A 72,089-nucleotide genomic window follows, 5' to 3' on the forward strand; every position below is an offset into this window, starting at 1 on the left:
TGATAATAGAATGCATGCTATAGGGCTTACACCAAATCATGCGCGAAATCATCATGCTCAGTACTTGCTCGAGGCTATCCCAACCATGATAACAATCCCTCTCATGGCGAGTATGATCCATAAGTGGGCAAAGTAGTCTATGGTATAGGCTGCATATCGTAAGACCTCTACTCCATGTCCAATGCTTGAAAAAACCATTTGCTTGGCCATGTTCTTTTAAGGGAAAACTAGTTAGCTGGGATTTATGCCAAAATGTAGGGTATTTATAACTGAAATGGACCTTGAAAATCAAGATTCAAGGAAATTACAACCGGTTTTATTTTCAACCACACTACAAATCGGTATACGTGAACAATAAAAGTAGGAGAGGGAGAGAGACGATTGTAGAACCCTTAGAGGAACCTTTAGGCCTACTACGTATTCCACGCGTTAAAATACACAATGTTGGCTTTTTTGCTTGTGAAGCTGTGCGCAGAGCCGATTCCAATTTAGCGTGGCGCCTGAAGGGCAATTTTCTCTGTAGAGCTCTTTGTCGAGGTTTGCCTCTCTGCATGTTACATCGTTCTTCAGATAACCCTACGTTCATCATTAGGTAAGATCTCTTCATCTCTTGCTAGAGCTCAATCTGTGTTGCATCCGCATATTTGATCTAATGGGATCAACCCCATTTATGCTGCATTCAAGCGCCCTTCCTGGTCTTTCTGCTTTGCACAGGTCTTGTTCCATAACCGTTTCTAGTTAGCTTGTCGAAGAAGGCTGTGCTGCAGCCATGACGTCCACTCCGCCCCGTCAGGATGGGGCACCAATGGGACCCGATGCAAACTCAGGGAAGACACATTTTTACACACCAGGAACTGCAGGGGCTACATCACAGGTTCCACGGCCAGCACAATATCAAGGGAGGTCTCCCATGTCTCAATTCACACCAGATCAAACCGCTGGTTATGCATACAGGCCTCCTCCAAACCAAACACCTGGATTTGTATATAGGCCTCCTAGTACACCAGATCAAGCTCCTGGTTTTGTGTACAGACCCCCTTCGAGCCAGCCAACATCTACAGGACCCTCAGCACTGCCTGGGGCCCCTCAAAGTCAGTCAGCACTTACAGGCAGACATTTCCCTTCAACTACATTCGGTCAGCCAGCACCTACAGGACCCTCCCTGAATCAGCCAGCACCAACAGCTGGGCCTCTGCCTTCGACGACATTTGGGCAGATGTACCAACGTGCAGCCACACCTCCTTCCTTTTTACCTCCTAATACAGCTGCTGCTCCTCCAGTTTCCATGATGCCGCCACAACCTTCCATAACCAGCCAAAGTGTGCCTCCCTACAGCAAGAATCCCATGCCGCCGCAACCTTCGATAACCAGCCAAAGTATGCCTCCCTACAGCAGGCCTTTTGCGACACCACCTCTTTTGCAGCAGACTTCCGCATCTGCACAAGGTCCCATTACGGGATCAATGCGTGGGAATCAGTCAGGCATTCCTGGGCCATTTCCCTTATCTCAAAAGTCTACCTCTTCAAACCAAATGTTGCCTCCTGGGTCAGTTCAGCCCACTTCAGTAACGGTGCCACCTTTGCCTGGCATTTATCAAGCAAATCAGAATGCCTTAGGCCCGTATCCATCAGCTTCAATGGGTTCTTCAATGAGTCAAGCACCACCCCTTTTTCCACCTGGTCAAGCATCAAATCCGATGACTTCAGTTGGGCCCAATTCACAAGTAGCAACTAGTTCATTCTCTTCGCCACCAAATGCATCAAGGACAGCTCCTGTAAGAGGTCCACCCACGTTTGGTTTACCCCCAACGTCAATGCCAGGAACTTTTAGGCCCCCTTCTTTGCCCAATTCGGCTCCTGTGGTCCCAGGCTTTCCAGGACAGTTGGGGGCCCAAGGTATCTCCCAAGGACAGGGTTTGGCTCATGCAGCTCCCCCTTATCCGCCAGCAATAGGGCCTGCTCAAACTTCATCATTTGGACAGGTAGCCACCCAATCTTCTCAATATCCTCAGTATGCAGGAGGGCCGCCCTCTCTGGCTTTGGATGGACAATTGAATAGGGGTACTTTCCCTTATCCTGGAGCAGCTCCTCCTTTTCAAAGTGTGCAGGGATTGGTAGAAGAATTCCAATCCCTCTCCATGGTAACTGCCCCTGGATCCATGGAGTCAACTGTTGATGTAAATGCTCTGCCTCGACCTGGAGCAGAAACAGAGTATCCGGCCTCATTATCTCCTGCTAGTTCTCATGGGAGATATTTCCGTTTAACATGTAGTTCACTGCCAAACTCTCAATCGCTGGCTGCCAGGTGGCATCTTCCTTTGGGAGCAGTTGCGCACCCCCTTGCCCAACCCCCTGAAAATGTAGGTGCAATGTTTTTGTGAATTGCTGATGCACATCATTTTCTTGGCTTATAAGTGCGTTCATCTATTTCCAGGAAGAGGTTCCTGTTATAGACTTTGGCTCATCCGGTATAATTCGCTGTCGCCGCTGCCGAACTTATATAAATCCTTTTGCAGTTTTCACAGACAATGGGAGGCGGTGGAAATGCAATTTGTGCAGCTTAAACAATGAAGGCATGTTTTTTGTGGCTCTGAAGAAATCTCAAATTTATTACAGTTAGGTTTTCAACCAGGTTCTTTTGTAGAATTGAGCTGACATGCGTTATGCTGATGCAGTTCCGTCTGAATATTATTGCCCTGTTGATCAGACTGGAAGGCGAACAGATGCCAATGAGCGCCCTGAGTTATGTCAAGGCAGTGTAGAATTTATTGCTCCGGCTGAGTATATGGTTCGACCTCCCATGCCACCAGTTTACTTCTTCCTTATTGATGTATCTTCATCTGCAATCAAGACTGGAATGCTGCAGGTAGCAGGAGACCCTAGTGTGTAGACTGCTTGATTTCTATTGTTCGTTATGTGCAGAAGACCGAACAGTTGAAGTGTATGGTGTTTATGGAATGGTTTTTGCAGATTGCAGTAGATACAATAAGGTCCTGCCTTGACAAGCTTCCAGGATATCCAAGAACTCAAATTGGTTTCTTAACCTTCGATAGTACTTTGCATTTTTACAGCTTAAAGGTGAGTTTTTGGTACATTTGCAATTTATGGACATGTGAAAATTTGACTTTTTGATTGATGGAGATCTTGCGCTGGTTTGATTCCATGGCAGTCCACGTTGACACAACCTCAAATGATGGTAGTTGCAGACCTTGATGATCCGTTTTTGCCGATGCCTGATGATCTTTTGGTAAACCTCTCAGAGTCCAGAGCTGTAGTTGAAGCCTTACTAAACAGTCTTCCCTCCATGTTTAAAGACAATTTGAATGTAGAGTCAGCTGTTGGCCCATCATTACGAGCAGTTTTCATGATTATGGTAAAATTTATCTTCGTTTTAGTTAATTTTGAGCAAGTATATGTAGGAACATTGATCAGCAACTTATTTGATTGCTTGACTGTTCTTTGTCTGGTGCAGAGTCAACTTGGAGGCAAGTTGTTGTTTTTCCAAAGCACATTACCTTCTTTAGGTGTAGGCAGGTTGAAGATTCGGGGTGATGATCCACGGGTGTATGGGACTGATAAAGAGGCTTCTTTGCGGAATCCTGACGATCCTTTTTACAAACAAATGGCAGCTGATTTTTCAAAAGTGCAAATAAGTGTCAACCTTTATGCATTTGGAGATGGCTACATGGATCTGGCATCATTAGGTTTGATTTGTAGAGTTGGGTTTTCCTTGATGTGGATCTATACATCCTTCAAATATTCAACATGATATTTTGGCTTTGGTAGGTACGTTAGCAAAATACACGGCGGGGCAGATTTACCATTACCCTTTGTTTCAGCTCCATCTACATGGAGAGAAGTTTAACTATGAACTTGCTAGGGACCTAACAAGAGAGACAGCATGGGAGGCTGTGCTGAGAATTCGCTGTGGAAAAGGTGAGCACTTATTTTAATCAAGCAAGCGGCTGTGCTGCCATCACTTAGAATGTATATTCTTCATTCTCTTGTTTGGTGCTTCGCAGGTATGAGATTCAGCACTTACCACGGGCATTTCATGCTGCGCAGCTCTGACCTTATGGCGCTTCCGGCGGTCGATTGCGATAAGGCTTTTGCAATGCAACTGACGCTTGAAGAAACACTTTTGACTACACAGACGGCCTATTTTCAGTCTGCTTTGCTGTATCCTCGCCTGGTTGAGACTGTAGGGCTAATATTTTATTGTCAGAGAATGCAATTTTCCATTTGTTGGGTCTAGTTATTGCTAGTTAGTCTTAGAGTAGCTCCAGATAAGGTGGTGTTTGTTTTTAACATTCCTCTAAAGGTATACCTCCTCCAATGGTGAGAGACGCATCCGTGTGCATACAGCTGCTGCTCCGCTTGTTTCAGACTTGAATGAAATGTACCGTAGTGCAGACACTGGTGCGATTGTGATGTTGATGGGAAGGCTAGGTATGCCTTATGTTTTACCCTGGTGAGTAGTGCTATTTCTGTTTGTTTAGGTGTTGATTGGATGGTGTTCTTGCGTGCAGCACTAGAGAAATCGCTCGTCTCAAAGCTAGAGGAAGTGAGACAGCAAATAGTGCAGGCCAAGCTAGTTCGTGCCCTGCGCGAGTATCAAAATATGTTTGGTGTACAACATCCGTTAACTGGAAGGCTTATCTATCCCGAATCTCTTAAGCTTTTACCACTCTATTGTCTTTCCCTGTACAAATGCCTGGCATTACGTGGAGGATATGGTAATGCAACGTTAGATGAGCGCCTCTCTGCTAGTTTTGACATGATGGTGATGTCTGTTCCTCGTCTTTTGACTCTTCTGTATCCGACCATGTTTCGGTTGGATGAATGTCTTTCAAGGGTATGGTCCGACAACATCCCTCAACACGCTTTACTTGAAGTGAAATTTGATTCGTTTTGAAGCTAATGGGTTTGCTTATTTTGAAGGGTGGTGTGGATGTGAAAGCCGTACAACCCCTGCCGCTCACAGCTGAAAAGCTTGATTCTCGTGGTGCCTTCCTATTTAACGATGGTTTGCAACTTATTGTTTGGGTAGGAAGTGTGATGCCGGTTGAATTTTCAGTTCAATTGCTGGGGATTGAGGCTGTGCAAAGTGGGGACCTCAGCAAGGTATGCTTACATATAACTGCCTTTTTGTTAGGTTTACTGTTTTATTCCAATCATACAGAGAGAAAGGTCTGCTTTTGTTTAACAGTAGTTTTAGTTTTACAAGTTTCACGGCTGTCTTTGTGATATAAGTTTGAGCTACAAAAGTCACTAATGTTTCTCAGATAGTGCATTGGTTCAATGAATCTTTGATATCACTATAACCACTATGGACGAGTGATTAGATAAAGCACATGGTACACTACTACAATATGTGATAATGAATAATTAGTGCTGCACAATTTGAAGTAAACTTAACTACAAAAAGCGCGAAGGGAGAGAAAAGAAGAAGATGTTGTAGCGTGATTCTCTTGGACAAGAGAGATTGGTGGCGTGGCACCCTTTTGGGTAATTTTTTCCTTTATTGATGATCACAAAGGTACAACCGCCAGGAGGTGCTCCTCTGGAATTGCTGGCAAGTTGATCTACAGAGCCATCCTGGCCAAATGGTCGCCATGTCATCAATGCGATTTGCAGTGTGTTTTGCAAGAACCTCAGCCTCCTCATCATTGCGTAGGTTTTTAGGGTTTGTAACTTTTTGGTCTGGCCTCTTTGTGTTCAGTGGCCACTATAAGGTCAATGGCCACCTTATGGTCGTGCACGCCATCACATTTGTGACACCTCTCCCTCTTGGAAAGAGAGTAATCGCCCTCGATTTTGCCTACGAAACAGGCGAAGGACAAAAACTAGCTCAGTAGACATTGACTCCATGCACCCTTGCACTAGACTCCGCACATCTAGCACATGCACAAAGACTCTAGTCAATCACGTCATCATCCTCGTGGAGATCTCAGATATGAATCATGATCCTTGTAGCTTATTTAGCATTCACATCAAGACTGCTGATCTTTTTACGGAGGATTCCTTTGCTATGCATAGAGAGAGACCAGCAGGGTCTACGACGTGTGCAATCAGGGATTTTGCAGGGTGTTTGCATATGGAGTTGGATCAAATGCTAGCTATTGCTTCGGATTTCTATGAGCACTTCTTCACAATAGAGGTAGTCACTCCAGAGGTTTTGTAGGCTAGAGATCAAGTCTCGCACTTTCATGAAGTGGCGAGGGACTTCACGAGGAGGCAAGTGACGATAGACACGTGCCTTCACTTGGTGGCTCCTTTTTTCTTGGATGAGTTGGGAGATGCAGTGCACAATTTGGCTCATTCTTTGTACTGCTGATGATGGTCTTAGTAGAGATTTTTTCACGACTTATTGGGATTTAGTATAACTGTGGCTATTAAGAGGTTGCCAAGGTATATATTTGATACGGTGTCGTGATGCTCCGCATCCACAAGGTGAAGTTGAGACAGGTTACAGGATTTTAGGCATTATCATCTGTAACGGGCTTGGACACTCCAAGCGAGAAATCAATAGCAACACACGAAGAGAAATTTCAAAATCACTGAACTTTAATAGAAAGAGAGCGAGAGTCGACACGCCCCGACGGAGTTTTGTGTCCAGAGGTATTGGCCCCAAAGACTGGCTCCCCTTTCAGTATTTCTTTTTATATTAATCTTTGAGCAAAGTACAATTCCCATGAGTGCTCGCTCTCAGACTCTGTGTCCAGATGCTCTGAGAAGTGAGGCCCTTAGGGCTCTTTTATTCTTACAAGGGATGCCCCAAAGGCAGTTTATCCCAAAAGCATCTTGCCCAAAAACTGCCCAAACTGTAGTTAGCTGAATTTGTGAAAATTCGTACAATTGCCACGTCAGCATGTTAGTGCGAATTGCGGACGTTTGTACAGTTGCCACATCATCAGCCGATTAGCGCACGTTTCGGACAATCCGGAGAGTTTGCCACGTGATCAGCTAGTTAGCGCACTTTTTGGATAGTCCGGACAGTCTACCACGTCATCAATCCGTCATACAGCTTCCACGTCATCTACTGTTGCTGTTGCTGTGTGTCCGGGTAGTACTGCCACATCATCATTTTGTGACATCATCCCTCTCAGAAGGATTATTGGTACTTGTTGTCGCCTTGGCATTTCAAAATTAACAATGCTTTGCTTTGATATGTACGTCAAATGTGTTGCTTGGGAGTTTACTTCCAGAATGTCCTCTCTTGGAGTACAGTGCTTGCAGGGATATGCTTGGCATGGCAGTGGCAAGGAAGTAATCAAGGCCGTTATAGGAAGATGTGTGCTCGACATAGGAAGATGTGCTCGACAATGCTTTGGCCGATATTTATCCCAAATGTGGCGCACTTCAAGAAGCACAACAAGTTTTTAAGGACATTTTGTTCGACAAAAGAGAGCCATCAATCCGTTTTTTTCATTGACAAGAGCTATTGGAGAGCGTATTGTGACGGGCAATGCTTTGGTTGATATGTAGTCAAATGTGGTGAATTTCAGAGGGCACACTAAGTGCTTGAGGAGCTTCTTATTCGGAATGCTATCTCTTGGAGCGCATTGATTGCGGCATATGCCAACATAGCTGTAGTAGGGAAGCTTTGAACTACTTTAACTGGAGAGAAGGGAAGGCCTTTTTTGGGCTAGATTTGATTGTGGACATGTGTATAGAATATTTTGGCAAGGAGGAAAAAAAATGTGTAGCAGAATAGAGCGCTTTGATTTGGAGCTAGTTGGGAACAAATTGATGCATGCGAAGAAACGGCTTGCCACATCATCAAGAAGGAAGAGGTTCCGTGCTGTGCTTCTGCTTGCAAGTGAACAAAGCAATTTTTACAAAAAAAACATTGAGGGGAATTATGAGCAGGTTTTAGGGAACGAGCTGCAGCAAGGGAGAGATTTACGTGCCGTGCATTAGATCCGCAAGCAACCAAGTCATAAAAAGCTTTTGAAGGGAGGTTTTTTTGAAGTAGATATATGAGAGGAAGTGCGGCTTCTCTCCTTTCCGGCCTTGGAGGAGAGTTTTTATAAGAGGGGCAGATTTTGGGGAGAAGAACAGTGAGTTATTTTTTTCCTTTATTGTGTACCCCGTAGAGCAAAAGCGATTAGTGAGGGAGAAGAGGATATAGCAAAGAAGTGTTTTGCAAGTTTGATGGTTGATCTTTTCTTTAATCAAGGCCATCATAGGAAGATGTTGTGCTCGGCAATGCTTTGGCCGATATTTATGCCGAATGTGGTGCACTTCGAGAAGCACATAAAGCTTTAAGGACATTTTGGTCGTCAAAACAGAGCCCTGGGTTGGTTTTTTCATCGACAAGAGCTAGTGGAGAGCATATTGTGATGGGCAATGCTTTGAGCACAGTATCGGGTGAGGACCAAAGCATTGCCCAAAGCATTTCCTCACCTTTCTCAGAATATGCTCCTTTCTTTTTAATTAGCTTGCCTTGTTTTTTCTTAATTTTAACAATGGGTGACCCTTCAATGGCCTTCAAGGTGCAAGCATAGGTGAATGCATTGGATAAAGGCCTTCCCTTCCCTCCAATTAAAGTAGCTCAAAGCTTCCTTGCCACAGCTATGTTGGGCATATGCTGCAATCAATGTGCACCAAGAAACAACATTTCAAATAAGAAGCTTCTCAAGCACTTATTATGCCCTTTGAAGTTCATCAGGTTTGACTACATATCATGAACCAATCAACCTTGGCAATGAAAAATTGAATGTGTATACAATGGAGGCAAGGGGTTGCTTATATAGCAATCCCAGTAAATTGCCCTACCCAAGACTTTGACAAATAAGTAAAATAAATACCTAAAAGCCAAGCTAAATAATGGGATCACATTGGCAGTTCACTTGAGATGCCTAAACTTTAACACCAACGTGGTGGTCCACTCTTCTTTTCAGGAGAGAAGCCTCGACTAAGTGGTTAAAGTTCAAACGGCTCTTTATTTCTTCTTGGTTGACTCAGGAGTACGAATGAGATGTGAGGAGTCAAGACCGCTTGGATCCATCTTCGGATGACCAAGGTTGACACTTTGGATGCTTATTGTGAAAGATTTTGGGATGCTTTTCTACCGACCTCTTCTTTTAAGAAGGTCACTTTCAAGGAGCAAATCAAACGGTTTTGCTGTGAACTTCCTAAAGAGATCCGAGATTACTGCCTTGAGCAGAAGTCCGAGTCCATACAACAATTGATGTACATGCTAAGTGGGGATTCTCTATACATTCGGGTATACTGACTTACCCCACTGATGAAGTTTTGACGCCAAGGACGGGACAAAACGCAACAAATGAACAATAGAAGAAAGAGGAAGTTGCAGAAAAAGGACGCACGACCCCGATTAATCGAGGAACAGAGAGCAAATTATCTCAAAGAGGGAAAGTGCTTTGACTGCGGGGAACAAGAACACATCTTTGCAAGGTGCCCCCAAAAGGCGCAGCGAGAACAATCAGAAGGTAGGCCAGAGAGCCCTAGAGAAGCAGAAGAACGTGGCAGAAAAGGAAAGATAAAAGCAGGACTAATACCAGATTGTATGGGGACCGATCCGAGTCAGATGGACGAAAGCACAAAACTTTACCACGCATGGGACAAAGTAAGAGATCAAGAGTGCTCTCGCATAGGAGATGAAGCACAATAAAGGAAAGCCGGAGAACATGTCTTCTCACAGTACCTCTCAGAATCCTCAAAACCCATAGAATGGTAAGAACATAACTCTTCTAGCCAATCTTCCTCTAATCCTTTGGAAAAGAACTCTCAAAATGAAATTAAGGGTAAAGCTAAAGCACCTGCTAAACCTTAAGCTAACCCCGGATGAAAAAGCTGCACAAGGAATTATAGAAGGATACATAACGGTAGCAGGACAAGTCATTTATTCTAAGGAAGGTTGATGTTATCAATGTCATGTCAAGGGTCATGTAAAGAAAACATGTCCTAAGAATGAATCCAACAAAGCTAACGAACCCACAAAACCCACATCCTCTGTTAATGCCATAAATGAGAACACTCGTGTGTCCCAAGTTTCTCATGATCCTCTAGTTGATGAGTCTCTCATGAAGTGTTATGGTGATGCGAATGTGATCTTGTTTGATTCAGGCAGTATGCATGATGTGATTGGTGACTCTCCTGTAGATAGAGCCCGCTTGGAGGTTAGCGAGACATCTCCTCTCGAGGTGTCGGGCTTCGCTCTCGGTATGGACTCTCTCATTACACGAGAGTGCCTCGATGTGTTATTTACTATTCAACAAGCGTCCTTCCGTCGGAAATTTGTAGTGTCTCCTCTTTTAGGATGTGATATGATTTTCGGCATTAGATGGTTTCGTGAGCATAACCCTCTCATTGATTGGGCAGACAATACTCTCGACCCCACTTTTTGCGTGCGTTTGGTGAACGGTGCGACACTACGCCACTTTGTTTCATCCGCATTGCATGCACAGTTATTTAGGCAGAATAGTGTTTTCCCAGTTACTCTACATGTGTTGGAAGTGGTTTGAGGAATTTCCTCCTCGGAGATTCTTGAAGAAGGTAAATCCACGACCATACCCGAAGTTGGAGCATTGAAGTCGCCACAGATCACTTTGCGTCGCTTTCGGCGCGGCCCAAAGAAGCAAGCATTGCAAACCTTCATGAAGTTCAAGTATCGCACAGAGTGGGCGGTGAAGAGTTCTTCGCAAGATTCCAGGAGTTGTTTGGCGGACTACAAGGAAGCCATGCAACTCGGTTTCAGTACCTCACTTTGAAAAGGAGGGGATGTCATGTGGACATCTAACCCTATGTGCATGTGGACAAGCTATCTCAGGTCTAGGGTTCAGGTCAGCTTAGGAAGTGTTCTGGCACCTTTGTGAGCGTGTGCGCAGGCCGTGCCATGTCCAGGCACTTAGAGTAGTTGCATATCCTCTGGTTGCACACAACATGATCATAAACATGACATTTAGTACCCATCATGAGCATTATACAGTGCATAGAACCCTTTTTCCCAATTTACACATTTTTCACTTATTTATTAATAAGTGACTTTTGTTGGAAAAGTGTAACAAATTGTTGATGTGTCGAAACCCTAATTCTGTTGAAATCCTAATCCTAAAATCAAAAACCCTAATTCTGTTGAAACCCTAACCCTAAAATCAAAAACCCTAATTCTGTTGAAATCCTAACCCTAAAATCAGAAACTCTATTTTTGTCCAAAACCCTAATTCTACTGAAACCCTAACCCTAAAATCAGAAACCCTAATTTTGCATGAAACCCTAACTCTAAAATCAAAAACTCTAACCCTAATCCTAACCCTGATTTGCTGACGTGGCGGGTTGACACGTGGCCTGTCAGCCTGTTGTACGAACACGAGCGTGATTTACGAAAAGCAGGCAGCTTTTGGCATTGCTTTTTGGATCAGAAGCTTTTGAGTTTGAAAGCTTTTCATGTAAATTGCTTTTTAGGCCAAGGGCCTTTACATATGAGGTTAGGGCTCATTCTCTAGCATGCTTCCTGGAGAAGGTGCATAGTCTGGAGTACCGGCTTGTACTGTGTTGATGCAATATAAAGAAATACCAAAAGGGGCGCCAAGGTTTGGGGCCAATACTCTCTGGAGTGGAATTCCGCCACTCCGTGTCGCTTGTCGTCTCTCTCTCTCTTTCAGTTCAGTTGTTATTGAAGTGCTAACAGTCAGTTCAGTCTGTTCTTTTCTATTGGCACGTGGTGCCCGCTTTGTGACAGTGGTATCAGAGCATCAGGCGTGTGCTTTTTTGAAAGCATACCGGTCCTACAAAAGAGCAGGCAAAGCTATTGGAATTGAATTATATTTGAGGTATCAACCACTCCCACCCTTACTTCCTCGTGCATCGGGCGCGCTCCCGTCTTCACCGCTCATGTCTTACTTACAGGGTATAAGCCAATTAAGATCACTTGCAAGAGAAGGATCCAGATTTGTTTCAAGTCACTGTTTTTCTTAGAAGCAGTGCCATGCAGATGTTGATTTCTACAACTACCAAGCAGCATACTCCAAGTACTTGGTAAGCTTTCAAGAAAAAAATTAAAAAATAAAAATTGTCGGAAGTTATATGGTTTTTGACATCTTCCTTTAGAGTGCAACTTCTGCCAGAGGGGGGTATCTTGAAATGCTTGCCATGGAAACCCTACTAGATTATATTTTGAAATTTCTCAACATCTCTCAGTAGACGTCTCTTCACGAGCAGATGACCTTGGAGGTTTAGTGCGATTGCTATCTTGGGACTACCATTGCTGCCAAAGCAACACTGTTTGTCCAAGAGCTAACGGACCATGCTGTGCTCGGCTACGACCTTATGAAAAGAACCTAACTCTAATTTTTGGTGTAGGTTTCAAGATGGAAAATCAGTCAACTTTTCAAGCTCGACTAATGTCGAGATTGCTTTTTAAGTTTGAGTTCTGCTTGATCTTGTTTGGTGATCCTGTTTGGAATTTATTTGAAATGGATGGTATCTGTTTTGAACCTATTTTGGTGCCGATTTGAATTGTTACTCTGGTTTGATACTAATTTCAATGATTGGTGATTTTACGCCGGGTGGAGAAGTGAGAAATATTGTTTTGGTATTGTTTGAACCTCGGAACGACGCAGGCTAATGCCTGGGGAGCTTTTTGTTGTATGTTTGAAAACCTCCGAACGACGCAAGCCGATGCCTGGGGAGCGTTTGGTTGTATGCTTGTAAAATAATTGTTGTTGTGACTCCCGACCCGGACCTGGATGGTTATGCGGGAGGAGTATTAAGAAGTCTGAGTAGTGGTTACTCTCAGCACCTCCAAACGACGCAGGCTGCGATCTGGGGGGCGTTTGGTTGTAAAAGGCCTCTATATCTCCTAGCCCAGACCTTTTTAGGTTATGCGGGAGTCGTTTAATATCTCCCGGCCCGGACCTTGTTAGGTTATGCGGGAGGAGTGTTCATCGGCGGCTTTATGTTTCTATGTCTTGTAACATGCATATGTGAGCATTTGTCTTGCATTGTGATGTGCCAACCACTGAATATTCCTAATTGGATGAGATTACGTGGGTATGTAATTTTAGTGCATCAAGACACCCGTGGAAGATCAGTACGGTCTGGGTGTGATGGCTAATTTTACTACGCCGAAATATCAAGAGTTCCGATCTGGACGAAAGGAGAAGCTAACTCCTTGATCAAAACAGCTGAAAGGAGAAGCTAACTCCTTGATCAAAAGAGCAGAAAGGAGAAGCTAAGTCCTTAATAAAAAGAGCAGACTGATTGTCCCTCAGAATGTCCCTCGGAATGACCCTCGGAAATTTTTGAGCTAACTTGAGTTGTTTTGCAGATATGCTGTAATCGCGGACGATTACTCTCTTTCAAGAAGGGGAGATGTACAAACTGTTGACGTGTCGAAACCCTAATTCTGCTGAAACCCTAACCCCAAAATCAAAAACCCTAATTCTGTTGAAACCCTAACCCTAAAATAAAAAACCCTAATTTTGTTCGAAACCCTAATTCTGATGAAACCCTAACCCTAAAATCAAAAACCCTAATTTTGTCTATAACCCTAATTCTATTGAAATCCTAACCCTAAAATCAAAAACCCTAATTCTGTCAAAAACCCTAACCCTAAAATCAAAAACTCTAACCCTAACCCTAACCTTGATTTGCTGACGTGGCGGGTTGACACGTGGCCTGCTGTACGGACACCAGCGCGATTTACGAAAAGCTGACAGCTTTTGGCATTGCTTGTTGGACCAGAAGCTTGTGAGTTTGAAAGCTTTTCATGTAAACTGCTTTTTAGGCCAAGCGCCTTTAAATATGAGGTTAGGGCTCATTCTCTGGCATGCTTCCTGGAGAAGGTGCAGAGTCTGGAGTACGGGCTTGTACTGTGTTGTTGCAATATAAAGAAATACCGAAAGGGGCGCCAAGGTTTGGGGCCAATACTCTCTGGGGTGGAATTCCGCCACTCCGTGTCGCTTGTCGTCTCTCTCTCTTTCAATTCAGCTGTTATTGGAGTGCTAAAAGTCTGTTCAGTCTGTTCTTTTCTATTGGCACGTGGTGCCCGCTTTGTGACAAAAAGTGAGTAGGCAAATTTGCTGAGTCATTATAAAAGAAACCTAGTGCTAGCACTTTTTGGCAAAAATTAGCCTCGCAGATCTCACCTACCTGTAGTAGATCCTCGTCATACCGTCGAGTCTGCCAGCGTTTTCAGATTCAGCCCGCTGTCCGCAGATTTCAGCATCTGCGTTTTCAGCGCATCGTCGTCGCTTCGTCGCCATCGCCGTCCTCGTCGACACGGTGTCAGAGATCAACAGAAAGTTAGTGTTTTGCAGATTTCAATAGTTCAGCCCTAGCGTTTTCAGATGTCAGCCATTCGTTGTCGTCGTCACCATTGTCGGCAAGTCCATTGCATCTAGACCATTGTACCAGATTTGTGCAATCAATAGTATAGACCTCTCTCGCCATAGAGAGGGGGGACCCTTGGAGGAGGGTTTGAGAACCGTCTGGTGTTCTCTCTCTCTCTCTCTCTCTCACAGTCTTAGCACCTTCATTCACAGTAGCATTCACTTTGTTTGTAATCATTGCACTCTCTCACTAAAGGAACGGAAGGCTCTCCATTCCGTAAGTAAAAGGAACCCTTAAGCACAGTTTGGAGCAGTCATCTTGAGCAATATCAACATTCACTTCCGTTGCACCTTACATTGAAAGAATTGAATGATGAACAAAGAGCCAATATGTCTGGATTGGATAAAGAACGACAAGAATTTCTGTACACACAAGTTGATTGTTTCTCTGAAGGCCTACCGAGTGAGTTGCTTCTACCTCGTCCAGAGGACCACAGGATTCATTTGATTCTTGGAAGTACACCACCGAAGCGGCCGCCCTATCTAGTTAGCTGAGCCGAGATTGAAGAAATAATGAACCAAGTGAAAGAACACTTAGAAAAGGGTCTCATCCAACCTAGCACATCACCTTATTGTTCTCCGGTTTTGTTAGTATTAAGACACCAGATGGGTCCCAAAACCCCCTCCAAGGCCCCCGTTGCTGAAAATGACTGTTTTGGCTGCGTTTTCTTAGGCTAAACTTGGGGGGACTTCTGCAACAGAATGGGGGCTGATCTGCTACTATTCCTCTGATGAGAAGTTGCGTTTATCTATGGCTGAAATCTTCGTTTTCTTCAAGGCTGAAACTGTGGATCTGCTAGCGTTAGTAATGGGGCTGAAAAACACTAGGAAGGCTAAGGACTTGCTGGCGTTTCTGCATGAAAAACGCTGGCTGAAAATGGAGCTTTTCTGCAATTGAAAACGCTGGCTGAAATAGCACTGTAGGGCGATCATGCAAGGGGGAACAATGCGCCAGAAGGTGGGAGCTTCAAGGCGGTGCTGATGCTGTGGAAAAACGCCAATGGGATGGGAGGTATGGCGAGGGTCCACTGCGGGGGGTATTGTTGAGAAGTTGCCTGTTGAGCGGGAAGCTCCTGCTGCCTCTTCTGCCAGAAAGTGCTAACTTGGGTTTGCTTATATATTAAGTTAGCAAAATTGCGCTACCTACTTTTGTTGGAAAGTCTCTTAAAAATAATAAGTGAAAATACCAATAAATAGGAAAATAGGCTAAATGCACTGGAAAATTCCCCTAACTGATGCTAATGGATTCTGATGGGAATTCCGACGATCATGTTGTGTGCAACCGGAGGATATGCATCTATGCTAAGTGACTGGGCATGCACGGTCTACGAATAGACTCACAAAAGTGCCAGATCACTGCTAATCTAAATTGACTGGACTGATTGAACCCTGCTGTGGTGTAGCTTGTCCACGGACACATAGGGTTGGGATGTGTCACGTGACATCCTCTCCTTTTCAAAGTGAGGTACTGGTACCGAACTGTATGGCGTCGAGGGAGATCGCCAACAGCATCTGGAATCCTGGAAGAGACTCTTCGCCGGCCCACTCTGATGTGTGGGTTGTGCGGTACTTGAACTTCATAAATGTTTGCAACGCTTGCTTCTTTGGGCCGCGTCGAAAGCGACTCAAAGTCTTCTGTGGCTCCTTCGATGCTTCAACTTCGTCTAGAGACCTGCTTCTTTTGTCTTCAAAAATCTCCATGGCTGAAAATTCCTGAAACCATCTCCAACACAAAACCATGAACATACCCATTCCATGTAAAGTGAAGGAAAAAAATCTTGTCTTCTCTAAAGATTGTGTATGCAATGTAGACGAACATAGAGACGGAGTGACAATCCGTTCATCAAACACATGCAAACGATGAGGTCGAATCTTTTCTGTTTGATCGAAATCAATCAACTGTGGCAAATCACAATGGAAATGCCCATGCGTGGTACTCAATACAATCATGTGCTCGTTCAGAAACTGTGTCATGCCAAGGAAGAGACATGGAATGTGACTTCCTGACATACAAACTTTTCAACTTTTCATGCATAATCCGCATACATTCGTGCTCATCCATGAGAGAAACGTGCTCAACATACAATATGTCATGCCTAGCAAAAGGGATCACATAACGATGCTGACTAAAATACGTGAAACCTTCACGAATGAAACACTCGAACAATGCGTGCGTATCAATCATGCGAACACATAATACTTCCTGTGATGGTATTTGGACCAAGGCTCGAGAGCCAAGATCGGTTCGTCCGGAATGATCGAATCGTCCTGTGGGGGTTCTTTGGACCTCGACTTGAAAGCCAAGATCGGATCTTCGTGATTGATCGAATCTACAACGAGGTTAGCTTCGCTAGGAAAAGCATCCACTAACAGATCATCCTTGTGAACAATCACATCTTGTTCATGCAATTCATCATGCAAATCATGGTAAATCAAATCACCATCATGCTTCACACAATCATGCAAATCCTATGTGTCATGCTGTGGAGAAAGAGAGAGTGAGAGAATCTCCTTATCCCGAATCCTTTCAATCTTGTCCCGCATATTAGCAATGAGAGATGGAGAAGGAGAAGTATCCACTCCATGAAAAACAGTAGGAGAATCACTTTTGGCATTGAGAGTTAAAGTGCTAGCCTCCCAATCAACGAGAGGGTTTATTTCACTAAACCATGTCATGCCTAAAATCATATCACAGGAGAAACAACAAATCTTCTAGTGAAGGCAGTCTGTTGAATTGCAAACAACACATCAAGGCACTCCTTCGTGATGAGAGCGTCCATACCAGGACGAAAGCCAGAGACCTCGATAGGAGATCTCGGACTAACTTCGAGGCGGGCTCTCTCAACAAGAGAGGAACTGATCACATCATGCATACTACCTGTCACGAGGACGTGGCAATTGCTAACCTTAGTTGTTGGTTTCTTTCCAATGATTTTTGTTTTATTTTTAAGACCCTCTTTTTGAAGTTGCAAATGGTCGGACATTGTATGGCCAATGTGAACGGTAGATTCACCCGTAGACGGGAAGTTGGTCGGCACTGGAATTCGTACAGTAAGGGGATGTCTAGGCTCAGAGCAAGATCATACAGGTCCCCCCCGTCGCACTTAGCAAGTTGGTGGATACTAGGAAGTGAACTCAATAAAGGCATAAAGTCAAGGTGGGATCACCAACAGAAAGTATCCGACAGTTGGGCCACATTGCACTTTTGGATGCGGTCCCAATGAGGATAGATGGTCAGAAGACCAGCGGGAGCCTGACGGAAGCATCTCCTAAAAATTAGGGAACTGCTATTTTGGGCCGTGAAATGTGTTCGCGTCATTACCTTCGGTATGACCAAGGGAACATTTTAGTACACTGCTGCAAAGTCAACTGATGCACCAGTTGAGAGATTTTTAAGGAGGAAACCCAATGCGGGGAAATTGCATGCATGAGTGCCAAGTGGCACTTCTTGGTCAATTTACCAAGTTTGGGAGAAGAGAACTCGTAACTGACTTTTGAGAGCAGTTTTGGAGGCTGTTAACGCTGATTTTCAGCCATTTCTTTCCATTTTTGAGCTTCCCATGACTTTGCCTAGGTCCAAGGAGCTCATTTTCAGCATTGAAAGGCATCAGATGCGTGTTTACAGGGCTGTTTTGCTGCGTTTTCAGCGATACGCAGGTTTTGGCAGCCATGGAAATCTTCTCTTTTTTGCATCTATTTGTTCACAGATGCATTACAGGTTAAGGGCAGAAGAGGGGGCGCTCGATTTATGCTGGGAGGATGCTTCATTGAGAACCTGTCACAGGTTAAGAGCTATGGAGTGCTTCCTTTCCCTCTCATGTACAGTGTGGTGCTAGGAGTGATGCCCTGCACACTACACACTGCTCTCTCTCTCCCCTACGTGCAATTATGTGATGCCCCACAAGAGGGCTCCTCATTTGACTGATGTACAGTTGTGTGGGTTCATGCTTTTGTGCTGAGGCAAGAGCCTCCTTGAGCATGAACAGGGGTAGCTAGTTGCTGCTCCAAAGCAGGCACTGGTGAGGGTCATAACCTCACCATACAGGTGCAAAATCAGCGCTGTGTATGCGCTGTAATTTCACTGTTTTTCAGCCATACGGACGCCATGACCATTGGGAATCGTGCCCCACTGGTAGAGGACAGTTAGGGGACTGTTTGGGGCTGAAAACAGGGCAAAAACCAGTAAATACAGCGTGCTGAATTTATTGTTTTTGGACAGGAATCAGAGGGTATACGACAATGCAAGCGAGTTCCAGCAGGGGAATTGGTTTCACGCAAGTTTTGGGGTTGTTATGCTGCCGAAATTTGGCCAAATCAAATGGTATCTAGGTGGATACACGTGAAGGATTCCCAGGACCTTACCTTGTAATTTACTCTCATAAAGAATAAAGAAATACCGAAAGGGGCGCCAATTTTGGGGCCTACAGGTTGTCGGCGTCTGCTCGGAGCATTCTAGCTTCCGAGCCGTGTGTGTGTTTAAGTGTTAACTCCCGTTACAGGTCTTCTTTGCAAAGTGCTCTGTGTGTGTGTATAAAGAAAAGAATTTCGAGTGAAAGCCAACGTCTACCGCCCTACGGGCCGGTTTCATGGTTCCATTGCCGGGATATCAATCACTTTTTCCTCAAAGAGTGAGCCTGGATTGTTCAGGGTAAAGACACACAGTGCAGGAATACGGGATTACACTATGGCCGACAAAGGGAATGGAATTATGGAAGAGGGTTCCTCTTTACAGGACAGACAAGAAATTCCGCATGTTCGCCCTGCCAAAAAGTGGTCAAATTAAGGCTTATTTTCTGCTGCGTTTTAGGGTTTGCAAGTATGAACCAAGATGAGATAGGGAGAGGTCTCACGGTGGTAGATTGGCCACTTGATCTTCTGCGGGAGTGACGTGGGTCTGCCAGGTGACATGCTGCTTGCCGATTCTCTGAGGCGATTGCTTGGATTCTATGATGCATTGGTAAATCATCTTGAAATTTGAGCTTGCTTGGTCGTGGGTGGTACGTCAGGTTGTGGAATTATGTTCGTTTGCAGAGGCAAGAGCCTTTTGCAACACGTAAAAGTTAAGGGACAGGTTACAAGATGCTATGGTGAAGTTCAAGAACTATCCACCTATGGATGCAAAGTGGATGGAAGAGCATGAACTATCAGAGTCACCAAATGTATTGCAGCTTTACCTTGAGGCCTTTGGGTTACAGCATACGTATGCCCCAACCCAATGTTTGCAAAGGAGGGGTAATGATAGAGCTAGCACATCAAATGTACTCATGGATTCAGTGCAACAGCAGTGTACAGTTTGACAAAAGTATGAAGGTCTCATTAAGTCATTTGTACATATGTTTTGACAGTCTTTCTTGCGGATACATGCGATGATAAAAGGGTGCTTACCACACAAGATCATCTATGGCATGTATTTATGGTATGCAATCGAGGACGTTTGCGATTTCAAGAGGGGGGTATGTCACGAGGACGTGGCAATTGCTAACCTTAGTTGTTGGTTTCTTTCCAATGATTTTTGTTTTATTTTTGAGACCCTGTTTTTGAAGTTGCAAATGGTCGGACATTGTATGGCCAATGTGAACGGTAGATTCACCCGCAGACGGGAAGTTGGTCGGCATTGGAATTCGTACAGTAAGGGGATGTCTAGGCTCAGAGCAAGATCATACAGGTCCCCCCCGTCGCACTTAGCAAGTTGGTGGATACTAGGAAGTGAACTCAATAAAGGCATAAAGTCAAGGTGGGATCACCAACAGAAAGTATTCGACAGTTGGGCCACATTGCACTTTTGGATGCGGTCCCAATGAGGATAGATGGTCAGAAGACCAGCGGGAGCCCGACGGAAGCATCTCCTAAAAATTAGGGAACTGCTATTTTGGGCCGTGAAATGTGTTCGCGTCATTACCTTCGGTATGACCAATGGAACATTTTAGTACACTGCTGCAAAGTCAACTGATGCACCAGTTGAGAGATTTTTAAGGAGGAAACCCAATGCGGGGAAATTGCATGCATGAGTGCCAAGTGACACTTCTTAGTCAATTTACCGAGTTTGGGAGAAGAGAACTCGTAACTGACTTTTGAGAGCAGTTTTGGAGGCTGTTAACGCTGATTTTCAGCCATTTCTTTCCATTTTTGAGCTTCCCATGACTTTGCCTAGGTCCAAGGAGCCCATTTTCAGCATTGGAAGGCATCAGATGCGTGTTTACAGGGCTGTTTTGCTGCGTTTTCAGCGATACGCAGGTTTTGGCAGCCATGGAAATCTTCTCTTTTTTGCATCTATTTGTTCACAGATGCATTACAGGTTAAGGGCAGAAGAGGGGGCGCTCGATTTATGCTGGGAGGATGCTTCATTGAGAACCTGTCACAGGTTAAGAGCTATGGAGTGCTTCCTTTCCCTCTCATGTACAGTGTGGTGCTAGGAGTGATGCCCTGCACACTACACACTGCTCTCTCTCTCCCCTACGTGCAATTATGTGATGCCCCACAAGAGGGCTCCTCATTTGACTGATGTACAGTTGTGTGGGTTCATGCTTTTGTGCTGAGGCAAGAGCCTCCTTGAGCAGGAACAGGGGTAGCTAGTTGCTGCTCCAAAGCAAGCACTGGTGAGGGTCATAACCTCACCATACAGGTGCAAAATCAGCGCTGTGTATGCGCTGTAATTTCACTGTTTTTCAGCCATACGGACGCCAGGACCATTGGGAATCGTGCCCCACTGGCAGAGGACAGTTAGGGGATTGTTTGGGGCTGAAAACAGGGCAAAAACCAGTAAATACAGCGTGCTGAATTTACTGTTTTTGGACAGGAATCAGAGGGTATACGACAGTGCAAGCGAGTTCCAGCAGGGGTTTTGGGGTTCACGCAAGTTTTGGGGTTGTTATGTTGCCGAAATTTGGCCAAATCAAATGGTATCTAGGTGGATATACGTGAAGGATTCCCAGGACCTTACCTTGTAATTTACCCTCCTAAAGAATAAAGAAATACCGAAAGGGGCGCCAATTTTGGGGCCTACAGGTTGTCGGCGTCTGCTCGGAGCATTCTAGCTTCCAAGCCGTGTGTGTGTTTAAGTGTTAACTCCTGTTACAGGTCTTCTTTGCAAAGTGCTCTGTGTGTGTGTATAAAGAAAAGAATTTCGGGTGAAAGCCAACGCCTACCGCCCTACGGGCCGGTTTCACTACCTGGGTCAAACAATATGACAAAACGGTGCCCCGACGTACGACCATAACATTTATTGAGAGAATCATCAATGGGAGCGTCCTGAGAAACTTTGGACACAATTGTGTTATCATTCATTGCATTGACAGATGTAGTGGGTGCTGTGGGTTCTTTAGATTCATTCGACTCAAGCTTAGGACATGTTCTTTTTATGTGACAATGAAAACAACGACCTTCTTTAGAATAAGTGCTTTGTTCTTCCGACGTGATGTAACCTCCTACAATTCCTTGTGCTACCTTTTCATCTGGAGTAAGCTTAGGTTTAGCAATTGTGTTAGCCTTACCCTTAGATTCATTGGAAGAATTCTTTGATGAGAGACTGTTGGAAGATGGGTTAGAAGAGTTATCATTCTTACCATTCTTACCGTTCTGAGGAGTCTGTGAGGTACTTGTGGAAGTCTTGTTCTCCTTAGGCTTTCCCTTGTTGTGCTTTATCTCCTGTGTGAGAGCAATCGCCACCGCCTTGTTGAGATCGATTGGATCGAATACCTCGACATCGTACTTGATATACTCTTCCAATCCAAAGAGAAAAGCCTCTTTGCGCTCTTCATCCGACATGCGTAATTGGGTACCTAGCTGCAAAACACGATTAGAAAAAGACATAACCGGCATACCATTTTGCTTGAGAGCTCGCCTATCGTCCTTCAATCGTGCCAGGTACTGAGGTGGCATAAACCACGCCTTGAGCTTTGTCTTGGAAATCAGCCCAACTAAAAGAGAGGGGCGTGAAATCGTCAGCTGCCTCAAGGTGCGCGGCTAGCTGTGCCTCTTGCCATGCGTGGTACCAATTGATGGCATCACCGGCAAGGTATATAGCTGCCGTCAAAACTTTGCTATTTCTTGTCTTCTTAGTTGTCGCAAAATAAGCATTAAATTGATGCAACCAAGAATGAATAACTGTAGCATCCATCTTACCGTCATACTTACTGAAAGTCAACTTTTCTGTGACTGGATGGTTGGAATCCTCGTCGTGACTTGCGCCACTTTACGAACTTTCACGATCTTTGGGTGGTTCTGTCTTCGAGACTAGGATTTTGGCAATAAATTCTTGATTGCGAAGCTCCCTTTGAGCTTCACGCTCGGCGTCCTTTTCTGCTTTTCGTGCATCTCGTTCATCGCCCTCGCGTTCGAGAGCAAGTCGATTTTCTTCTTGTTTTGCGGCAAGAGCAATGCGCTCACGTTTCTGAGCAAGTCGATTTTCTTCTTGTTGTGTGGCGAATCTTGCGTTTCTTTCGTCGCGCTCGCGATCCTTGGCTTCTTGTGCATGGTCCTTTGCTGCTTGTTCTTCGGCTTTGCTTGCGAGTTGTGCCAATGCAACTCGATTCGTTTCTTGTTGTTGTGCCATCATGTCCAACATCGACTTGACCATCATCTCCATAGGAGTGAGTGCAACTCATGGCGTAGATGGCGAAGGGGGAGGGTCGAAAAAGTCTCCTGGTTGGGAAAAATCTTCGCCGCCTCTCTCATGCTCATCACCTGTTTGCGAAGTATCCATTCCGCTTCGGGTGACGACCATGCACTATAATCTTGGGTTCTGAAGTTCGCGAGGAACTTGGGTTCTTGAGGGTCTTGAGGTTCTTGAGGTCTTTGATTCGTGAGAATCTTGGGTTCTTGAGGGTCTTGGGTTCTTGGGGTTCTTGAGGTTTTCTTTCGCTTGCAAATCGCGTTGGAGAAGGATCTTCTCTTCACCCGAGTTCTACCCTTTTCTGCGAGCGCACCTCTTTGCGGCCTTGCGCTCACACCAAGGTTGCTTTTTCCCACCTCAAGTCAATTGGCCGGCCGCTAAGTGCAAGGTCCGCTCTCAATGAGTGAAAAGAGACACAAGGGGAGGCTGGACAAGGCCTTCTTTCTTGGGATTCCTGTCACTCTTCAACAAAACACGATTAGGAATCGCCACATCCAAGTAAACTTGGGTTACTGCGATCGCAACAAGCAAAAAAAATTTCTTGTGGTTCTTTCCTTGAGTAATGCAGAACACTTCCAAAGCTCTGATACCAATGTTAGGTGCATCGGAATGAATGTTGTATTTTCTCAAGATTAGTGATCTTTATTGCTCAAGGTTCCTTTTAGTTCTTAGGAAAAGAGAGAGCTTTCCGTCTTGTAGAGTGCTGTGGTCACGAACAAAGTGAGTGGATTGTGCGTGCAAGTGAATGAGACTGAGAGAAGGAGAGAGAAGAGATACGACACCCGAGAGGTTGTAAAACCCTCCTCCGAAGGCCCCACTCTCGTCGGCGAGAGTGGTCTATTCTTTGATTGCACAAAGGTGTACAATGCGTATGCAGTGGACAGATGCAAGTTTGACTATGCCGATGATGACGACGGTGATGACGATGACTCGATGGCTGAAATCTGTAGACGTCTAATCGCTGAATTCGGGAACTGTTTCGGTGGCTGAAAATGACTGTTTTGGCTGCGTTTTCTTGGGCTAAACTTGGGGGGACTTTTGCAACTGAATGTGGGCTGATCTGCTACTATTCCTCTGATGAGAAGCTGCGTTTATCTATGGCTGAAATCTGCGTTTTCTTCAAGGCTGAAACTGTGGATTTGCTAGCGTTAGTAATGGGGCTGAAAAACGTTGGGAAGGCTGAGGACTTGCTTGCGTTTTTGCATGAAAAACACTGGCTGAAAATGGAGCTTTTCTGCAATTGAAAACGTTGGCTGAAATAGCACTATAGGGCGATCATGCAAGGGGGAACAATGCGCCAGAAGGTGGGAGCTTCAAGGCGGTGCTGATGCTGTGGAAAAATGCCAATGGGATGGGAGGTATAGCGAGGGTCCACTGCGGGGGGGTATTGTTGAGAAGTTGCCTGTTGAGCGGGAAGCTCCTGCTGCCTCTTCTGCCAGAAAGTGCTAACTTGGGTTTGCTTATATATCAACTTAGCAAAATTGCCCTACCTACTTTTGTTGGAAACTCAGTTAAAAATAATAAGTGAAAATACCAATAAATAGGAAAATAGGCTAAATGCTTCGAAAATTCCCCTAACTGATGCTAATGGATTCTGATGGGAATTCCGATGATCATGCTGTGTGCAACCGGAGGATATGCATCTATGCTAAGTGATTGGGCATGCACGGTCTACGAATAGACTCACAAAAGTGCCAGATCACTGCTAATCTAAACTGACTGGACTGACTGAACCCTGCTGTGGTGTAGCTTGTCCACGGACACATAGGGTTGGGATGTGTCACGTGACACTTGGTGTAGAAACTGCTTCTCCAACTCCACTCTCATCACCTTCATGCAAAGTATCCTTTTCGCTTCGGGTGATGACCATGCACTTAGTTCGTCGATTACTGGGGGTTCTTGGGTTCTTGAGGTTTGTGAGGTTCTTGAGTTCTTGGCTTGCAATCTGCGTTTAAGAAAGCATTTCTCTTACCCAAGCTCGACTCTTTCCTGCGGGTGCACACCTTAGTGGCCTTGAACACCAAGGTTGCTTTTTCCCACCTCATGTCGATTGGCCTGCCGCTAAGTGCAATGTCCGCTCTCAATGAGTGGAAAAGAGGAACAAGGCGAGACTGGACAAGCCCTTCTTCCTTGGGTTACCTGCCACTCTTCAAAAACTTAGATTAGGGATCGACACGCCCAAGTGGTCTCGGGTTACGTGCAACCACAAGAAGCAAAAAATAAATAAATTCTTGTGCGGGTCAAGTGTGAGGTACCACTGTCGTCCAACTTGCTTCAGTCCATACAATGCTTTCCACAACTGATAGACCCAATCCTCCTTGCCTGGGATACAAAACCCAGGAGGTTGCTCCACATAAACTTCTTTATCCAAATCTTTGTTCAGAAAAGCACCTTTGACATCCATCTGGAAGATAGGCCAACCAAAGTTGGTTGTGAGAGCAAACACTGTGCGTATGGTAGTCATGCGAGCGGTGGGAGCGAAGGTCTCATGAAAGTCCACGCCTGGTCGTTGTGTGAAACCCAAAATACAAGTCTCGCCTTGTTTTTGTCGAGGGAACCATTGGCCTTGTACTTTGTCTTGAAAATGCATTTCGTAGAAACCACCTTTCGCTTGTTGGGCCTGGGAACCAAAGTTTAGGCTTTATTCCGCTCGATAGCGTCCAACTCTGTCTCCTCCACTGAGAAAGGCTCAACTGGTGAAGCTTGAATGTGGGACATGAGTGCAAAAGTTCACGAACTCTGCGCCGTCATAAACTTGCCTCTTCTTGAGGCGTGCAGAACGTCGAGGCTATCTAGGTTTTGACGAGTGTGGTAACGTCGTGACTCCAAAGGAAGAAACCGTAGAGTAGAGCCAACCAAGTACTAACTTTTCCTTGCGAAGTGGGACCGCCTCCATCGGAGGAGAACCATCATCCACATCAGAATCGGAATTTGACATGGCATGATCGGGTGAAGTAATTGGCTGCAATGTAGAGGGTACAGGGACAAGGATAGGGTTGGGGTAAGGTGAAGGAGGTGGAGGAAGAGGAGGTATAGGCTTGGATGCTGCCCCCTCTGCAGGTGTGCTGAAAAGCTCCATGAAAGTCACATCACGGCTAATTGTGGTGGTCTTGGCGTCAGGATCATAAAATCCGTATCCATTAGACTCTCGTGAATAGCCCTGGAAGATGAGCTTCTTCGACTTGAAGTCTAACTTCTGTCGCTTCTCCTTTGGCACATGGACAAAGGTCGGACACCCAAAAACTCGAAAGTGTGAGATCGAGGGGTTGCGCTTGCCTGATAGGGAGTCATGCCTTGCAAAGCATGGGTAGGAGAACACATGTGGATGTAAACTGCCGTGTTACATGCGTCCGCCCGGTAAATCCGAGGTAAAGAAGCATGTGCAAGCATCACACTAGCCATCTCCATGATAGTCCGGTTCTTCGGCTCAACAATTCCGTTTTGGGAAGGAGTGTAGGCAGTAGTCAGATGGCGCTGGATGCCCTCTGACTTGCACCACTGTACAAAGTCCTTCGAGGTGAACTCACCCCCTCTGTCTGAGGAATACATTTGACGTGCAAGTCCTTCTCCTTTTCGACCATCATCTTCCGAGACAGAAGAGTAGTGAGGCGGACCGGCGGTATAGGGAACCATCGTACTGACCGCGTGCAAGAACAATGCCTATCGTAGAATAAAGAATGGTCACTGTGCCATGCCCAAAGTGTATGTCAGCTCCCTGAGAGTCCAAACTCGACATAGAGGTCAACAACCCAAGTACCTGACTATGATGTAGCAAGAGCGTGGTCCGTCTCGTTGCGACAAGAGCGGTCCTTGTTGTCTCGTGAGAGGCTACAACTGTAGCCAAGGCTGTTAGTTTCTCCTTGTTGGCCTCTTCTTGCTTCTTCTTTCTGCAATTTGATTCTTTGTGCCCTTTCTTGTGGCAGTGGTAACATTTGATGTCCTTGTTCTTCTTCTTCTTCTTACCTTTACCTTTCTTGTTGCCTCCTTGAGCTATCAAAGCTTCTTCTGCATCAACAACACCTCCTGCTCGGAATGCGGAGTATCCCTCGATCTGTCTGAGGGAAGGGAGAATCTCGTTCCAGGTGGGAAAAGAGGTACGTCTAGATGTGAGCAAATTCTAAAAGTAGGGATCAAAGCGTGGGGGAAGCTTGAATGGTAAGAGGCTAGCCATGCGTGCCGAGGTGATGTCGCCTCCGGCAGAGCCAAGGTTGTCCCAAAGCTCCAGCATGCGGTGGATCAACTCATCGAGTGAGTTGAAATCCTTGAATTGGACGTTGTACAACTCCTGTTCGAGTGTGATTAGTCTGGCAAATGAGGTCTCCTCAAACTGGTCAAGAATCCATCTCCACAGTGGATGTGCATGCTCCTCTTTGGAAACTTCCTTCGTGATGCGGTCCGAGAGGTTCATCATAAGAAAGGTGAAGACTCTTATCTCCCGATCCACCCACTCGTCGGTCTGATTCTGAGTGGCGGTGGGAAGTGAAACCGGCCTGTTCAATCCAAAAAGGGCGGTAGACTTTACTTTAAACCTTGATTTAGCTTTCACCCATTATTAGTCGTCTATTTTACCTGTACTTTCAAGACACAACAAAGGGGAGAGGGATACAGGCTGCTAGATTGCACCTGTATGAGTAGACAGACACCAGATTGGCCCCTAACTTAGGCGCCCCTTTCGGTATTTCTTTATTGTTCAAAAGAGGGAATAAACGCTGTGGTTCCTACAAGCTGCCCCGCACAAACTCGGCTGAATTTCCACTGTTCCAGCCCGATTTCGGCAGCATAACTGTACTAGAACCCTTCACGGTCAGTATTCCCACGCATTGACCGACTTTCCCGACGCATACAGGCACTTTGCAAAACTTGGCGAGAATCTGCAGCACGCTGAATTCTCTGTTTTCAGCCCTGAAAATGCGCCAGATCGCCTGTACAGCGGTCCCCTTGCGTCCCCGAACCTCCTGGGGGTATTAGGGTCCGTTTAGGGCCAAAACCCTAAACCTGCAAAAATACACAGCAGGCTGTAATTCACTGTTTCGGGCTCCGTTTCGCGTGCCGGTCGCATCCCTAGCAAGTCCTCGAGCTCCCGCACATGTAGGGCTACTTGCCCTTTGAATCGGACGAGATTTCTGGCGTGAAACCTCTCCGAATTCACCTGTACCTGCGGGGGGATTAGCCGCTAGCTAATCCAGTACCTGTGCAAGAGGCTCTTGCCTCGGCAATCGCGCATGAACCCACACAACTGTACATTGGTCAAATGAAGAGCCCACTAGAGGGGCATAACATACTGCCAAAGGGGAGAGAGAGGGCAGTGCGTAGCGTGCAGGGCATCACTCCTGGCACCGCACTGTGCATAAGAGGGAAAGCAAGCACTCCATAGCTCTTAACCTGTGACAGAGACTTTGCAAAATGAGCCTCCCAACTATAAATCACGTTTTTGCCTTCTCTATAAGTAGTAAACTGGCCTCAAAGTGCCAAGTGTCACTCATTTGTGCATTTTCCCGCTTTAGACCCTCGGGTCTAAAAATATCTCACCTGCAGCCTCTGTTGACTTGGCCACAGAGTAACAAAATGATCCCCATGTCAAACTGCACGTAATGACGCGAAGACATTTTCAGGTCCCAAAATAGCAGTTCCCTAAATTTTAGGAGATGCTGCCATTGTATCTTTCTAGGTCATCCGACCCTCTTTGTACACTGCGGCCACATCCAGAACTGAAATGTAGCCTCTGTAGCAAAGGATTCCACTTTGGCTAGTCAATGACCCCACTTGGCTAACCATAGTCCTTGTCCAACCTTAGTGCTCTCTTGCCCTCAGGCCTGGACTCCCTCTGGACAGTTCCACACTAGCTATGCAATGCAGGGCAGTTAGATTTCCCGAGGGGTGTTTCCAAAAAGTGAAAGTAAATAGATAATAAGAAAGAAATCAACAAAAAGGATAGATAGTAGTCACACGCTGGTGACATACCCCCCTCTTGAAATCTCAAACGTCCTCGTTTGCATCTATATCGTACATGCTTACTGTCAACACTGATGTATTCAACACCTGTCAACACATATACGACACATACATGCTCATTGTCAACCCTGGTGTATTCAACACCTCGTCGACTCATGTATTGCCTCCGTGTGAACCCTGTCCCAATGACATAGTGGTAGCTTCACACTCTGCCATTGCTTTGAGTCACTAACTTTCCAATGACAAAATGGTAGCTGCACATTTTGCCACTGTCTTATAGTACACGTTGGATCCCGTAACACTTTCGAGCATACCCAAACCGACAGTTTAAGAATGCAGTTACACATGTACTCTTCAATAGAAGCAATCACTGTATCTTTGACAAACTGACAAGAAATACTCACTTCTATAGCACTAATCAAACTTTTGGACATTCCATAAGAGCAATTGCCAAACTGACAATCTGTACAGCTCTAACATTCATGTAACAGGTATTTGATTTGAGCTCACTTTAAATACCTTGTACATCATTTGTTTCAGAAGCCATTGTCACACTGACAATCCATTTAGCTTTGAAACTCAAGGGGTCAAGGTAGGTTGCAAATCGAAGGCTTCCAGGTAAAGTAATAACACAGTTGGTGACTCTGCAAGTTCACCTTCTTCCATCCACTTAGCATCCATTGGTGGATAGTTTCTGAACTTTACCAAGTAACGCCTAGCAACCTTGCCTTTCACTTTCCTTTCTTTGTGTGCCAAAATCTGTTCAGGGACCAAGATCTCGTCAAGTTCCTCGACTTCCGGCTGATCTTCAGCTGGCATATCTTCTGGCACATCACCCACATAGGGTCTGAGAAGACTCACATGAAACGCATTGTGAATCTTCCAACTGTCAGGCAATTTCAGCCTATATGCAACATCACTGATTATGTCGCATACTTGAAAAGGCCCATAGTAACGCATGTTGAGCTTTGGAAACAGTCTTTCCTTGCCCTTCATCTTCTTTAACCTTGCCTTTTCAAAGCGTAAAAGCACCCAATCACCAAGTGAATATACCACTTCACGACGGTGACGATCAGCTGCTTTCTTTTGCTTTGCCTGAGTCCTTTCTAAGGCCACTTTGACCTTCTTGTACATTTCATCCATGTCCTGAACATACTTATCTGCTTCAAATATCTTGTCCTTTGTATGCAGTATAGGAGGAACTTTCTTGCCACCTTCAACTATCTCAAAAGGTGCCTTGCCAGTTGATGAATGCAGTGTATTATTGTATGCATACTCCACCAATGGCAAATACTGCTCCCACTTTCCTTTATGCTCTGACACATAGCACTTCAGCAGATCTAGGACAGTAGAATTTGCCTCTTCTGACTGCCCATCTGTTTGAGGATGAAATGACGAAGAGAATTTGAGCGTGGTGCCCATATTCTCAAACAAGCCTCTCCAGAACAAACTTGTCATGCGTGGATCACGGTCGCTAATAATCGACTGTGGCATGCCATGATACTTGAAAATATTGCTCATAAACAAGCGTGCCATCTGATCTGGCTTGATCTTCTTCCTGACAGGAATAAAATGAGCCTGTTTGCTGAATCTGCAAATAATGGTCCAAATACCATCATTTCCTGTCTGCGTTCTCGGAAGATCAAAGATAAAATCCATAGCAATACTTTCCCATGGTTTATCTGGAATAGGTAGTGGTTGCAATAACCCTGGTGCCTTTTGCCTGTCAAACTTGACCTTTTGGCATATTAGGCATTCTCGCACAAAGGCATCCACATCTCTTCTCAATGTAGGCCAGTAGAAGAATGTCTCAACCGCTTTAACTGTAGCATCGATACCACGATGCCCTGCATACGGTGGGACATGACTCTCTTCCATAACTTTGCGTCGCAATGGCTTTGTGACACACAATCTGCCATGCATCATCATGAACCCATCTTTAAGAAGATAGTGTTCATGACGTTGTCCATCCATTAGTTGCTCGAAGACCCTTGCAAAATCTTCATCATTTGCATACTGTTCTCTCATATCATCAAGTTCATGATGATAAGGAATCGACACAGCTGAAATTTGTGGCTTCCTTGACAAGGCATCAGCCACAACGTTCTTCTTGCCTTCCACATGCACAATCTGAAAATGAAACATGGACAAGATATTTGCCCATCGCATATGCTTCTCAGATAACTTTGTCTGTGTCAAGAAGTATCGCAAGGTCTGATGGTCCGTTTGGACAACAAAGTCTGCACCTAGCAGGTAGTGTTTCCAACTTAAGAGCGCATGAATCACAGCCAGTAACTCTTTCTCATAGACCTGCATGGTCATCTCTGGCCCTTGCAAAATTCTGCTCTCATAGGCTACTACCCTGCCATCTTGCATTAGCACAGCACCAATGCTACTACCGCAGGCGTCGCACTGGACCACAAATGACTTCCTAAGATCTGGCAACACAATGACTGGATCTGAAGTCATCTTTTCCTTTAAGAGATTAAAAGCTGAAATCTCTTTCTGTGTCCATCTAAAGGTGACTGCCTTCTTTTGAAGAGCATGTAAAGGTGAAGCAATCTCAGCGAAATTTCGGATAAACCTTCTGTAATAGGAGCATAGTCCCAAAAAGCTTCGGACATCATGCACCGTCTTCAAATTTGGCCATGACTTGATCGCTTCAACTTTTGCAGGATCCATTCTGACACCATCCTTTGAGACAATGTGTCCCAGAAAGTGAATCTCTTCCAGAAAAAACTCACTTTTCTTTGCATTGATGAGCAACCTATGACTGCGTAGCTCTTTGAACACAATGGCCAAGTGATGCCTATGCTCCTCTTCATTCTTTGAATAGACTATCATGTCATCAAAGAATGTACCAACAAATTGCTGGTGTGGACGGAAAATTCTGTCCATCATCCTATTAAACGTAGCAGGAGCGTTTGTGAGACCAAAGGGCATCACTAAAAATTCGTAAAGGCCAAACGTTGTTCTAAAAGCAGTCTTGTGCACATCCTCTGATCTAATGCGGATCTGATGATACCCACTCTTTAGATCTATCCTGCTAAACATAGCTGCTCCTTCTAATTTGTCCATAATATCATCAATTCTAGGTATAGGGAACCTATTCTTGATGGTATTCTTGTTCAGTGCACGGTAGTCGATGCACATACGCCATGAGCCATCCTTTTTCTACACCAACAACACTGGAGAACAGAATGGAGATGAACTGGGCTGAATCAGCCCCTTTTCTAACAGCTCCTGTACTTGGCCCATTATCTCTTTCTGCTGAGCCGCACTAACCCTGTACGGAGGCTTATTTGGTGGGCTACAGCCTGGCACCAAATCTATCGCATGGTCCTCGGGTCTCTCTGGCGGTAATTGAGACGGTAATGAATCGGAAAAACAGTCACTATACTGTTGTAAAAACATTGACCTTTCTTTATCTAGCACAGATAAATTTGATTCATCACAATCTGACACTTCACGTGCAAAAACCAAGTACGCAGAAAGATGCTTTTTCATTACAGAAGTAATAGCAGAAGCTGATACAGTAGGAATAGACTCCCCTTTAAGCTTTACATCCAGAATGTGAGTCTTTCCCCTGCTCTGTACAGTGATCTTTTTGTTGTAGGCATCCATGATTCCCTGTACACGAAATAACCAAGGAATACCTAACAACACATCACATCCATCCAGTGGCATGATGTAAAATTCTTCAGCATCTACATAGGACTGGATATGTAGACGCAACTTTCCAATGATGGGTGTCACAGCCTCTGTATGGCCAGGACATGCCAAACCTGCCTCTGCTGTATACCCCATCTCTTCAGGTCTGATTCCCAACTTTGAAGCCAATTCTGGGGAAATGAAGTTGGCTTTGGCACCTGGATCAAAGAAGATAAGCACTGTTTGATCCCTAACCTTTCCCCATGCTCTGCAAAGCTCACTTGCATCTGAATTTGGCTTGTCGCCCACCATATCTGGCACTAGACCAGCCATGGGCTTCTTTCCCTTCCTGTCCTCCTTGTCTTCAGAATCAGCTGGCCTTTTCTTTGTAGGACAGTTGTAAGCAATGTGGCCAGGCTGCTCACATATAAAGCATTTGTTCTCTGTCCTCAGGACCTTCTTTTGCTCTTCTGACTTGCGAGGAAAACGTCTTTTCCATTTCTTTGCTGGTCCTTTTTCTGATTCAGCCGTAGCTTTGTCTTTCCCTACGTTGGCCGACTCCTGAGTCCCTTTAGGAGCCTCATTGGGAACGTGCTTCTTGGCTGAATTTTTCTTGCCTGATCCTGCCTTGACGCCAGTGTTAAATTCACAATCTTCTCCCTTGAGCAAACCATTGCCAGTGTTTGCTACCTCGATGAGCTGCGTCAAAGTAGTGACTTTTGTCTTCGTGCAGTATTTTCTCAATCCTTTGGGTAGGCCACAACAATATTTTTCAATCTGTTCTGTCAATGGCACAAACCTATAGGAAGTTACTGGAAGTAGAGCTTTCCAAAACTTCCGATTGTAATCATCCAGATTTCTGCAAGTGGCAGCATTTAGCTGGTGCCATTCTGTCATGACATCTGCTTCAAAGTCATCAGATAACCATGCTGCTGCAAAAATCTGCTTGAAGTAAATCCATGTGGACGGAGCTTGCCCTTGAAGCAATAAAGTTGTCCACCATTGTCCCGCATTCCCTGTCAAGAAAGTGGCTGCCTTGCGCACCTTTGAAGCCTCTGTAAAGTTTCCCCCTGCATAGGCCTTGTCAAACTGCTGGAGGAATGAAAGAGCCTTCTTCCTGTCATCAAACCCTGTAAAGGTCGTGAATGACACACCTTTGCCACCTTCTTTGTACGGAGTTGGCCTCTCCAGCGGCGTTAAATTGTCATATGGAAGTGACTGAAACATGGGAACACTATTAGGGTTCATCTGTGTTCCTTGGCCGCTATTAACTTGACTTGGAAACGCCATATTTGGCTGCTGATTTGTAATTCCAGCCATACCAAAATTTGCTTGTGGCATCCCAAATTGTCCCTGTGTGCTCTGAAACCCTGGTTGCATACCCATGACACTGTACATGGGGTTAGGCATCATCGTTTGAGCACCCGCAAACACTGTTCCTGGCGTATAAAACTGATTTCCAGGTGCATGACCAGCCATGCTCTGAAATACCGATCCACCTCCAAAATAGCCAGGGTGTACTGAAGGTGGTGGGAAGACTTGTTGCATAGCCTGTAAGTTGCTTCCCTGCCCATTAGAACCAGCTATAGGCGGTTGAAAGGTGGCGGGCTGAACTGGTACAGCTTGAAAGACTGGCATCTCAGCCACCTGTTCTTGCACCTTAGGCATACGTTGTGGAGACTGCATGTTCTCCGTCAAGTGTACAGGTGTTTCCATTGACTGTGCGGTATGAATCACCTGTGCTCGAGCCTTAACAGGCTTTTGAATATGATCCAGTGACCCAACTTGCTGAGACGGAACCGGAGGTTGCAGAAAGGCTAAAAACCTCGGATTCTGCATTACTTGTGTGAACATAGCCACAGCAGTAGCCAACTGGGTCCTGAATATATCATCATCAGTCTGTGGTGGTCTTGAGGACTCACCCACTTCATGTGTCTGTTGACCCTGTGAAGAGGAAACCTCTTCAGTCACATCATCTGGTCTGTCAGCCATAATTACAATTCCCTGTGTCTGGTCTATGATCCCCTGTGTCTTCAAGCCCAAAACTGACCAAGGCTCACTTCTATGGGAAAAAGTGATTTAATCCCGGCAATGGAACCATGAAACCGGCCTGTTCAATCCAAAAAGGGCGGTAGACTTCACTTTAAACCTTGATTTAGCTTTCACCCATTATTAGTCGTCTATTTTACCTGTACTTTCAAGACACAACAAAGGGGAGAGGGATACAGGCTGCTAGATTGCACCTGTATGAGTAGACAGACACCAGATTGGCCCCTAACTTAGGCGCCCCTTTCGGTATTTCTTTATTGTTCAAAAGAGGGAATAAACGCTGTGGTTCCTACAAGCTGCCCCGCACAAACTCGGCTGAATTTCCACTGTTCCAGCCCGATTTCGGCAGCATAATTGTACTAGAACCCTTCACGGTCAGTATTCCCACGCATTGACCGACTTTCCCGACGCATACGGGCACTTTGCAAAACCTGGCGAGAATCTGCAGCACGCTGAATTCTCTGTTTTCAGCCCTGAAAATGCGCCAGATCGCCTGTACAGCGGTCCCCTTGCGTCCCCGAACCTCCTGGGGGTATTAGGGTCCGTTTAGGGCCAAAACCCTAAACCTGCAAAAATACACAGCAGGCTGTAATTCACTGTTTCGGGCTCCGTTTCGCGTGCCGGTCGCATCCCTAGCAAGTCCTCGAGCTCCCGCACATGTAGGGCTACTTGCCCTTTGAATCGGACGAGATTTCTGGCGTGAAACCTCTCCGAATTCACCTGTACCTGCGGGGGGATTAGCCGCTAGCTAATCCAGTACCTGTGCAAGAGGCTCTTGCCTCGGCAATCGCGCATGAACCCACACAACTGTACATTGGTCAAATGAAGAGCCCACTAGAGGGGCATAACATACTGCCAAAGGGGAGAGAGAGGGCAGTGCGTAGCGTGCAGGGCATCACTCCTGGCACCGCACTGTGCATAAGAGGGAAAGCAAGCACTCCATAGCTCTTAACCTGTGACAGAGACTTTGCAAAATGAGCCTCCCAACTATAAATCACGTTTTTTGCCTTCTCTATAAGTAGTAAACTGGCCTCAAAGTGCCAAGTGTCACTCATTTGTGCATTTTCCCGCTTTAGACCCTCGGGTCTAAAAATATCTCACCTGCAGCCTCTGTTGACTTGGCCACAGAGTAACAAAATGATCCCCATGTCAAACTGCACGTAATGACGCGAAGACATTTTCAGGTCCCAAAATAGCAGTTCCCTAAATTTTAGGAGATGCTGCCATTGTATCTTTCTAGGTCATCCGACCCTCTTTGTACACTGCGGCCACATCCAGAACTGAAATGTAGCCTCTGTAGCAAAGGATTCCACTTTGGCTAGTCAATGACCCCACTTGGCTAACCATAGTCCTTGTCCAACCTTAGTGCTCTCTTGCCCTCAGGCCTGGACTCCCTCTGGACAGTTCCACACTAGCTATGCAATGCAGGGCAGTTAGATTTCCCGAGGGGTGTTTCCAAAAAGTGAAAGTAAATAGATAATAAGAAAGAAATCAACAAAAAGGATAGATAGTAGTCACACGCTGGTGACAGGAAGGGTATGCTTCGTAGCCGAATGGGTGAAATCATTCAACCATTCCCAGAGTCGATGGTAGGCAATGATTGTGCGGACTCGTGTCCTCCACACAGAATAGTTGTGTAAATCCAACTCCTCCTCCTCAGCAAACTGGGTGAGGGCATAATTGTTGGATGTTGCGCTGGCAGATGACGACATAGTGGCAGAAGACGTGGTGGCTCCCTTTTGGGATTGTTGTTGTTGTCCCTTCTGCTTCGGAGTTGACATGTCGGGTACTCAAAGAGTAGTCCTAGAGGTAGGTCGATAAGATCTCAAGTCGTCGACAAAGGTACCGTCTCCAATGCTGTAGCAATCCAAGATAACTGCTCAAACAACCACCGGATGGTGTCTTGACAAGCAAGGGAGGCATCAACCGCACAAGGGGCAAAAAATCAGCCTGCTGTCCGTCCAAAAGACGCTGCAAAGGGTGCTGAAAACGCTGCTGTAACAGAGATTTCAGCGTGCCTGTACGCCACCGATTGGTACAGGAGCATCACAAAGTGTCAGAGGAAGGGGTTCTCGCACTTCTCAGTTGTGGAGGGGCTGAAAACAGAGGAAAAACAGCAAGTTATCAATGCCAAAATAGTGCCGATTTTGGGGGATACCTGAGGATGGGTGTAGATCTGCAAGTTCTTGGCAGTAGAAGACACTTCGGGCAAGTAAAGACGCTTCCTCAGGTGCACAAGGTTTGCGTAGTAATGAAAATGCAGCAGGTCTTCAAAAACACTAGATGACCAAAAAACATAGATCTGACCTTAGAAAACGCTAGGCAAATTTGGTGGTTCTGGTGCAATCTTGTTGCAGAGAGGGAGCGCTAGGAGAGAGGATGCAGATCTGGGCCGGCAGATGCAAAAACGCAAGGCTGAAAATGAAAATGCTGATGTTTGCAAAAACGCTAGGCTGTTCTGCAACTTTCCCGCCACTGAAATCGGCAGAGATGCTAGCACTAGCCTCAGGGGATGAGATCGATGAAGATTCTCCACAACCTAGCGATTGATACCATGTGAGAGTGAGCAATGGAGAGGGTGTGAGCCACGCGCGTCGGAAATGCTGGAGGGAGAGAGAGAAAACACAAGTGCTCTGCAAATGATGCTCTCAATACATAATGAATGACTGCAAGACCCTAACCATTCTATTTATAGAATGTCAGGTTGAGGTAGGGCAAAATGTGTAACTGGTGCAAAAAACATAAAAGCCCAAAAAATGGCTAAAAATGTGTGCTGCGAGGCTTAGAAATGATCAGCCAGACACGTGCTAAAAGTGTCGGCCCATGCAATCTACGTGATGTGTGATGGGTCGCAAACCCGAGACAATCACTAGCCGCACAAAATGGCGAAGGAACGGTGGTGTAACTCTAACAACCCCTACCTGTGAGATTTTACCAGTTGGCTGGTACCTGCCTGACACCGAGCTTCTCGTCGCTGCTCACTGTCGTCTTCACCACTGGTGGGCTATGATTCTTGATTTACAGTTGATGAATGGGCTTTTGGTCCAAGTGCATATCTTTCAGAGGTTGCTGACATCCTCTCTCCACTTAGGGTACTTTTTACCCTCTTTAGGAGAGATTTTTTACCCATCTTTTCCGTTTGGCCATGTGCCTAGTTGTATCTAGTCTTTCAATTTTCCGTTGATGCCTACTGGCGTGCTATGTAAACAATGTTGTACTTGCTCTTAGAATAGGCACCGTTTGGGCTTTCTGAGAGATTTTCACATAATAGAATCAACCTCCTTTCTTTTTTTTTTTGGGGGGGAGGGATTGAACAATCACATCGAAATTAGAACTCAGATACAAATCATAATCATTGTAACTATTTCACAATCACATCCGGGCTGTGCTGATTGTTTGATGGATGCCTTGATCCGCTAAATCTTGTCACTATTAAATTCATTTCCTTTCTCACATTTCAAGCAGACGTTTTAATGACCATTCCAAACAAGACAATCCATTCTGAGAGCGTGCATTCCACAAATCTTTTTTTTTTTGGTTCACATTGAACTCTGAGGTGGAAACAGTCAATCTAGTCATCTCATCTAGTTGAGAACTTTGATGCACCTAGATCTTTGTGTAGCCATCTCATCCTTGTGGAACTCTTGGGCATCCCTTGTACTGTTTATAAGCGTCCTGAGGGCCACTCTTTTGGGGCATATGGACGTAGTCTCTCGGAGAGCTAAATTAGCTATCCAAGTCTCAATTGTGGTGGCAAAGAACGCTGTCTCGCATTTGGAAGAATCATCTCCCTCTCAAAGAGCACATTTTCTTATGGAGATGCATGTTGGCTGCGCTACCTGTTGGTACTATGTTGCATGTGTGGCGCATTGCCTCCTCTCATTGTGTCCGATGTCATGCGGCTGACGAGTCAGTGACGCATTTGCTTTGGGATTGCGGGTGCTTTAGGACTTCCATCAGGCAAGTGTCCCCTGCGTTGCGCCTTAGGTTTCCCTCTGCCATCTTTCACAGACGGTTCTGGATCTTTGGATCGCTCGAACAGCCACAGGCGCTGTTTGAGGTCTTCTTTGGTTGGGTCAGATTTTGAGTTATGTGGACCATACGGCATCAACTTTAACTTCCAAATGTTTCATGGCATGGAAATTGCCCCTTGATCTTACTCCAAGTTTTCGCTTGGACAAGCACTTCACTTTGCCCTTAATGCGGGAGACATATCTCTTGAAGCTTATAGGATTTACTTTATTTGTTTCTAGTTTTCGGAGCACCGTGGTGCTTCATATTTTGTACCTCTTATTTATAGTGGGTTTTCCTCAATTTGAGGTTCCCACTTGTGAATTCAATCAAGATTTACAAAAAAAAAAGGCTCCTCTTCTACGTGTGTGGTCGCATAGTACCTGTCCTACTTCAACTGCCCTTCACCAGGGGCGCCTAGTACTTTCCATGCTTGAAGAGTCTTGCACTAGGGTCGCTTGGTACTTGCCTTGCTTGAACTGCAACTGTAAGGTGCAACAGATGTGAATGTTGAACTTTGCTCAAGATGAGTGCTCCGAACTGTGCTCAAGGATTCCTTTTACTTACGGAAGGGAGAGCCTTTCGTTCCTTTAGTGAGAGAGTGCAGATGATCACAAACAAAGTGGGTAAACACTGTGCATGAAAGTACTGAGACTGAGAGATAGAGAGAAGAATACGACACCAGACAAGTTGTCAAACCCTCCTCCAAGGGCCCCTCTCTCGATGGTGAGAGAAGTCTATGCTATTGATTGCACAAATCTGATACAAGATGTTGATGCAAGTTCTTGACACTACGATGCAATGAGGTTCTAAGTCGGTGACGACGGCGACGACGGCTGGCTGAAAATGCTGGTTGACGGTTGAACTTTGCTCAAGATGAGTGCTCCGAACTGTGCTCAAGGATTCCTTTTACTTACGGAAGGGAGAGCCTTTCGTTCCTTTAGTGAGAGAGTGCAGATGATCATAAACAAAGTGGGTAAACACTGTGCATGAATGTACTGAGACTGAGAGATAGAGAGAAGAATACGACACCAAACAAGTTGTCAAACCCTCCTCCAAGGGCCCCTCTCTCGATGGCGAGAGAAGTCTATGCTATTGATTGCACAAATCTGATACAAGATGCTGATGCAAGTTCTTGACACTACGATGCAATGAGGTTCTAAGTCGGTGACGACGGCGACGACGAGGACGACGGCTGGCTGAAAACGCTGGTGTCAGGGGCTGAAAACGCTGGTTTTGTCTGCTGGAAACGTTGGACAGCAAGGCTGAAAAACGCAATTACAGTAGGCTGAAAACGCTGGACAGCAACTGCAAAAACGCTGGCTGAATATTGCTGCTTGCTGGCGCTTGTAGAAGGATCCAAAAACGCTAGGCTCTTCCGCTGAATTTGCAGAAAAAAATGTTGGTTTCTTAGGGGGGGTTCTTGCTGGAGAAGTCGCGCTAGAGGGCCTGCTGCAAGAGATTGCCTGTGCTCTCCTTTGCTTCTTTTGCTTCCACTAAGTGACTCCCAGTTTCCTTATATATTAACTTAGCAACTTTGCCCTACCCAGTTTCCCAACAAAGTCACTTATTAATAATAAGTGAAAAATGGCTAAAATAGGGAAAATAGGTTTTGTGCACTGTAAAATGCTCATGATGGAATCTGATGGTAATGCTGATGATCATGCTATGTGCAACCAGAGGATACGCATCTACTCATGTTTGGACATGCACGGTTTGCGAACAGACTCACAAAAGTGCCAGAACACTTCCTATGCTAGGCTAACTGAACCCCTGTCATGAAGTAGCTTGTCCACATACACATAGGGTTAGATGTGCGCGTGACAGCAACCTCCCATGGAAGGACTCCAGCTGCTTTGCATGATTGCCACCTGTCATGCATGGACTCCGGTTGACTTTTATGGTGACACCCTTCTTTTTGTATTGACAAGAACAGAGTACAACTGCTGAGGAGAGTGCTATACCCTGTGTGCCTACCGACTGCTCTGCCAGAGCCTCTCCAAAGGCACACTTATAAAGGCAAAAGCAACCATTACAAAAAGCTGCTCCAAAAGCTGCCAGAATAGCTTGCCAACAATAGCCCTGCCATGTGGCCTGCATTTTGCGGCTCAAAATTCTGGGTCCAGTGTACGGACTGCCATGTCATCAAATTTGTGACTGTTACTGGCTCTGCTCAAACGGTTTGGGGATGTTGACATTGCTGTTATTGGCTTAGAGTTCCAGTTCCTGTACTAGGCTTATGCTATCACCTTATAAGACGAAGGATCATTATGTCAGCTGGCATTTTTGAGAAAGCCATCCAGGTGTTGAAAACGCCGTTCTTTTTTGCCTTCGGTTGGATTTCTCCCGTTGTCAGCTAGAGGTAGAGGCTTTATCAGGGAAGCTGAACAGTGATCTTTTACTCTACTGGCACAGCTACGTAATTTAGTGTTGTGAAGAACTTTGAGGGGACCATTGTCAGTAATGTGGAAGCTTTGATGGTCTGATTGATTGCGGGTCATGCATTGGTTGATGCGTTAGAATTGGATGGTTTAAGAGTGATCTCGTGATCTATAATTGCAGCTATGTAATATAGTGTTGTAAAGAACTGTGAGGTAACTATTGTTAGTAATGTGGCAGCTTGGATGCTTTGATTGATTGAGGTCTCATCTCCACATTCTGATCGCTAGGTAAATTAGGGTAGTGTCCACTTGCCACGGCCATATGGAGATGTGACACTTGATAGCGTGGTGGTAAGGCTTTCGTGTGGGGACCATGAGGTCCCGGGCCCTGTACGATGCAAGGGCAGTAAACTAGGGGTGAATTAGGTGGTAAACTGGGAGTACCCCTCTAGAGAATTGGACGGCTCAGATCACCTAGTGATCTGGGGCTGTTGTTCTCTCGTGGGACACCCTGTCTTAGATAGTGACCCCCCCCCCCCCCCCCCCCCCCCCCCCACACACACACACACACACACACAAGCCAAACACACCACCACCACCACCGCATGTGAGCACCTTGCCCTTCTCCTTCATTGTTCCTCCTGATGTAGTTGCCATGGTAATTCTTTTTTCCCCTTTTATGTTAACATGTCACACCATAAGGTGGATTTTTAAAATAAAAATATTGGGATAATCAAGTTGTTGCATGAACCAAACATCATCTCTTGGGTTTTTAAAATACAGATTTTGTTTTCCTTATCAAGCAGGCAGCTGTTGTGGAGCGTGATAACGATTTGTCGAGGAGGTTCATGAGTTTATTGAAGTCATTGAGAGTCAGCAATCCAGCGGTTTACCAGCAGTGCCATTTTGTCAGGCAAGGTGACCAGCCCAGGGAGGGATTTCTGGTGCTATTCAACCTCGTAGAGGATCGGCCTGCAGGTACTGTAGGATATGCAGAATGGATGGTACAAATTTTCCGGCAAGTGAAGCAAAAAACATGATGCAGTGTATGTAAACAGGGCTTCTATTGGGGCTTGTTTTTATTAGGTGAATGTGTTTATTCCTTGTCTTGATTATGCAACCCAGCTTGGTATGGCTTGTTATCATGATACACAATTCTGAGGAGGAGAAAGCTTAGCAGGGAACTTCATTGTGTACAGGGAGGAGAGTTTGTATACACTACCATAATTTTTGCTTGTAGAATCCGGCATGTGGTTATTAGTTGTTGTTCAAGGCATGGTGAGAGAGACACAGGAGGTTAAGGGTATCATCTGTATCAATGAGAATGTGACCATTTGCGCATTCTGTAGGCTGTATACATTTCCATCTTGTTACGAATATTCTTGCCACAGTAATCAAAGGGCTTTTAATTTTTTCACACGTTCTTTTTTCCCGGTTTGTCATTTTTTGATCGGGAAGACTTGCCCTTCCGTTAACCTTTCTTTTGGTAACATGCATGAAGCACATATTCTAAATAAGACCAAGCAAATTAAGCCATTGGATGTACTTCATAATGCTTGCTTATGACAAGAAGAGATTTTGCGTGCATATTTGGATGAATATTGGTGTGTATATCTCCTGTGTTCACTTGTTAGCTGATAGCATTCAATGTCTATTGCTTTAATGCTCCAACTTTGCCCTGTCACAAAATACATTTTTTTTGTGCTGTGGATGGTTGTTTATGTCATGCTACCTATAAGACTCTGCATGGGCAAGGCATCAGATTATGACGGATTTGTCGTTGACCAAGTTAGAGTTGAGCTTGGAGCGACATTGCTATAGTGGAGGCACTCACCAAATCAATGTCCACACATACATAGGTGATGAATTCATCATTTTTTCGAGATTATGTATCCCAAGGATTGAGATGTGCCATGTTAAAGATAGAAATTGATGTGTATAGATCAAGCTTTTGAAACCAACACATTCGTACATTTTTTAAAGGTGAGCTGGGTACCAATTTTTCTACAGATAATCATAATTAAGTTAGTTGTTATTTACTCGCATTTGTGTCAAAACACATGATATCCCTCTTTGGCTAAGGAATACATACATATATAAGTAAACAATAGAACACCTCAACAAAAATAGAAGAAACATGAACACAAAATTTTGCATTAGAATTTTGTATTGTATTACCTTGCAAAATCAATTCTTCTTATGTTGGCATCTTCAAATGTTATTGTTGGTGCTACTTTGCTATGCATTCACCCATGAGCCTTCAAGGAAGGTAAGCTTGGTAGCACCGACTACACTATGTAAATTCAAAATTTTCACAATCCTAGATTCATACGAATTATTGGGGATAGAGTGTTGGGGCAAAATGATTCTGGAAATTCAAGTTTTGTAATTCCTCCAAATGCTGTTCTTCTACATGCTTGGAAAAGAAGGAATGCAAATGCATTGTGTGTCATGTGTGAAGTGATTTTGTTCTCACTTTGATTCAGCATCATTAAAGCACATGAAGCTTGGAGCATACTAGCACATGAAGCTTGGAGCATACTGGCTCGCTAATATGAGATGCACAGTCACACTAGAATATAAAATCTAACAAATCAACTTGTTGTTGAGGAACTTGTTGATGGAGAGAAGGTTGAGGTCTTTATCAGGCAAATTAAGGATCTCCAAGATCAATTAATTGTTGTTAGTGTGTCTATTCTTTGGAAGATTTAGCTCGGCACACATTCATATACTTCTAGCTGAATATGATGGTCTTGTTATGGTACTCAACACTCAGGTTTATCCAACCCCTTTTACATTTGAAGAACTGAGTGAAATGCTGCTTGAAGAGGAGCTATGACTCAGGGCTAGGGATGGCGGGAGTGATGTTGCTTTCATGGCTAGCGTAAAAGGCAAGGGAGCTATGTCAAATGCCTCTAAATGAATCCCAAGAAGAAGAAATTTACCGAAAGTTGTTTTTATTGTGACAAGAAAGGTCATGTTGTTGAAGACTGCAGAACTAAGAAAGCAAATGAGAAGCATGACACCATGAAAGCTTCTTGAAAAGAAAGAGAATTTACCAACAATGCTGAGACAGAGCTTGAACTATGGGCTGCCATAGAAGAGGTATGCTCATCAGCAAGAACCCTGTTTGTTGATGATTCTTGGATTCGAGATAATGAAGCATCTTGATATATGACTAGTAAGAAGTATTGGTATAGTTCCTGAAATCATGTATTGGAACCCATCAATGTAATTGCTTGGGAATAATGAAAATGTCCTGTAGAAGAGTTTAGAACAATTTCGTTTTTAGCAGCTACAAGTGAAACTAAGCAACTCTTCGATGTGTTGTATGTGCCACAAATGAAGAAGAATATGCTCTCAATTGTTGTCATACCACAAATAAAAAAGAAAATGCTCTCGATTATTGCAATCAACATGATCGTGGTCTCAAAGTTTGTTTCAAGAAAACTTGAGCAGAAATATTTGATTCTCAAGGCAATACAGTGGGAAAGGAAGTAAGGTGTAAGAATCTTTTTATGCGTTTTTGCACTTACAATAACTATAGAAAAGGTACAACTCAGTCATGGCATGAAAGAATTGGTCACTTAAGTATTGTTGTGCTAAAAGAGATGCAAAGATCTGGGATGGTTGCACACATATCTTAAATCTCAAATATGAAGTATGTGAGGCTTGCATGATGGGCAAGCAACAAAGGAAGGCATTTCCACAAGAGACTAACAATCAACACACTCTCCTCTAGAGTTGGCATATGTGGATCTGTGTGGTAAAGGTTTACTTCTGCTTTGGGTGGATCTTTTTATTTTTTTGCAGTTATCAACGAATTTAGTAAAAAGATATTTCATTCGTGAGAAGCTTGAAGCTTTTGAAAAATTTAAAGTGTGGCACAAGCTTGTAGAAGATGGGATAGGAAAGAGGGCCAAGAAAAAGAGGAGTATTCATTTCAAATGAATTGAACAACTATTGCAATGAGCATGGCATCAAGCATCACCTTACTATTGCTTATACACCACCAAAAAATGGAGTTGTGGAACATTGCAATCAGACTATGATAAAGATGGCAGGATGCATGCTCAAAGCCAAGGATATGCCAGACTCCTTTTGGGTTGAAGTAGTAAATACAACAATTTATATCCTCAATAAAAGTTACACAAAGACTTTGGAAGGAAAAAAACCTCAAGAAGCCTATGTCGGTTTAAAGAAACCTTCGGCCTTGCATTTCAGAGATTTTGGATGTTTTGTTATACACATGTTCTTGATTCCAAAAGAAACTTTTTTAAAGCCAAAACTTGCAAGAAGTGTGTCTTTTTAGGAATAGTGAAGATTCTAAGGCATACAAACTCTATGATCCAGAGGCAAAAAATGTACTCACTAGCTGCATTGTGGTGTTTGAAGAAGGGTCACATTCGGCGGAGAAAACAGGTTGTCCATTTTCTCATCTAACAAAGAAATAACCCAACTTCTGCCAAATCAAAGTCAAGTGAAAATTCAGGAGGAGGACTTGTTTATTGATAACTCAAATAAAACTAACCAATTTTTTGTAGCATCACAGGAGAAGCCACTACCAAAGTGCGCTCAATAGTGCTTTGCTAATTGAAATCCTTATGTTCACAATTCTCGTGAAGAGGAGGATTGTTTGCAAAGGTCAAAGAGAATAGAGGAGCAAAAAAAAGCCTTCAAACACATCTTCAACATAGCTCGGCTTTATAAAACAGCCAACCTCCGCTCATTGGAAAAGTACAAAGCAAGGTTAGTGGCACAAGGTTTTTCACAAATAAAAGGTTTGATCTGAGTAAAACTTTTTCTCCCACACCTTAAATGACCACTATTCTCGCCTTGTACTTGCTCTTACTACTATCTTTTGTTGGGTTATTTTTCAAATGGGTGTAGTATCTGCTTTTTGAATGGGGCGAATCAAACCCTGATGTCTGCTCTGCAAAAAAATTGAAACTTGTAGCAAGGAGTGTAGAGAGAGATATGATGCAAATTAGATTCGCAAATCAAAATCTAAACTAGCACTATGACATTGTAATGAAAATCGATAAATAGTTATTTATTGTAGCTGACAGGTGGCAAAAGCATAAGTGAACTATGGACTATGCGAAAGGATAGCATGTTTATGGACATTTTATTATTTAAGTGCTCTTTATAGTCTATGGTAATTTATGTCTGGACGGACAATCTATAAACATTTTGAGCATTCAAAAAATCTATAAATAAATACCTGCAAGAGAAAAATGCTCACTTTTTCACAAGGGGAGATTGCACCCAATGCCCTATGTTCATCTTCTCTTCTCTCACCTCTCCTCTCTCCGTGCCTGTGTAAACTCTACTCTAAGAGGTGCACTTGCATGTGTTTCTCTGCTTTCTCTTTCACTTTCTATCTCTCTCAGAGCTATCTTGCTCAAGATTTATGTATGTATATAATCTATAGGTACGTGATTTGTGATTCTATTGCTCATAGCATGTTATTTTGGGTATTTTGCAGGTACACCTTGTATCCATTTGTTGCAGGCACCATCCACCTATGTGCCCTCAAGGTAGAGCTTGGATGACGATATAGACAACTAGAGTTAGTAGGAAAGGATACAAGGTGTTTGTTATCCTTGAATATAAGATGCCATGGTTCATGCATATAGCCTCTTTATATAGCATTGTAAGTGGGTGGTAGATGAGAGAGAGAGAGAGAGAGAGAGAGAGAGAGAGAGAGAGAGAGAGAGAGAGAGAGAGAGGCATGTGTGGTATTGACTATGCCAACCCACCGTTCGTGACCATCAACCAATGACCATCGACCACTGAGCACTAGCCCCGTACCGTCCATTGATCATCGACCACCTGCCATAGTACTAATGGCAAGTACATATGTCATAGTAAATTAATGGTATGTACATGTGGCATATCATCGTAGAGAATATTCCTTTAAAATTTTTCTCGGGACGCTATTCTCAACGCCTTGCTTAGAGGATCACTGGTCCCCCTAGAGCTCCCAACTGGGGCTGCCACCTCTAGACCCCAAGTTTGGGCTCCTGAAATATCTCTGTACCACCACAATCACAAATAAATACCTCATGAATGTGTAAGCTGGAATCCACCAAATATGTGTGCACTATTGACTTGATTTTTGCTCTTTCTTAGTACAAATAAATTTGCATTAGAAGCACTCCTTTTAAAGCCAAGCTTTTTGAAAAACCTATCTACCATGATATGCCATGCTCTTTGTGATTGCTTTAGGCCATATAAAGCCTTTTTCAACCTGAAAACCTTCCTTTTTGAAAGGGGTGATTCAAACCCTAGTGGTTGCTCTACATCAACCTCCTCTGTGAGGTAATATGCTGTGAGTGAGAAGATGTCTTTAGAACTTGATGACCTCAAAAGTTCTAATGTTTTATTTGTGGCATGCCAAAATAACTTTGATGTATAAACCAAGGGAAAATATTAAGTATGTCTCTACTAATGTGCAAGTAAGATTGGTGCATTACAAGGGGATGATGCCATGTATAAGGTTTGGACATCATCAAGCCTTATACATGGCATTGTAGAGTATCCAACACAAAAGAATTTTATTATTTTCCATAAATTAAAGATAAAAAAAAAAAACTACTGGCAAAATGTTGGAAGGATTTTCTAGAGCAGTCCACCATTCAAAGCATTCAAGGGCATTAAGAACGACAATGAACTTGTTCTTACATACTAAAATGAACTTGTTTACATTACAATCTCACTCTTGCAGTTATGTGTGGCTAACTACTTTGTTTAGGTTACAAGCTATGTTGAACCAAAATAAAAAGAGGCCAGACATATTTTTTGAAGGGGCACGTGGTAGACGCTTTAGAGGTAAACACTAGATATACAACTATGGAGTGAAAGTTTAGGCATAAAATATACAAGATAGCAACATACTTATCACATGTTTTTTGAGTAATTAGAAATCACTGTTAGTTTTCAGGGCCATGGATGACAATTGATACATCTACAGACACATGTAATACCTAACCACAACTTATAAATCATTTTGAGGGTGAGGATTCATCCTCTTTGAATTGGCTTTAATTTGTTTATGTTCACTTCAATACAATGATAAGCTTCATCTTAGAAACTTATTTCTCTTAAAATGAAAATTTATGCGGTAAAATTCTATGCAAGTTTCTTCCCTTGTCAAGAGTCAATTATCTTGTTGAATATGTTTTGTTTTGGTTGTGTATTGTTTCTTAATATATAGGCATGCATACCTACATGCATATGCCTTATAGTCTGAGGAGACTATATGCTTTGTTTGATGCATAAAATATATCTCTCTACCTTTTGACACACTCTCTCTCTCTCTCTCTCTCTCTCTCTCCCGCCCCCAAACCCCCAACCCACAAAACACCAATTACAACGTCTTGATAAATTTTAACGAATGGTGGAAGCTTACAATAGGCTACTTGGCTTGGAGGTTGGCAATGTGTGTATTGTGAATCAAAGTTTACATCAAGAGTCTCTCACAATTATGTAAATATTTTTTAGTTACGTCCTATAATAGTACATGTGGCTTATCAAAATTTGGCTATTGCAGCGGATCTTGGAGGTAGATGCTTAACACTATGATTCCAAGCTATAAATACTGAAGTGAGTGGTTGAGGTTTTACTCAATTTTTTGAGAAAAGATTTAGCCAAAATAACGTGCCCTTATACTCCCCTTATATTTGAGTCACTCTTTAAGGTGTCCTATGTGATGATAAATAATGAATAGTTACCTTGCTCTTTACTGATTAAAAAGCTTGTTTTTCCATCTAAAACACAGTCTTGTATACACTTTTGGCTGGGCTAATTTGGAGAACAAAAACTATTTAACTAAATTTATGACACTATTTATTTTGGTCAGTGTATTGCAAATTTTTTGGTGGGGTAGACAAGTGTTACAAATGAAAGCTTGTTTATATGCTTAAGCTTCCGGTGTGGCTACTAATGTGAGGATCACATATTCACTGTGGGATGTTGCTAGAATGTTGTCACTATGTGGAAAAATAGGGTTCTTTGGAACCCCCTTTAAGGTTTGTGTCGAAGGTTGAATTGGCTACTTGAAACTTGAACAACATACTTTCACATATCATGCACAATGCATAGTCCTAGGACATTGATTTGTGGGTGCTACATCTGTGTAGCTCCAAGGTCGAGTTTATCTATGATCTATTATCAGCTCATCAAAATCTAATGTCTTACCTATGCAGATTTTATCATCAGAATCACATGGACGACGCTCTAGAAGGTACAAACAATGTTGCTAGGCTTTAATAGACATGTTATAGAGAAGGTTCAATGTGGCTAGCTACACGCCATCGCCATATGTTTAAAGAAGTGATAGGTGTACATGGGCATGACTCTCTCAAAAGAATCTTCCAAACCTCTATGGAGTCCAGTCTACCACATTTAACATCTGCTTAGGGTAACTTTACTAGTATAAGTGCACCTAACAAAAGAGGGGTAATTTGGGGAACTTTGCTATTCAATGCAAATCTAACATTGAAGATATATATGGATTTGTCTTTTCGAAACGCTTCTTTTAAGACCAATATTGATATTTTTTAAAATTTTGTGCAAGTCGGTATTTCAAAATTTTGAAAACTGGCTTGACTCTCAGCCAATCACCTTTTAGGAATTTGTACTTTATTGGAACAAGGAGTGTTTACTAATGGGCCTCATACGCTTGGCCATTCATGCATGCCTCCTTACTGGCTCACCCACCCTATAACACTTTCAAAAAGTCAACTACAAGCTCTACTCCATTCAGTTTAATAATTGAATTAGGTCACACGAAAAAAATGGTCCAACATACTTCAAGTGTAAGTATAGATTCTTGTTCTCTCATGTCTCCACACAATGTGGGTCGCAAATTTAAGTCCAAAGCATACTGTACAATCTTATATATATATATATATATATATATATATATATATAGAGAGAGAGAGAGAGAGAGAGAGAGAGAGAGAGAGAGAGAGAGAGAGAGAGAGAGAGAGAGAGAGAGAGAGAGAGAGAGAGAGAGAGAGAGAGAGAGAGAGAGAGAGAGAGAGAGAGAATGGGTTTAGCCTAAAGTAAATGACCCTAAATCATGTTAATTAAGTTACCTCATTTTATGAAGGAATTTCTATGGAAGGTGCTGTGGGGGGCTCTTCTGATAGGCATCAAGATTTAGGCACGTGGTATCGGGTCCGTCAAGGTGCAGATTGGCTAGCGAAGAACCTTTTCATGGAATGCCCATCAATTAGAGGCGTTTCAGGGAAGGTGTGAAAATGGATACAAAGAACATGGAAGGTAGGGTTTTTCAAGAAGGATTTGTGCCTTGGTGGGAAACAATTTTGAAGATTAGTCGAGGATCATAGCCTGCTTTTTGTTCCTTCCCTTGAATGGAGCTCCTCCATCAACATCTTAAACATGCCTCCTTGATGCTCATTCAACACTTGCAATGCTGTTTTTTCATGCCACATTTGACATGGACTCGAGAGTGAATGGCAAGGGAGAACCCAATTTTCATATCGATAACAACCCAACTTCAATCTAGCATGATGTAGGGATAAATCAAGCACTTTAGACAAGGTCAAGAGGGATGATGTTATTGATGGTTAGATTGTGAGAACCACCCTTGATTGATAGATGCATGTGGTGGATGTGCAATGTGGATTTTGATTTATAAGAGGGATCTCCCATAGGATCTTAATTGGGAATCCTAGAAAAGGGCCCCTGAAGGACCCTTTCAAATTTTATGTACGCCCATATAAATTTTCAAACCAAGTCCCTAGGCTACTCCCTGTTTTGGATTCAATGTATACACCCTATTAGTGACCTTTCGACCTCCTATACCAAGTTGAAAAAGATGTTTGTATAATGTAGGGGGTGGTTGAAGCACCCCCTACATTTCTTGGGAGAAAATACAAGTGAAGGACCTTTACAAACCTCCATTTTCTTAGAGGGCATAGGCACTAGGTAGCAAAGAGGAGGATAGTATGAAGGGACCATTTGAATTTAATGTTTTACTCAATTCATTGAGAGGAACATCCTCTTTTGAATAGGGGCAAGGAAGTTAACAATAGCTATGCGGCCTTCATTCTCTCTCCTCCCCTTTCGCTCTTTCTCTCACTCAATTTTAAGTGAATCATGCAATGCCACCGCTGTCTCTTTTTAGTAGTCTTTGTGCAATGCATTCCTACATTTTTGCCTCTAATTGAGAGTTGCGCCAAGAGCAATGACGGTCAAGAATCTCATGCAAAGCTAGCTAAGCATAACATTAGCCAAGGGAATTTACTACAACACTCGAGTAACTCTTGTCTAGCCAGCTCAAAGCTAAGATTCTAGTGATGGTGTTTAAAGCTTGTGTCTCTCCTTCATGAGACTATAGAACTATACCTTGTTTAGAGTAGAGTAGAGTGTAGAGAGAGAGAGAGAGAGAGAGAGAGAGAGAGAGAGAGAGAGAGAGAGAGAGAGAGAGAGAGAGAGAGAGAGAGAGAGAGAGAGAGAGAGAGGATCACCGCAATGGACGTCTATATCATAGCTATCTGGCACCAACATTCACAATGCCAATAGTCAAGGAACCAACCTGGATGGGGCATGGAGACATGTTGTAGTGTTAATTACAACAAAGTGAACCTACACGAGAAGATACATGAGTGTGAGGGTGGCGTGGGTGTTCCTACTTAGTGTGAGTGCTTGCGATGGAGTAGGAGCTCTATCCTCTTGGTGGAGTCACAATGCAATATGCACTGACCCCCTTTTTCATTATATGTACCAAAGAATAAGGTTAGGAGTTAAATGGATTAGTGTAGTGCGAGTTGCCACATGGACTTCGGCATACCCAACAACCTCCCAATTGAAGGCCAATGTGGCCCAAGTGGCATACCTAAATACAAGGACCATGAAGCTCCTAGGCTTCACCCACTACCCATAAATCTATGCAGTGCATGAATCATTATGAGGCTAAGCCCTTTGTGAGAGCATCTACAGGGTTGTTGTTAGTATGAACCTTGACAATCTCTATGCACTTGCTATCCAACACATCTCGTATGACATGATACTTGACTTCTATATGTTTTGACTTGGAGTGAAAAAAAAATTCTGTGCCAATGCAATGGCACTTTGGCTATCACAATGCAACTTTGGAACCTCATGTATGCCCAAATCTCCCAGTAGGTGAGATTACCAAATGGTTTCTTTGTTGGCATTGGATGCAAAAATATACTCTACCTCAGTAGTATCAAAGTGCAAACACTTGCTAGCTGTGCCCTTAAGATATGTGAGGATATGCTTAACTGATTTTCAGAGCTTCTCATCAATATTTTCCATGTATCTACTCACCCCTCCCACTACATACACAATGTCCAGTCTAGTGGCCACCATGTCATACACGAGAATACCAAATGCTGAAGAGTATGATACTTTAGCCATTTACACTTTTTTAGCATCTAACTTGCGAGTGTCACTCTTGCTAAGTTTTAAGTATGCTTGCAATCCGAGACTCAAGACCTTGTGGATATACTTCTCTTGAGACGGCTCAAGAATTCCACCACCACCACTTTGTCTTGATATGCATATTAAGAAAATGATTTGCATCTCCCAAATCCTTCATAGAAATTTTTTCTAAGCATCTTCTTCAGGTGTCCAACCTCATCCTTAAATTTCCCCAACAATTAACATGTCATCCACATACAAAATCAAGATGATTAGAGAACCATCATCAAGATTCCGGCTATACAAGTAGTTTTCCTCTTGACTCTTCATATATCGTTGGTATTGCATGAACTTCTCAAATTTTTGGTACCACTTCCTTGAGCCTTGCTTTAGGCCATGCAATGCCTTTCTGTGTCTACAGACTAGTTCTTGCCTACTAGGCTTGTCAGGTTTGACTTCAAAACCTTCTAGCTACTGCATGTAGACATCCTTGCCAAAATCCCCATAAAGAAACACCATCTTCACATCTTACACATAGCACTCATCCTGTGAAACCAAAGCATATGGCATAACATCCACAGTAAATATCAACACATGAGAAGGAGATGTCTCTATGGCAACAACCTCACCACATGTAGAATCAACTACATTGAGCTTCTCAATCTTTGAGCTACTTTTGGGTGCACTGTCAAACTTTTTTGAGACTTGTTCTTATCTTTCTATAGCATTTGAAAATATTTTTTCAAGTGCCCTTTTTTATGGCAGTGGTAGCATTCAACATTGCACAAATTTATGTCTCTAATCTTGTTACAAGAGTTCTTATTCTTTTGAATTTTTCCATGGTTCTAGCTATGACTCTTTTCCCTCTAGAACTGCCACTTGTGATTGGCCGAAACCTCAAGCCCAAGGTACTTAATTCTCTCAACAACTTCAAGTGTCTCATCGTTGTGCACTATGCATGGCTTCTCCTTATGGTTGGTTTTCACAAGCATAACCTTTTGTTTTAGGGCTTGACTACTCCCCTGTTCATACTCAAGAGCACGACACAGACAACATACTTATCATCCAATGACACGACTAACCCGTAGGTGCACGTAGGCAATCTTGTTAGCTTGTCAGGCTGAGACCAATCTACACATACACACTTTTATGATGCATCAATCATTAACTCTGGTAGAATGCAACCCACTCTATCCCTAAACGCTCATAACACCATTTACACTTCCAATGAACTCGGAATCGCATCAAACTTACTAGGCACCATCCTCTCACTAGGATATACTTACCTATAAGTCTAATCTCACCAGATTTGAACCCTAGTTATCTCGAATACAGTCGCGATAGACTAACAGGTCATAATCCAAAAGTGGGCGAAACTTAAGTATATGAGTATCTATGTGTAGCTAATCTCTTTCTCATTCCATAAAGCACTTGATTGTTGAAAATAGACACTGTTTGTGCTACTTATAAGCAAAACAAGCTCGAGGAAGGATTGATCACGAGCAGCTCGAAAATGTGAATGCGTGGCGTGGGCGCATAGCTCTCGGAGAGACTACTGCGATGGTGTAGTCACGTCGTGAATCCGGTGAGGGAGAAGCGCGTAGCGAAGAGGATAAGACACACTCACTCTCTCTCTCTCCCTCTCTCTGGCTCGTACGACACAGAATTAATATTCAAATGTTGGTTTAAAAATGGTTCTAAGGTGACTTTTATACTTTAGTCACCTTAGCTCAAAAATGTACATGGGGTTCTCTTACTCATTATTACAAAGTGTGAACAAATCTGAGTCCTGACTAACTGATTAATCTTTACATAACCCAGATGAATGGATCAAAATGATAAGACGTCTTTGACATAAAATGGGAACTTGATATGCTTTACAAGATGGGCTCATTACAACAGTTGGACAAATGGGGCTCCAACACTCCCCCCCTCCTAATTCATGTCTACCACGACATGATCGTCTTTGTCTTCATTGTCGTTGTCGTCTTTCTTGGTTGATTTGATGTAGAAACGCATCATATCGCATAGACTCGCTTGCCATTAATGGGCCAAATTTTTTTGACTTGTACATGAAGAAGCCTTTGTAAAATGCTTCTTCGAAGGTTTGGAGATGGTAGCTTGGCAGAAACATTAGCTGTCTGAAATAGGCATACAATACTGGCTCTGTAGGTGGCCCACTTAGATCGTATGACAGCTCTGAGATGCTTCTTTCGGGATTCATATACTCTGATGTCCAACTTTGTGAGAAGACTGTGAGACAGGCCAAAAAGGTTCGAGCTATTTTACATAGCATCTTGCAGGATAGGTCGGGAGAGCCTCCAAATTCTGCGATGGCGCCCTGAAGGGTTTTCACCATGTAAGAACCGGATATTCTCTCACCCTCTGCTGGCCCTGGCAATACTGGATAATTTAGCCATGTCGGATTTCTGCTCTGTAGTGCTTTATGTTGGCTATAGGTGTATGTTCGGGGATTTGGGCAAAAAGTTCTGTCATTCCTCAGCTTAGGCGGTGCGTTGGACTAAGTGGATCAGGTTATTAGGATGATCCAAGAGCCATTGATGCCTCCACTTTGGCTGGCTGTCTACTATTCTGTTTTGCTGTTCCCGATCCTGTACTTCTCCTTCGAACACTGGCACTTGTGCTTCTTTTTCGAGCTGCCGTTGATGTGTTAGAGTTTCGTATTTCAACAGAGCATATGGTAACATAGGGGCATTCCATTCCTTTCGTAGCTCTGCTGTTGTTTTGCCTGATTTGGAAAGCCCTTGTAGCATCTCCTTTTCTAGTTGCATTGCCTTGTACCATATCATCTCTGATTGTTTTTCCATATGCTCGGCCAGCCTCTGCTCTTCCAATTTCGTGACTGAATCTTCTTCTATTTCTTGGTCTTTGTAGCCAGTTTGATCAGTCTGTGTATCTGGGGCCTCCTGTTCATCTGATTCTTCCTCGTACTCATCTTGACCCCCATATACTTCGGCGAGTCCAACCAAATTTGTTGTTGCTTGCTCCAGGTGCACTCATACCTGTCCTTGGTGTTGCCTTGCAGTTTGTAGACTTGCGATTTGGGCAGCCATTGTTCTACTATTGATTTGTAGAGCTTGAAATTCCATTTCTTTTTTAGCGGCAGACTCCTCTAACTGTTTTAACCTGATGTGCAAGTTTTCATTTTCTTTCCTGAGTGATTTGGAAACAATGCTTTCCATTTCACTGTCAGGAGCTGGTCCTTGTTGCTGTTCACTTTGTAAGTCTGAAATTTTCCTTTGTAGTTGATTTTTTGCTCTAAGCGCACTTTCGGCTATCATTAAGCGCCGTTTTCTTTCCAACTCCAGCTCCCTCCTCAGTGCATCCACTTCTTCTTCTGGGTGGACTACCGGTGTTGTTGGTAGCGACGTTTTTTGCTTCTTAGCTCGTTCAATTTCCCTTGCTTGTATATCTGTTACTGCTCTCAAATCTTTGACTTCAATTTGTAAGTCATCGATGACGACTTGCAAACTTTTGACTGTCTCTAGCGCATCTTGCTTTTCTTTTTCCAACTTATGGATGCGTTTATCTGTGTCACTGAAATCTTCAAGGAATACGTTGATTGTATCTTCGCAAATGGCATTGAAGTCTTCAGACTCCTGTAAATTGTCTTTGAGGAGATTTACTGTGCTTTTGAGCCCCAAGATCTCAGCATCTCTGATGCTGATCAGCTTTAGAGTGTCCTCCCTTTGCTCCTGCAGTCTTTGAACTTCTCCATGGGTTTTTTGTAACCTCATTTTGTTGGACCTGTTCTGATCAGCTAGCCATTGACTGTGCAGTCTTGTTCGGTTTAGTATTGTTTCCATTGACTGCAAATCTTCATCTATAGTAGCTTCCAACTCAATTTCTTGAGAGGAGGAAGCTTTATCTTTTGTCTGATCCACCTCCTTTTGCTTGCCTTTATCACTTTGTGATATGGTTCCAGTGTTTGGGCGACCATCTGTTCTTTCTTCTTCTTCTTCTTCTTGTTCTTCTTCACTGGGTGGTGTATGAACTCTCTCATCACGATGTGAGCTTTCTGAATGCGAAGTAGAGTCAGCAGGTGCGGTGGGTAGATTGCCTCCACTTGTGTCTGGCCTTGGAGATGGCGGTGGTGTTTCCTGATCTCCTGAAGTTGGCCTCAACTGATCCCTCAAAGTTTGGAGATCCTCCTCTTCTAGTAGCAATTTTGGTTCATCCCTAGCATTTCTTTCCTAGATGTACCTCTCGAACCAGTCCAACTCAAAAGCTCGGTTGTTTCTATTCTTCATTCTCAGTGTGTAAGTGCTACTAGAAGGTTTCCAAGTGGCGCCTACATCGCCTCGTAGAGATCTCTCTAGAGCAAATCCTTCTAGCATCCTTTCCATTTTTGCTATCTTCTGCAACCTGGTGTTGTTTTCCATTTCCGCTTTCCGCTTCTTTAGTCGGGCATCTTCCTCTTTAGTTCTTCTTTCTTCTTCCATCTTTTCTTGTGTACTTCTTGTTACTCTTTCCAGCCTGCGTCCTCCAATGGTGTTAATAGAGGCCGGTACTTTCCCTTGTGATCTGTCTTCGATATTCTCTCTTAATACCAGCCAGTCATTCTGATGAGGAGCAGGTGGCAACTGATCTGCAACGCCTATGGCCTGGTATATTACTCTGGTTAGGACTTCTCCTCCTGCAATGTAATTTGGTTTGTCCTGCCTTAGCTTTGTCATTTCTTCAAACAGATATGATGCGTGATCTATATAGAACTCATGGGCCATTCCCATAGCCCATGTCAGTGTGGTTGAGATGCTCCCGTGTGGTGTAGTGTATCTTGGCGGTCTTTTGCTATAGCTCAACAAACACTGACTGTAGATCTGTGTCAGTTCTCTTACTTTCGGGTTTGCTATGAGTTTGAAAGAAGGTAGTTTGGACTTTTGCAAGTAGACTGTGAGGTTTTTCCTTCTTTCTCTCATGTTGGCTCCTTGATCGGTCAATTTCAATGCCTCTTTGATGATCTCTTTGGTGATCTGGATCTCCATCACTTCATTATCCATGCCTGCCACTCTGCAAGTTCCATCTTCTTGGATAGTCTCAATTAGATGTTGTACCCTTTTGAAATCTATCCCTACTGGTGGTAGTGATACAAAGTTCCACAAGCCAACTTTTTTGAGCCATGACCTTTGCGGTGATCTTTTCAAGTAATTTTCTGCCTCCTTAGGGATCATCACTGTATCCACTAAATTTCTTTTGTCATCCACATATGAACCTTGATAGATCTGAAAGGTTGCTGCCTGTTGCACGTCTCCAGGTATCCAGGTGGCTGCTGGCTTTAGGGAATTGGGTAGAAGTGCATAGGGTACTGCACCTTCCGTTGCCAGGTTCTTGCCTTTTCTTTTTCCCGGAGAAGCATCAATAGATCCTCTCATATCTGATGTCGATCTAGTGACCGTGCGCGATGGATGAGCTTCTGGAAGTCTCAACTGCTGTAGGGAGCTCTCTCTCTCACTATGGAAAATGACTCAAATGAGAGATTTCTAGCCTAGCCTCTCTATATGTAATCGAGACTGTGTATTTCTCATTGAAGTGTGTGCCAATGGTGACTAGTTGTTGTGAGGGAGTTTTGTGTCCCTCTGTATAAAGTGATGATGGCCATGGTGCGTCTTAAAATGGAGCACATGGTGTTTTTCATTTTGTAATTTAAATGGCCTATGAACTTTGAGAGTAGTAGAATTAAGAGACTCTAGAGTGAGCATTTTTGTGAGATTACTTTGAGAACTTGGAGGGTGAACTTAATTGATGGCAGAAACATAAACATATTACTTAATTAACTTGGCATTAACAATAATTTTGTAAGAGAGAGGATGTTAGAGAACATGACAATAGATTAAGACCGGATTTACTTGGAGCCGGTTTCCCCTCTAAAAGGCGTTTGTATTATAGATTCTCCCATCAAGAGGGACTTTATTACAATACAATCTTTGAGTTCCTTGTGACCTTGGTGATGGTATGAAGATGAAAAAGCTTCATGCAATCCGATCTTAACATAAACTTTGCAAAAATAATTAACTATCCCAAGACTCAATCCCAAGGCCTCAAACACCTTCGGAGGTGGAGAGAGCTAGCAGGGAATGAGGGTAGGAAAGAGGAAGAAGAACATTCCATAGGAGAAAGAAATAGTTCCTCACTTATCATCATTCTTCTTGCTTAGCATAGAATAATAGCATAGTAATGCAGATGAAAAAGATGGCAAGCTTAAGCATTGAAGCATGGCTCTTGGTTGAATATGCATTCCATAGCCAAGAGTGTTGGTGTAGGCTCTCCACTTCTCAACAAACTTGGAGAAGGAGATGGAGCTCTTGCATTTTTCACTCCACACAAGGAGAGAATGTTTGTGTGTGTGTGTGGGAGTGTATACCCACCCTCTCATGCTTGTTCCACCTCTCTCTCTCTCTCTCTCTCTCTCGTATTATTTTATTATTTCCTTTGGACATGTGTCCTCTTTTTCCTCTTTTGAGAGAAAGAACTTAATTATTTATTTTTATGTATCTAAACTCTCATTGGACCCCTTTAAAACCTAACCAATAGCATTCAAGCACATCATGAGGGCCCTATGTAAAGGATCATTTGAGCATGTGTCTTTTATGCTTATTAAGTTATTTGGTTGAATGGAATACTTCAAGGACTTATGCAATCAAGCAAGCATGTGTATTTTATGCTTATTAAGCTATTTGGTTGAATGGAATAATTCAAGGACTTATTCAATCAAGCATGGACGTTCATGCCTCTTGAGAACTTATCTTTGAATTTAACATTTCAAAAACCTTAGTCATTTAAGCATAAAAGTCACCTCAAGCTTTGGGCAAGGTTCCCACAACCACTTTAAGCATTTTAGCACCTCACATTTGGATACGATTTTCACCTCAAGTTTAGCCCTAGCTTGTGTAAGGTCAAAGGAATTTTTAACACTAACTTTTGGAGGTCTTTAATAAAGCTAACCCTAAGGTCTTTTAAGCTCCATTAGGTAGCATTGCTCTTTGACATACCATCTCTCATTTGGACCCCTTTACCATTGTCCCTGTGTTGAGATAGATTCGTAAGCACGTGTCTATATTATAACCCTTGTCCCGTTTATTATCCCACATTAAATGATCATTTTAATATGAGAACATTATTTGGGTTGGTTAGATATTAGATTTTATGACATTACCTCTCTCTTGAAATCATAGTCACCCTCGACTATGAGGTAAAAGAGATATATCCATAGTCATTAGTCAATTTGTCTTAGCGGGTGAGGATCCCCTTTTACCCTACGACATCATTCCAAGATGGATGACCATTTGGTGCTTGGGCGACATTGCTGCCACAAGCATGTCTGCTCTTTAGTCCATTTCAACCTCCCAAGTAGAGTAACAAAATCTACATGGTGTTTGAGAGACGTCGTCATCACAAACATAATTCTTAGTATGCATACTAGTTAAATTTGTGCACAATAAAGAGAGAATTAGTCTTATAAGACAAAAACATTGACCATTTAAAAGAAACATGTACATTTGCTTACTCTAATGTAGCATTGTAAGCGTTGACAAGGTTCATACTATCCTTAAGTTGGATTCCTTGCATCCATCTAGCATCTTCAAAAGGATAAGTTTTGAACTTAAATAAGATATCATCGGATAATCTTACCATGTCGTAGTACCTTGTCTTCATGCCGAAGGATAGCTTTGGGTTGTAGCACCTCTTCTTGGTCTTCGATTTTGGGAGGGTCTTCAATAATTGGTTCATTTGGAGGCTCTCCTTTTTGTAGGGCTTTAGTAGGCTCACATGAAAAGCATTGTGTATGAGCCAATGGTTAGGCAACTTGAGATGATAAGCCACCTCATTCATTGGCTTCAATTTTTGAAAAGGACCATAGTATCTTTTTTCTAGTTTAGCATAATACTTTTAATGGCCCGTAGGATTTTTGCCCGTCGTTTGCCTCAATTGAGCCTTGAGAAACTTAAGTAAGACCCAATCATTGTCTTTGAATGTTAAGGCCCTTTTGTGCTTGTCAACAGCAGCTTTTTGCCTTTGTTGAGAGACGGATATAGCCTCCTTAATCTTTTGAAAAGATTCTTGCAGGTCTCAGCTATACTCATCAGCAGTGAAGATCTCCCATGTACTTTAAGTAGCAAGGGACTTTTAGGTTTTCCCTCTATGATTTCAAAAGGTGCTTTTCCCATAGAAGTATGGATAGTATTATTATATGCATACTCTACATGAGGTAAGTACTTTTCCCATTGTGAGCAGTGATCTACTTCTATAACATAGGTCTTTAGTAGATCAAGAATTGTAAGATTGGCTATCTCACTTTGGCCACCTGTTTGTGGGTGATAGGCCGAAGAGAATTGTACCTAGATTTTTGAAAAGACCTTTCCAAAAATCACTAGTCATTCTAGGATCTCCATCTGACATGATGGATGTTGGCAACCCATGGTGTTTGAAAATCTGGGATATGAAGAGAGTTGCCATTTAGTGTGCCTTAATAGTCTTCTTGACAGGGATAAAGTGTGCTTGCTTGTTGAACCTGTCAACTATTGTCCATATTCCCGTATTCCCATGGATAGACTTGGGTAATCCATGGATATACTCTCCCATGGTGAATTAGGGATTGGCAATGGCTGGAGTAATCCAGGTTGCTTCCCTCTATCATACTTGGTCTTTTGGCATACCACACATTTTGAAACATACTATTGTATGTCCACTTTCATGGTAGGCCAATAAAAGTAAGTCTCTACTCCTTGAAGAGTAGGTTGAATGCCTGTATGTCCCGCATAGGGAGGAGCATGGGATTCATACATGACTTCCTCACGAAGGGAGTGGGTAACACATAGCCTATAACCATGGAGACGATAACCATCCTGCAAGGTGAATGGTTCCTCTTTCTTCCCCAAAGCAAGGGCTGACATTATTTCTTTAAAGTCAGGGTCAGTAGCATACTCATCTATCATAGAAGATAGATCATTGTGAGTTGCTATAGACACAGCATTAACTTTTGGTCGTCGTGAAAGTGCATCAGCCACTTGATTGTGCTTACTAGAAATGTGGAAATTAAATTGCAAAAGAAAATTTTTCCACCTCATTTGTTTGTCAAAAAGCTTTGTTTGCGTAATGAAGTACTTGAGACTTTGATGGTCTGTTCGTAAAATAAATGGAGTCCCCAATATATAGTGCTTCCATGTGTCTAGGGCATGTAGAACAGCTAAAAGCTCTTTCTCATAAATGCCCAAGACCTGTTCATCCGTATTGAGCCTTCGGCTCTCATATACTATGGCATGCCCTTCTTGAAGCAAGACTACTCCAAGGAAATCACCACAAGCATCACATTGGACCTCAAATGGTTTTGAGAGATCCGGAAGTATGAGGATTGGTTGAGAGGCAAGCTTCTCTTTGAGCTTGCCAAAAGCTTTTTTCTCCTTATTAGTCCATGAATACTTAACGTTCTTCTTTGTTAAGTCATGTAATGGTCCTATTATTTGAGAAGATTTTGCTATGAAGCGTCTATAGTATGTACACATACCAATAAAGCTTTTTAGCTCATGCAGATTTCTTGGATTAGGCCATGCTTTTATTACCTCTAACTTCGATGTATCCATATGGATACCATCTTGAGAGATAATATGATGTAAGTATTGAATCTCTTGAAGGAAAAATTCGCTTTTCTTTTGGTTGAGAAACAGCTTGTTCTCCCTCAATGCTTGAAAAATCACTTGGAGATGCTGCTTGTGTTCCTCCAAGGACTTAAGGTAGATGATGATATCATCAAAGAACACTCCAGTGAACTTGCGGTAAGGTTTAAATATTTTCTCCACCAAACGATTGAATGTGGCAGGTGCATTGGTCAAGCCAAAAGGCATGACTAGATATTCCTAAAGACCACAAGTTGTACAAAACGCGGTCTTTAGGATATCTTCCTCCCCTATCCTTATTTGATGATAACCACTTTTAAGGTCAATCCTACTGAAGTAGGTAAATCCTTGTAGTTTATCAAACAGATCTTCTACCCGAGGTACAGGAAATTTATTTTTGATAGTGATATGGTTTAGTGCGTGATAGTCCACACACATGCGGGATGTTCCATCTTTCTTTTGCACTAAAAGGATTGGAGACAAAAGGGAGAGGATCTAGGCCTCACCATCCCTTTTTCTACCAATTCTTGTACTTGCCTCATGATCTTCTCTTGTTGAGCTTGGGAAACTCGATAAGGAAGTTTGTTAGGTGGTGAGCTTCTTGATAGGAGCTCAATCTGATGGTCATCATCTCCTTGTTTTGGAGGTAAGTCCATAGGGATATCATCAATGAACACATCTTGGAATCCTTTTAGAAAGTTAGACAAGTCTAACTCTTCTTGATTCCTACTATTCACCTTTGATGAAACATTAGGACCTTTTAGGGACTCTTTGACAAAAATCATGTACGCAGAAAGTGAGCTCTTCATTGATTTATCAAGGGAAAGAGGATTTGCAAGTGGTATAGTACGACCAAAATCATTAGCATCTATATACATGTTCTTTTCCCAGTAGGTGAAGTACATTCTCCTCTCAGAGAACTTCATGCTGGCAGCCATGCGATCAAACCATGGTGCCCCTAGGATAGCATCCTCATGTTGGAGATGAGAGATGAAAAATTCTTCTTTGTTGACATAGCTTTGGACATGAAGCCTCAACTTCACAATCAAGGGAGTAACGGAGGCTTGTTGTCCCTTGAAAGTTGTGTCAACTGTTATAATATCTCCCATCTCAAAATCTTGAATGCCCAACTTGGTGGCCAACTCCGTTGATATGAAGTTATGAGTAGAGCCAGGGTCAAACAAGATGAAGGCATCATGCTCCCGTACCTTTCCCCAAGCATAGGAGAGAGATGATCCTTTCCAATGAGCATCCTCTTTTGGAGCTTTGATGGTGGAAGCCCTAAGAGTCTCATTGTAATCATTTTCCTTGGGGTAAGAACGATAGCCATGTTCTTGATCCCCACAATTAAAACACTTATGGTCCTTCCAAAAAGCTTCAAGCTCTTCATGAGAGAGTTTGTTTTTACCTTTGTAAACTCCCTTCTCCTTGGACTATTGTTGTTGTTGTAGGAAGTGCCTTGGGAAGAATTTTGGGCATTGGTTTTTCCCTTTGTGTCATTTTTGTCTTTGTTTTCCATGGGTTTGACATTCCGTCTAGCCCCTTGTTGGAATTGATGCAGGAAGATACCATGGTCTGGTGGATTACTTCGGTGATAGAACCAGGCCGTTGGGAGTTGACATACTCGGACATTTCTTTAGGTGATCCAGCACAAAATTGTTGCTTTTGCTCGGTGAAGTCTATCTTTTGAAAGATAGTAGCCTTGAGATGTAAATCCCAAAACTTGTCCACATATTTGTGGACAGACTCATGAGAGAGAAGCCTCAAACTCCACCATTCGGTGAGCACTTTGTCCTTTGCATCGCTTGCAAGGAATTTCTTCATGATGGAAACTCGTAGAGTTTTCCTTGTCTTTGGGGCTTCACTGTTGCCACGAAGGCTAGCCCACCATTGACGAGCCAATTTTTGGAAGTGCATAGCTACACGGTGTAGCTTGGAGGACCCCGTGAAGCCCTCGTCTCCAAAGGCCGCATCAAATTGTTGGATGAAGGCCAATACTTTGTTAGTATCACCAAAGGTGCCATCATAGGTGAGAAAAGAGATATTCTTACCTCCCTCTTTGAACTTCTTTAGCTTTCGTGACCTTCGCCATGCAGGGTAAGATTTGCGATGTCCTCCCCTCTTGTATTCTCTAGGAGAATAGCCATAGCTTTCATCGGTAGAGGAGGAAGGTGAAGAAGAAGGAGAAGAGGGTGACCTCTTTCTTGCCCTTTTCTTCCTTTGTTTCCTCTCTTTCCTTTTGGAGTGACGAAGAGAAGGATTATGGGTTAACCGTTTCCTCTTTGGAGGAGTTGGTGATCGTTTAGTCCACCTTCTTCGTGAAGCCACATCTTCTCAGGAACTTAGGGATTTATTACTTTCTTGACCTTTGGATTCCTTCTCTCGTATGGGAGAGAGTCTTCTTTTGGGGGTCTCATCAAGAGTCCTCCTAAGCTCTCTCTCCTCTTGGAGAGGAAAGGAAATCCCATAAGTACGAAGTTGTTAACTTCAGCTTGCAAAGCGGGGTTGCCCATAGCTTGTTGCAACCTAGTAACAAGATAATAAACAAACATGGGGGCATCATCATTAGCACCTTCATGTACAAAATCAAACTTATCAATGTTCATTCTATTCTCTTGGTTATTTTGAGCCATGTTAATTAAACTTATGTGTTTACTTAGTGTATGCTTTGGCAATTCAAAACCTTAGTTGCTACTCCTCTTAGCCTTTGAAAAGAGGCACTTAAGTATCTACACCCACGCCGTCGGATTGGTTAATTATAGAGAGTAGTGGAGTGGGTCTAACATAGCGAAGTTATTGAGGGATATCTCCTTTTGAACTTCTAATGGTTCAATAATGGTAAATCCGTAGGCAACTCTAAGAAAACTCCATTATTAAGACCAAAGCTCTTGAGGTGTGCACCATATCCCACATAGTGGGCTCAACAAAACCTATAATAGATCCCAGTCCACTTACCCTAATATAATTAACAAAATCAACCATTAATAGGCTACTTAAGGACCTCTCTTCTTAAGCAAGAAAACAAAAACCAAATGATTTGATACTAATGTAATGCAAATGGCCTATGAACTTTGAGAATAGCGGAATTAAGAGAATTAGAGTGAGCATTTTTGTGAGATTACTTTGAGAAATCCGAGGATGAACTTAATTGATGGTAGCAACATAAACATAGTACTTAATTAACTTGGCATGAACAATAATTTTGCAAGAGAGAGAATATTAAAGAACATGAGAATAGATGAGGACCGGATTTACTTGGAGTCGATCCCCCCTCCAAAAAGCGTTTGTATTATAGATTCTCCCATCAAGAGAGACTTTGTTACAATACAATCTTTGTGTTCTTTGTGACCTTGGTGATGCTATGAATATGGAAATCTTCATGCATCATGAGCTTAACATAAACTTTGCAAAAAGCATTAACTATCCCAAGCCTCAGTCCCAAGGCCTCAAACACCTTCGAAGGTGGAGAGAGCTAGCGATGAATGAGGGTAGGGAAACATTCCATAGGAGAAAGAAATAGTTCCTCACTTATCATCACTCTTCTTTCTTAGCATAGCATAATGTCATAGTAATGAAGATGGCAAGCTTAAGCATTGAAGCATGGCTCTTTGTTGGATTTGCATTCCATAGCCAAGAGTGTTGGTATAGGCTCTCCACTTCTCAACAAAATTGGAGAAGGAGATGGAGCTCTTGCATTTCTCACTCCACACAATGAGAGAATGTGTGTGTGTGTGTGGGAGAGTATACCCCCCCTCTCATAATTGCTCCACACCTCTCTTTCTCTCTCTCTCTCTCTCTCTCTCTCTCGTATTATTTTATTATTTCCTTTGGACATGTTTCCTCTTTTTCCTCTTTTCAAAGAAAGAACTTAATTATTTATTTTTATGTATCTAAATTCTCATTGGACACCTTTAAAACCTAACCAATAGCATTCAAGCACATCATGAGGGCCACATGTGAAGGATCATTTGAAAATGTGTCTTTTATGCTTATTAAATCATTTGGTTGAACGAAATACTTCAAGGACTTAATCAATCAAGCAAGCATGTGTCTTTTATGCTTATTAAGTCATTTGATTGAATGGAATACTTCAAGGACTTATTCAATCAAGAATGGACGTTCATGCCTCTTGAGAACTTATGTTTGAATTTAACATTTCAAAAACCTTAGTCATTTAAGCATAAAAATCACCTTAAGCTTTGGGCAAGGTTCCCACAACCACTTTAAGCATCTTAGCACCTCATGCTTGGGTGCAATTCCCACCTTGAGGTTAGCCCTAGCTTGCATAAGGTAAAAGGAATTTTTAACACTAACTTTTGGAGGTCTTTAATGAAGCTAACCCTAAGGTCTTTTAAGCTCCATTAGGTAGCATTGCTCTTTGATAGACCATCTCTCATTTGGGCCCCTTTATCATTGGCCCCATGTTGAGATAGATCTGTAAGCACATGTCTATATTCTAACCCTTGTTCCCGTTTATTATCCCACATTAAATGATCAGTTTAATATGAGAAAATCATTTGGGTTGGTTAGATATTAGATTGTATGATACATTGTGGTGGAAGCTATCGTTGCTAATTTTTCCAAGACTACGAACAAAGACATGCAAGTAAAGGTGGTACTTTGTGGCTATGATGAAGTGGATCCATATTCGACTTTGGTGCAGATTGATAGTGATGGAGCTAGACACAATGAAGATATGTGCTCTTATGAAGAGGGTGATTTTGTCGATGCTATGCTCTAGGATAATGAGGTATGGAATGATTTTCTTGCTTCTTTATCTAAATATGTGATGTAGGATAGGTGCTTAAAGAGAAGGAGGGTGAAGTTGACATGCAAGCGGTAAGGATTGAGCCGTTTGACCCACCTTTTGGGGAAGGTCCTGATGATGCTGGGATTGTTGACTTATGGAACACTAAGAAGGATTACCTGATCACCCATTTTTTGTAATATCTCCTTTTTGATAGATTGGAGAGACTATTTCTAATGGTAATGTGCCCCTCAAGAGGAATGTATATAAGCCAAAGTTTTGTAACCCTAAGAGACTTTTGAAATGGTCAAACTATTTTGTTTACTATGTTGTGTTGTGATTAAGAGAGAGAGAGAAGAGAGAGAGAGAGGTCTTATTTATTTTCTATGCTCATTATAGAGCATGCATTGCAAAGTTGACACCACCAACAAGTTAGAAACGGTGAGGGCTATGCACCGATGCCAAGCTTACAAAGTTTTGATTCCGTCGTGAGGCGAGCTCCCACGAGCTTCTGAGTGAGTTTTCTTGCAAACTATGTGTTTATTTTGCGAGTTTGTCATACTAGTAAGTTCACAGGGAGTAGAGCTACACATTAGGATCACACAAGTTGAGAGTTGGTGACCTATAATAGACTTCCTGTCTTCATATACGTTTGCTGCACCAAGTGGTTATGGGCAGGATATAGGGTCAGAGTCCATAGGGTAGTGACGTCTAGGTAAGTAGAGTAGCCCCTGTGAGTTTTGAAGCAATTCAAGGACTTTTGGTCTTGATTTTGGTAGTGTAAATGTCGTAGATTGTATTGCACTCGCAAGCACATAGGATGTACGGATTTGATTTCCTCAAGGAGTGATTATCTTAGAAGGTCAAGTAGGTGATTGACAACCATCTATTTGCTTCCATGCGCCTGCGGCTCGACTTACGTACGTCCTTGGCCGACATTTTGGTATGGTTTTTTAGTTCTTGTTATGCTAGCATCTTCTTACGGCATATCTACCAACATTGGCACCGTTGTTAGAGACGAGAGCCCTAGGTAGATGACCTTAGACTAGTCCTACAAGGTAGAAGTCTCTCTAGTTCATCAGAGTCTTCTTATTTTATTTTATAGGTAGAATCCAGAAGTTGGACTCTTGAGATTTAGGATAGGTGCTAGGGAGCGTGTGACTTGCCTGTATTTTCTACCATAGGTAGTATTAGTCGTGTTTTAGTGTTTTAGTGTTGATGGTGTGATTGGTTTGTGAGATGATAAAAAAAATAGCTAGTCCGTGTGAGGAAATGAAGCGTTTTTCTAATTATAAATGCAACACCCCATATGATGTGTAGGAGTAGTTGTAGATAGGACATGTTGATTATGATCTAGAGCTATTCATCACATATTTATTTTCTTATGTGCTTGTTTGCCTTTAAAATCCTAGAAAAGTTTGATCTTTGGGAGAAAATACAAAAAACAAGCTTTTTGGAATATTTGTGCATGACTGAATAATGCTAAGCACATAAGAAAGCTATATGCAAGAGATCTATTGATGGGGGCTTCTCACAAGCCAAGCTCCCATACCCCTCTTCTCTCGTCCCCACCCCATGAAAACCCCCTCTTAGGGAGGGAGTGATAAAAGGCATTGGAAAAAGTAAGAAAAAATAAAGTATGATTAGGTAAATATATGAGAAAGGTAAAATAGGCCACCTCATGCCTGCGGGGCAGCCCATCCCCACCTTGCCTCCTTTTTCTTCACTGTTGCCCCGCCGTGTGTCCCTTTTCCTCTCCTCCACTCAAAAGGTCAACCCCTCTCTCTTTCCCTTGTCCTTTCTCCTTTCTCTCTCCCCTCAAGCTACCCCACCTCTCACCAATAATGCATTCTAACTCACCAATAATGCACCCTAACTCACATGCAACTTACCCTATCTTCCAAAATAGTATACCCCACCCCCCCTTTCTCTCTCCTATCATATTCCATGACCCAAATACCCCCCTCTCTCTCTAAAGGGCACCATGTCTCTTGTCTTGTAGCTAAATAACCTCCCCCACACTCACACACACTCAGTTTCACTGAAAAAGGTCCCCACAGACCCATCCCCACCCGGTGGTTACCTGATTTTTCTTGTGTTCACACACATCTGCACACAGATTCACCTCTGAACACACTCCCCTCTCTCCCCTCTTGTAATTACTTTATTCTCCATGTCACCTCTCACTTTTTTTCATCAGACCATCTCTCTCTCTTAGTCTCTCTCTCATGAGACTGCTGTTCTGGCACATATACACACAGCCAGACAAGTGGGGCCCACAGTCACATGGCCTATGTAGATAATAATTTCTTCATTTCTAAATTCTAGAATTTCTCCCCCCTCCTCCCCTATATAAAGAGGGGTCACCATCACACTAAATACACACACAACATCACCAAAGAGTACACTATGCACTGTGTGTGTCTAGTACACACACCCACACCCACACCATCACCATCACCGCAATCACCATGCTCGTCTAGAGCATGACCTCTACACCCTTGGGCTATGGAAGATGAAGGGCAACTAAATGAAGGATGATGGCCATAACCCTCGTGCGAGTCTTCGCCATCAACTCCCACCTATACGCCATGTGCTCTACCACTCTCTCCCTTGTCATTCCCCTACCCTATGCTCCCCATTTCATCGCCTTATTCTCTAAATAAAGCTTGAGGTTTTGTGAGTATGTTTTCTTGCAATGTTTTGCCCATGTGAGGTGTGCGGAATCGCCACCTAGTTTTGTGTTTGGAGTGACCTTGTGTATGTGTGAAGGGTGTGCGGATTCGCCATCCTTTTGTGGTGCCTAAGTACTAAGCCGCTATACCCCTCCCTCACTCTCTCTCTCTCTCTCTCTCTCTATCTCTCTCTCTCACTCTCTCTCTCACTCTCACTCTCTCACTCTCTCACTCTCTCACTTGATCTCATTCCCTTTCCTCTTCATCATTACTCCCAAGCATACATCTCTCTTGGATGAAAACTTTCTTATGGTGGTGTGTTGTTTGCGTCCTAGCCGCTGAAGCTAGGTGGTGCCCCCTATTTGCTTTACCATGACAGGCTCAAGGCGCGTCATTCGGTCCCCGGTGTTTTAGAGGACGTCGGGGTTCGGGGTTCGCTTTGCTCCCGTCATTTGGTGCCCCAACGGAGGATCGAACTCAAGACCTTCAGTTTACAAGACTGAAACCCCTAAACTATTGTGAATGGATGAATGGCTAGCAAGATTTTCTAATTGGACGAACGAAGAAGAAGAGCTCCAAGCACAACTAGACAAACTCCGCATCTCCATCGAAGCTCGAGTGCCAGGCGTAACGGTAATTGATTTGCAGTGGGAGAGTCGACCAACACGCCAAACTCAGTGGATATACATAGGCCGAGTGCCAAGAAGAAGAAGGAGAAGGTCGAAACTATATTCGCAACCTACAACCAACCCACAACAACAAGATGGAAGGAGCTCGGCACAATAGAGAATCAACACTATTTTACTTTGAGAATCGGGTAACTCAAGTCACCGAGGTAATTATCACAGTCAGTTTCCAAGTCGCACCTGATGCTACAGCACAGATAACGGAAGCATTGGCTCACACTCTCACTAGAGAAACTAGGGATCTACTGAGTTTGTTTCAAGAAAGAACACCACCCTCTCCCACAAGCTTGGACAGTGACTAAGAACCTCTAAGCTTCACATGAATCAGTACAACCTACCTCAAGATAGATCACACATACCAACATGTGTACACTCAATCAAGGTAATACTGGACTTGAAGGCTCACTACCAGCACGTCATTGACACCATGCTGGGTGGGGAGTGGTTTTTTGAGGTTCTAGCATCAGATCAACCATTTGTCTTACCTTTGGTACAAGGCAATGTACCGTTTGAAGTTTTAATCTATGTCCTAGTATAAGAGGGTATACACGCCTCCTTGTAAAGAAGAAAAAAACTTTTGCAAGTTAAGCAGTGTGTCTTTCTAGCTCTCTCTCAGTAATCATGGCAAGTGTAGCATTTCCAACATTTAAAGGAAAGAAGGGGGAGGATTTGGTAACAGACTTCCTAGATGACTTTGAAGTAGCATGTGTAGTGAGCAACAAAGATACGGATGAATCCCAGGTTAGAATCTTTAAGCATCTCATGAAGCTAGAAGCTATATCATGGTACAATGCACTTCCACAAGCAACCAAGGATGATTGGGAACCCTTAAAAACCGCTTTTAAGAGGCGCTTTGGGGGAGGTACCACTTCAGAAAAGTTGTGGGACAAGTTGAGAGACTTGAAGCAGGAGGGTCTTTTAGAATATGCCACCTATGAGTCCAAATTTGTGGATTTGTGGGAACGGTGGATTGAGTCACTGGCAAGGGGGGAAGCTCCACCCGATTTCCTAAAAAAAGATCGGTTCACGCATGGCTTATGGCCGCTTCTCAAGGAGAAGGTGAAAGGTAGATTCCCGGCTACGTACGAGTTAGCAGTTGAGATTGCTCTCCTTAAGGACAAGAAGCTGTGAATGAAAGCCAAAGAAACCGAGTCAACGGAAGCAGAAACATCGCGTCGACCAGCAACTACGACAACCACCATTCCACCACCACCACCGGCTCTTGGGGTAAGAGATGACCAACAAGATATGTTGGCCCATATTACCGACCAACTGCAGAATTCGTCTATCCACTTAATACAGCAAGGGAGGAGTCAAGAAAGAGATCAAGACCCTAGAAGAGCATGACGACAAAACAGGGAGTATCATTGCTACAATTGCGGAGAAGACGGTCATGGTATGTACTACTGTCCCAAACCACGACAAAACTATAATAGAGGAGGTAGGAGGAACCAGTTGTCACCCCCTAGAGAAAGAACACCCCCACCCCGAGCACCACCCCCACCAACACAAATTCTACGTCCACCCCAGACACCACTACAAGCATCCATTCCACCTCTTCCACCAGCCCCACCACCTGATCGCCCTGTAAACATCATAAGGCTAGAAGAGAAAGGAAAATCCATAGTAGTGGATCCACCCAGAGCAAAGAAGAGGGAAAAGGGTAAGGAGAAGGTAACCTTTTTAGAACCACTTGAGGCCATGACTGTGAAAAGAGCTAGGAGGGAGAAAGCTACACAATCAGATGATGAGAGAAGCATGAGAGGAGAAACTAGCAAGAGGCCATCCAAGCCACGACAGAAATTGGGCATCACCGACTTCCAGCTAGGGGAAAGTTCTAAGCCCTATGATCTAACATTGGATGTGGCAGAGCAAGGACCGAAGATTACATGGCCACAGCTGCTACATCTTGCACCT

General features: G+C 43.4%; 1 protein-coding gene across 1 annotated transcript; it reads left to right on the forward strand.

The window, feature by feature from the left end:
- Positions 1 to 407: 407 nt before the first annotated feature.
- Positions 408 to 42,431, forward strand: ERMO2 (Sec23/Sec24 protein transport family protein). The gene is made up of 13 exons (XM_086490810.1): positions 408 to 592; positions 715 to 2,359; positions 2,434 to 2,572; positions 2,675 to 2,865; positions 2,970 to 3,077; positions 3,169 to 3,372; positions 3,472 to 3,703; positions 3,786 to 3,935; positions 4,022 to 4,178; positions 4,321 to 4,448; positions 4,529 to 4,854; positions 4,941 to 5,123; positions 41,821 to 42,431. The coding sequence occupies exons 2-13, from the start codon at positions 770 to 772 to the stop codon at positions 42,052 to 42,054; spliced, it is 3,642 nt and encodes a 1,213-aa protein (XP_086346936.1). The 5' UTR covers positions 408 to 592; positions 715 to 769; the 3' UTR covers positions 42,055 to 42,431.
- The last annotated feature ends 29,658 nt before the right edge of the window (positions 42,432 to 72,089 follow it).

This window comes from Adiantum capillus-veneris, chromosome 19 (assembly GCF_014529385.1).
Source record: "Adiantum capillus-veneris isolate H3 chromosome 19, ASM1452938v2, whole genome shotgun sequence".
Lineage (NCBI taxonomy): Eukaryota > Viridiplantae > Streptophyta > Polypodiopsida > Polypodiales > Pteridaceae > Adiantum > Adiantum capillus-veneris.

What these genes read in the sequence shown, in the direction of transcription:
- ERMO2 (XM_086490810.1), top strand. Translation starts at nt 770, where the DNA reads ATGACGTCCACTCCGCCCCGTCAGGATGGGGCACCAATGGGACCCGAT. An exon ending in TTGCCCAACCCCCTGAAAAT is followed by an intron (nt 2,360 to 2,433) that starts GTAGGTGCAATG and finishes ATCTATTTCCAG; the next exon opens with GAAGAGGTTCCTGTTATAGA. An exon ending in GTGCAGCTTAAACAATGAAG is followed by an intron (nt 2,573 to 2,674) that starts GCATGTTTTTTG and finishes ATGCTGATGCAG; the next exon opens with TTCCGTCTGAATATTATTGC.